The following is a 72,089-nucleotide window of genomic DNA, read 5'->3' as shown; positions in this document are numbered from 1 at the left end:
TAACTGAGAAACATAAAACAGTAGATAGTGGCTTTCTCACTACTGCCCTGAGCCCTACTACTAACCGTCTTGTGTTCACTGAGAGTGAATCCAATGTCTTTATCCAGAAGCTACTCCACTAGACTATGAGGAGTTTAGATTCATTTCAGATGTAGATGACATGACCTACCTGAAGTTATGTCCAATATGAAATTTTTGGATACAGACCTCTTTTCAGATCTATTCTTCATGGAAGATCAGGTGACCTGCTGAATAATAAAGTTGAAATAGGCTTTCACTTTGGCCCTTCCTATTATGATGTTCTGGGTCTCTATTGAGTTGAAAATTTATTTATATAGTTCATGTTCTTTTTTTGCTTCGCTCATATTTTTTTGGTGCTGGGGATTAAAGCCAGAGGCATTCTACTTCAGAGTTACACTCCCAGTCCAAGTTTTTATTCTTTATTTTGAGACAGGGTCTCACTAAGTTGTAAGGGCCTCACTAATAGCTGAGGCTGATTAAGAACCGAGATCCTCCTCTCTCAATCTCCCAAGTCGTAAAGTGTGTGCCTGGCATGTTTGCTCATTTTTAATTCTACAAATATTTGTTAATCACCAACCAAATGGCTGACATTTGTAAATTTATATTTATATATACATGTTTGTATATGTTATATACAATATTAAATATTTACATATATAAACGTATACATATGTATATATATAAACATACATATATAAATATACTATAGTGTGTTTGTATATGTGTTTGTGTATTTGTATATGAGTTTATGTATTTGTATAGTATATGGCATTAGACAAATAGAAATGATACTTTCCACAAGTTCACTGAACAAAGTTTCCTTCTGTTGAACAGATCAGGAATAGTTCAACTCTTTTTCAGTCAGTTTCAAAGACCACTATTACTCTCTTTAGACTAGAATCATCCAGAAGGAATGAAATTCTGATGAGAAGTTACTGACTGTATAAAGGCTATAAAGACACTTCAAAGACAAACTTTGTTCTTATTAAACTATTCTTGTGGAGAGCAGGTGGAATCAGGCTTTGTTGGGTAGTATCTTCCTTCCCTGACCTAGGTCATCATTCTTCCCAAGATAGATATGAGAAGCTAAGAACTACTGTGCTGAAGACAGAAATGTATATAATTTAAAGAGAAGTGAGCCATTTAAAATTCTCATCTTTCTTAAGCCTATAAAATATCCGATAAGTGAGAGGAAATCATTCCTTTTAGTTCTGTTTTGGGACTAATAATTTTCCTTTGCAAATAACCACAGATGTTCTCAAATGAACACTGTTATATGAATTTCAAATGGATGCAGGAATTTAAAGAGTTTTGCTTAGATATTTATTCTGTTGTGTTTGAAGGGTCGAAAAGAAGTCAATCCTCCTCAAGAAGGGAACCAGCATTTTATGTAATGCATACTGTGTAAACTTTACATTTATGGCTTTATTCACTACCTACACGACCCTGGGAGGCTCAGGAAGTTTAAATAATATAATGATTTACTTCAGCTGTCTGAATTATTAAGTGGGGGAGCCAAATAATCCAAACTGTAGCCTTCTTTCCTCACAATTAGATGTCTAGAGCTTTATTTCACAAGGTCCCCTTAGCCTTAGAAGACAGATTCATTTGTTTTCTGTACAAATTTTATTTGAATGTCTGTTCTGTTCCTAGAATAATACTAGTTTATGGGAGCACACTCCTAAATAAAAGAGAGAGTTCTTGCATATATAGAACTTAAGAGATTGGTGAGTCAAAGAATAAACAAGTAAATTAACAAAACTGTGCTATTAATTTCTCATACTAAGGAGAAAACAGCTTTAAGTAAATCCAACAGGATGTCATGGCAGAAATCAAAATGGATCCAGAGAAGGTTTTGCTTAAATACATTGGTCAATATCCCTCTGATGCAATTGTACTTAAGTAAGTGTCAGTTGGATAAAGGTTGGGGAGTACAGCATTATAAGGGTGTTTGATTCTAGAATCTATTTTTAATTATATTTTTATGAGACATGAGACTTAAGTTGACACACATTGCTTGGATTATAGATGTAAAGTTGCTCCAGCACCCTTTGTTGAAAAGATTATGTTCCTTCTGCTGAATTGTGTTGCACCTGTATGAAGCCTGTTTGGCTGATTTCTAGGTCCTGTGTTTCATTGATCCTTGTGTCTGTTCCTCCAGTGATAGCACAGTCTGCATAGCAAGATTAAAGCTCTATACGTAGTACATTGATTTCTTCCACTCTACTCTTTTACAAAATTAATTTTAGATATTCTAGTATCTTTGTCCTTCTGCAAATATTTTAGAATAACATTCACTCATATATACATCTTGCTGGAATTTTAGTAATTACATTAAATTTAGACTTCAATTGGATGAAAACTGGCATCTTTACAGTACTTTTTCTTCATACAGACAATTTCTCGTCATTTATGTGTATTTTTTTAAAAATTTCCTTTCTCAAAACTTTGTAGTTTTGCTGGGCGTGGTGGCGCACGCTTGTAATCCCTGCTCTTGGGAGGCCGAGCAGGAGGATCGCACAGGTTCAAAGCCAACCTCAGCTACTTAGTGAGGCTCTCAGCAACTTAGTGAGAACCTGTTTCCAAATAAAATACAAAATAGGTCTGGGAGTATAGCCTGGAGGTAGAAAGCCCCTGGGTTCCACTCCCAGTACCACCAAAAAAAAAAAAAAAAAACCTTTGTAGTTTGTAGAAAAGGAATACTATATATATTTGCTAATTCTGTACCTAAATATATCATTTTAGGTATTGCACATTTTAAGTTTTGGTCTTTATTGGTAGTATATAGAAACACAATTGATTTTTGTATTTTAATCTAGTATCCTATAAATTCTATGAGCCCATTTAATAGTTTTGGGTGGTTTTATTTGTAGATTTCTTTTATTGTATATTTAGATACACATGTCTTCTGTAAGTGGGGATAGTTTTGTTCTTACTGTATTCTGTATATCTTGTATTTTTGTAATCCTAGTACTTGAGAAGCTGAGACAGGTGGATTGCAAGTTCAAAGCCAGCCTCAACAACTTAGTGAAGCTATCATCAACTTAATGAAACTCCGTTTAAAATAAAAAATAGAATAGGGTTGGGGGTGTACCTCAGAGGTAGAATGCTCCTGGATTCAATATCTAGTACCATGAACAAAAAAGTAATTTTTTTGCCTTATTGTCCTGGCTAGAACTTCTATTACTGTACTGAGTAATGGTGGTGAGGACTTCCTTGATTTGTTCTTTATTTTAAAGAGAAAAGATTTAGTCATTTATTAATAATCTTAATGTTAACATGTTAGCTGAGAATGTTTGAAGGTGCTCTTAACCATACTAAAGTACTCGCTCATATTCTCATTCTCTCTCTCTCTCTCTCTCTCTCTCTTTCTCTTTGCCCCTCTCTTTCTCTCCCTCTCCCTCTCCCCCTCTCCCTCTCTCCTTTATGGCACTGGGAATTGAATCCATAAGCATTCTACCTATAAGCAGCTCTACTGCTCTACTCTTAAAACTTTTTGTTTTTATTTATTTGAAAACAGAGTCTAAGTTTTTGAGACTGGTCTCAAACCTGTGGTCCTCCTATTTCAGCCTCCCAAGTACTGTAATTAATTGAGAGTTTTGAAATGACTGGGCATTAAGTTGTGCCAAAGGGATTTTCTGCTTTAACATGGCTATGTGATTTTCTTCTTCAACCTGTTCATTAATTCATTTTTTAAGAACACCAGACTATGGGTTATAAATTAAACCTTAACAAATTTAAAGTAATTAAATCATATGAAATGTTGACCACAGTGGAATCAAATTAGAAACCAGCATTAAAAAAGGAGAAAAGAAAGAAAAATTTCTGAACACTGGAGATAAAATAACACAATTCTTGTCGAGGCCCACTCGGCTGGACCGAGATGGCACCCAGGCTTGTTGCCAGCGTGGATTCAACATGGCGCCTAGGCTTGCAGCCAAGTCATGAGACTCACAAGATGGACGTCTCCTTGAGCATGCGTAGTGTGCCATGCTACGTGCCTGCAGAATGATCAGTGATGCAAAGCCTCATGCTATCACCAGCCTGCCTATGAGAGAGTCAGAAGTGTGCATGCCCTAGCTGTGGAAAGCTTGGGGTTGGTAGGGAATAGAGGGAGGGATTATGATGCTGATATATATTGTGCTTGCTGTACGCATTGAGAAGGAAGAAGAGACATATTACTGAGACATATTAAAGATCCATTAAAGAAGAATTCATATTTCAGCTGAAGAGGTGTCTGTGTCGTTCTCTAAGCCCCTGCGGGTCGGAGTCTTAGGGGATGATAAATTCTAACTAATCCTAAGGTCAAAGGAAGCCTAAAACTATTAATTATATTGAATAGGATAGAAAATAAAATATAACATCAAAATCTGTGATATATAGCCCATGCTGAGAGGGAAGAGTATGTTTTTTTGTTTTTTTTTTTTTTTTGGTGGTACTGGGGTTCCTGGAAGCCCTTCTACCTCCGGGCTACACTCCCAGACCTATTTTATATTTTTGAAACAGGGTCTTTTACGCCAGCGTGGCTGGCTTCGAACCTGCGCGATCCTCCTGTCTCTGCCTCCCAAGCGCGGGGATTACAAGCGTGCGCCACCACGCCCGGCAAGAGTATGGTTTTAAATACATATATTAGAAAAGAGAAAAAGTCTCTCATCAATAATGTAAGTTTCTCCCTTCAAAATCCTTATAGGTAAGGTATTATTTATGTTTTGTTTCTTTTAAAAAATTTTTATACTTAGTCCTTGGATTTTGTCTATGATTTATCATGGTACTTTTTAAAAATTTGTCCTGTTTGGGATTTGTTCTGATTCTTTACTACTACTACTACTACTTCTTCTTCTTCTTCTTCTTCTTCTTCTTCTTCTTCTTCTTCTTCTTCTTCTTCTTTTTCTTCTTCTTCTTATTTTGGTGGTACTGGTGAAGCCCAGGGACTTTCAACCTTTGGCCTACACTCCCAGACCTATTTTATATCTTATTTGGAAACAGGGTCTCACTAAGTTGCTGAGAGCCTCACTAAGTAGCTGAGGCTGGCTTCGAACCTGTGTGATCCTCCTGTCTCAGCCTCCCAAGCGCGGGATTACAAGCATGAGCCACCACGCCCGGCTTGCTCTGATCATTTAATTTTTAGTTTTGTATCGTTTTGTTTCTTTTTCCAAATTTGGAGAGATTTAAGTATTTTTAAGCTTTAATTTAAATGTAATTTAAATTTTGTGGCATTGGGGATTGAAACCAGGGGTGTTCTACTTCTGAGATACATCCTCAGTCCTTTTTTATTTTTTGTTTTGAAACAGAAACTGAATAGGTTGCTGAGAATCTCAAAATGTTTTGGAGCACCCGAGTACTGGGATTATTTTTGTGCGCCACCATGGCTGGCTCAAGTATTTTTTTAAAAGTATTTTAAGTTCTGCTATTTTTCCTTTTTCTTTTTAGAACTCTAATGACAAAATTTTGGCTCTTTTGCTATTTTCTTTGAGTTTCTGTTCAATGTCCTCCTGGACCCACCCACCTCTGGTACCATTGTTCTAATAGGATAAGTCCTACCGTCCTGTCTTTAAGTTCAGTACTATTTCCTCACCCTCTCCATTCTGCTGTTTATTCCACACACTGAAAATTTTATATAGATTATTGTAGTTTTCAGTTCTAAAATTTTCACTGGTTCTTTTATATTCTTTTCCTTTGCTGAGACTACATTTTAATTTGTTCATGAATGTTCCTAGCTACTTATTGGACTTTAGTAACCTAACTGTGGATGTCCTAAAATACTTGTTATATAGGGCTAACATCTCTGTCATCATGGTGTTGACATCTATTGATTGTCCTTTTTCATTTGTTTAGAGGTCTTCTTAGTATGATGTACAATTTGGATTGGAACCTGAAATTTTGGATGTTATGAGATTTTGGATCTTCTCTGAGCATCTGTTTTAGTTGGATTTATTTGACACTGATATGGCAGGGACACAAGAGTGGCCTCATTAGTATCACATGATGGTAGGAATCCAAATTTTTTGCTTGGTCTCTGCTGATACTCTCAGAGGTGGGAGCTCCTCATTACTATTGGGTGGGGTGGAGTTGTTTCCCCAAGTGGACCTACATTGATGACCTGGCTGGCAGGGGTAGGAGTGACCTATAGCTCCTCCCTACATGACCTTATGGACATCTTCTTGTGAAACTTTTTGCAGTTGACTAAGATATCAACTCAGCAGGGAAAAGGAGGAATGCCTGTTGCTGTGGGCCCAAGTTCTAGTACAGGCTCTCTGCTCATGCTATTGTGGGGAGTTTATACACCTAGCAAGGGTCAAAATCCCAGCTCTCTACTCAGCTCAACCCCTGCACAGTGGTTGGGTTGTGTTGTCACGGTCAAGTGGTGGAAGTCTAGAAAACCCCTACTTCAATCTCCAGGAAAATACACACACACACACAAACACACAGACACACAGATGCAGACACACACACACACACACACACACACACACACACACACACACACACACTATTGAAGACCTCAGTAAGTACAGAGATGCTTTGTCCATCAGCAGAAATATTCAATATTATTAAGACATCAATTTCCCCCAAACCAACCTAGAGTCTCAATGTAATCTCAACAGACTTTCTTTCTTTCCTCTTTTTATTTTTCATTCCTTAATTCTTCTGTTCTTTTTTTTGTAGAACACAAGAGGCTGACTTAAAAATTCACAAAGAAATGCAAAGAATGTAGAATATTTTTCTTTTGAAAGGGAGAGCAAAGTTGGAAATATAAAACACTTGCTTTAAAGACTTATAAACTTCCAGTAATAAAGACAATGCAACGTTGGCATAAGAATAGACACACCAAGTAAGAAAATAGAAGAAAATATCCAAAAATTAACTGCCATACAAACACAGAAATCAAATTTATTTTATTATTTTTCAAAAGCAGCTCAATGCAGGAAGGATAGTCTTTCAACAATTGGTACTGGAACAATTGAATATCCACAGGTAAAACAAACAAACAACAAATAAATAAACAGTGATAAAAATAACCCCAATGACATATGCTAAAAATAACTAAAATGCATCAAAAGCCTAAATGCAAAATCTGGAACTATAAATTTTTAGAATAAAATTGATGCAGTTTCTTTATAGTGCTCATTACTATATATTGACATAATTCATTTATTTGCATAGTTATTTATTAGTTTTTTACTAATTACTGACTGTTTTCTTCCTAGTACAAAGCATACCACAGTATACAGGTACAAAAGAATATCACAGCGACCCCTTAATAAATATTTCTTAGATAAAGAATGAGCTACAAAGGTATCTGTTTTCTCAGAAGCAATGGAGCATGCAGAGTTAATAAAATGAAAAATGTGGGAGCACGGTTACAAATAGGAAAGGCATTTTCAGCCACATAAGTATTTAAAATTATTTGTTTAAAATTTAGTGGCTTAAAAATAAAACAAAATGACTGTACTCACAAGTGTGAAAAATGCACAAGGAGGAAATTCAGATGCCCCAAGGTCAGCAGCTTCCAAAGCAGCCAATATGTTCAGTTGTAAAAATACCTCACATATCGGGCACGGTAGCTCGTACCTGTAAGCCGAGTACTTGAGAGACTGAGATAGAAAGATCACAGGCTCAAAGCCAACCTCAGAAACGTAGTGGAGCCCTCAGCAACTTAGTGAAATCTGTTTCAAAATAAAATAGAACTGAGGGCATTTCTCAGAACACTCCTGGGTCAAAATCCTAGTACCAAAATAAGATAAAAAATGAAAATATTTCACACTGTCAAAGGGTTAATCAAATTCGTCAAAGTTTTTGTTTTCCATGCCTTAGTTATAAAAATGCCTTTATTCCTATTCAAAGATGTCTTATTTTAGAGGTATTTGTTTGACCAGCCAGCCACATGCACATATTGGTGGTTGTATATGTTACATATATATCTGTGTGTCCTCTTATAGAAAAAAAAATGTCTCCTAGATATGCCGAGGCAGGATTTCTAACTGTATAAGATAATGACTTTGATTGGAATGCCAATGGGATCGATGATTTTTGCATATTAATGCTAATCATACAGTAATATTGTTCTACTATAATGGGACCATGATTGTATTCTCCCTTTCAAAGTTGCTGCATTTAATTAACAGTAATTGCTTCTCTCTTCTGGCCCCTAGTGACCCCTTTCACCATCTCCATTTAGTTTAAGCCAGAGGATAGCACAATAAAATTCTTTTCCACATATCTCCCTTCTTGATGTCAGAACATGACAAAGTACAGAGGCTTAATGAGGAGAAGGCAGCCATTTTCTGTTGGTTTCGTTATATTCTTAGTGATTAATGGAGCATCCCTCTCATGAAAAACATGGACTTTTATGATATGTGAGGGCCAAGGGCAAGCATATGATATTACTACAACTATTTACTGAAAAACTGCTTGTGCTACACACTGAACATACGTTGTTGTACTTAATCCTTCCAACAACTTGGGCAGAAATTATTACTCCTATTTTACAGATAAAAATGTTGAGGCTTGGAAGGGTTAAGTTACCTGTCCAGGGTCTTACTGTTCATAAAGCATTTGATTCTTGTGTCCCTAGTTCCAGGTCTTACACTCTTAATCCTTATACTATACCACCTCTTCAATTCTTATATATTTATTTAACTAAAAGGGGAAAACAAGGCATGGGGATAGAAATGAGTTATCCAAGGTCCTAACAAGGTCACTCACATATTTATTTCATAAATGTTAAGCACATATTCGATTTGCAAAGAATAGGGCTAATCACTGAAACATACGTAGGCAACGAGGAATAAAATATAGTCTTATTCTCCTTGTATAAATGTTAATTTACAATTGTATTGGGGAGATGAATGCATAGGAAATTAGGGAGCAGAAATGAATGAGGTGGGAGTAGTGGAGAGATTCTGGGAATGGGTTTGAATATGGTAATAACCCAATTTTCAAAAGGAGAAAAGTAGACCATTGTACTTTTCATGCTTAATTCCAACCACAGTCGTGTCACTGTGACATCCTTAGAAGTCATTCCAAGTTTGGGGGCAGGTCGGCTTGCAGACAAAGGGTCTGCTCTTTTTGTCTGTTTTTAGTAGTCTATATGGGTATAAAAGTGAAATAGTGTAGAGGCAGTTAATTTCAAGATTATTCATCAGACCTAGCACTACATTTTTTTAGAACATCATGATATTAAAATATCTTGTTGCAATGAACAAGATATTAGTTAGGTGGCAATTTTTAACTTCAATAACAGCTTGAGAACACCTTGGAATTATATCCAAGTCATGCCAAAAAAATCAGTGGAATTATTGCTTATTTAAAGTCATATGTACATATAATAAAAATATCTAAATAAATTTCCCCTAGAGGGATACCAAAGACCAAAAACTCTGCAGATAGCTGCTGAGGTAGACTGTTTTATCCCTCAGATTACAATCTATTTCATCCTAGTTTTAATAATAAAAATACAGGCATTATAGCAGAAGAGAGTCAGGATTTACTTTTGGAGGGAGTTTTAATTCTATTCCTCAAATCCATTTTTTCAGCTTTTGGATATTTTACTATTTCTGTGTTCCTTTGTATATCTGTAAATAATTGTAGACAAGTACTTTAACAGTTTGCTTTTTAAATGTTTTTAAGAAATAATTCTTCACACTTGAAATCATATGCCCTGGACACTACGTGACCCACTGTCTTGGCTTGTAATCTCATGATGAGAAGGTGTTCTGCTTACTTGCAGCATTCCATCTTTGTGGGGTACTGAGGGCAAGCCGAATTTTGTCAGAGCATGGCTTCTACCCACACCAGCTTATTTCTGCTATTTTTGTGGTAGCCCAGAGGATGTTTTCTACAAAAACTGATAGAAGGTGTTCACAGTCAGCCTTAGGAGCCATTCTGTTTTTTGGCTGTGGCCAAGGGACCTCATGGCATTTCTGTACAGTGCTTGTTGGTGACCTTATATCTATTTCCTGATAATTTATCTTCTCTATATTATTTTGATCTTTGTGGCCTGAATAGAAAGAAATCTGCATTTTAAACACACTCTCCCACTAGAGATGGGCTTGATTTTACAATCTGTGAAGACTGTTTTAAAAATCTCTGTTCTGAAAGGAGCTTTGCAATTTCCTACTTGGCATTTATGGGCTATTTTACAACCCATGGTTAGCGTGGAGAATAAGTGACTTAGAGAAAATATTAAAGAAAATCTTTTTGAAGTTAATACTTCCTGAAAACAATACTTAGACTTGATCAAGAGATACCACTGAAAGGTTCAGGTAACTGACTATAAAATATCATGCCTATTGGTTTCCAAAGAGTGAGTGATTTGAAAGCTGGCCTGGATAATATCAGTGACATTTGGGTCCTGGTTCCCACAAGATTGTGACTTAAGGCATATTTCTTTACTTCTCTGAGCACTGGGGGGAAAAAGTAGAAATACTTGCCTGACCAAATGTAAGAGGTATCTGAGAGATTTAGATGAGATAACAAATGTGAGAAGGCTTGATTAAGTATACATTGCTTTGACAATAAAAAGCTAATGTTAATATAAAATTTAAATATAAATACATTTGACACGTCAATGTGGGATTTAAGTAGAATAATGTAGGCACTCTAATAATGATAATAATGCCATCAGTATAATAATATTAGGATTGAATATTATGAAGATGGTGATCATCTCGCCTTTTTCTTTTAACTGTTGTTTCTTGTCAAATGAATCTTTTACTTACTGACATTTTCTTTTATATGTGGATGGCTTTGTTCGTCTCTTTACTCAAACTTCGACTGTTCAGACAGACATGGTAGGATGAAGACAAGCCTAATTTGAGATCCTAGCAGAGGCAGAAAGAGGCAGGAGTTGATGACAGGGATGAGGTAAAATGAACCCAGGCTCCAGTGTTTTCATTATAGCCAAACAAACATAAATGATGTCTTTCAAATGATTTTAAATATTAACGGAAAAGACAGGTGTTTCAATTTGATAGGAAACACAGAACAGATAAGTTAATTATTAGCTTGGGAAAAGTTTTTTTTTAATATTTTGAATCATGGCAGCTTCCCATAGTTGAATTATAAGCAAGTTGATTATTCCTGAAAAAATTGCAAGAATAATTTAAAAATATGACTATTCTGGCCTTTAGAGAATTTTCAAATACTTACCTTATTTGTTTTTTATGATAGCTTTGTAAGGTACCACGGGGAAGTAAAGCTGGGCGGAGACCTACCTCATTTCATATAGAAGACAGTTATCTAGGTGGGCTTTCTGTAGAAAAACATGTATTGGATTTTTGTCCAAGAAACATATGGGGAGGGAATAGAGTGGGGGTAAGGGCTCACTGGATGATGTGTGCCTGTCTGTCTCCACAAATCCTTTATCCCATTAAGATGTATGACTACAATGCATCAATAAAAAGAAGAGAAAAAATTAAAAAAAGAATGGCATGTAGCTGAACATGTCTTCTTGTTCTTGTTCGGGCTTTGTTTTCAAAGAAATAGAAGTTCTAAGTTACAACAGTCACACACAAGAACAATAAGAAAATTCCACAAAACCATAAACAGAGAACTCAGGAAGAAAGGTTCATTACCAAATCCACTGAAAGAATGTCTCAATTATAAATAGATTTAGTAAAGTTTCAGTGGCAAATATTTGCTTCCTAAAAATAAGTCCCCTCATCTTTCTTACTTGTTCTGAATCTCACTTAACCCAAGAGTTTAAAATTATATTTAGAGCATCTACTGCATGTGAAGGACCATGGTGGTTTTATGAATTAACAATTGAATGGATCTTTGGTGGTACTGAGGTTCCCAGAAACCCTTCTACCTACGGGCTACACTCCCAGACCCATTTTTATATTTTTATTTGGAAACAGGGTCTCTTAAGCCAGCGAGGCTGGCTTAAACCCTGCACTAAACATAGGTATGATGGATCACTATAGTAGTCTGGTTTTAATTCTTTTGGGTAGATGACCAGAAGTGGTATATCTGGGTCATAAGGTAGGTTCATTTTACTTTTGCCCATGCCCATGGCTCAAAACCATCCACACTGTTTTCCAACATGGTTGTGATAATTTAATGCAATCACTCCAACAATGTATCAGAGTTCCTACCTCTCCATATTCTCACCAGCATTTTTAATTAGTTGTGTTTTTAATGATTGACATTCTATTGAGGTTAGGTGAAATCTCAGAGTAGTTTTACATTCCTCTGACTGTTAATGGTGTTGAACATTTTTACATATACTTATTGGCCATTATCATTTCTTCTTTTGTGAAGTGGCTTTGTATTTTATTTGCCCATATTTTGACTGGGTTACTTGTGTTTTTGTAGTTAATTTTCTTTAGGTTCTCTGTATATTCTAAGTATTAGTCCTCTATCAGAGGAGTAGTGGCCAAGTTCTTCTCTCATTCGGTTGGCTCTCTCTTAGGTTCTTGATAGAATTTTTTTCCTGCACAGGAGCTCATCATTTTAATACAATCTCATATATGAATCCTTGGTTTAATTTAGTGTGCCTTTGGGATTTTATTGAATAATATTTTGCCCATGCCCATATTTTGGAATGTTGGTCCTATGCTCTTTTTCAAGTAACTGCCAAGTCTCTGGGCTAATTTCAAGGTCTTTGATTCACCTTGAATAGACTTTTGTGCAGGGTAAGAAAGTGGGACTTACTTCAATTTTTCTGCCTATGTATCCATTTGTTAAAAGGCTATCCTTTTTCCAGTGTATGTTTCTGGCTCCTTTGTCAAAACTCAATTGGCTATAAGTGGCTGAATTTGTTTCTGAAACTTTTTTGCTACTTCATTGGTCTATATGTCTGTTTTTGTGCCAATATGGTACTATTTTTATTTCTATAGCTTTGTAGTATAGATTAAAGTCAGATATTGTGATGCCTTCTTCATGGTTCTTATTGCTGAGACTATTTTTCTTTATGGGTCTTTTGTTGTTCCTTATAAATTTAAGGACTGATTTTTCTAGATCTGTGAAGAATGACTATGGTATTTTAATAGAGATTGCATTAAATCTATAGATCACTTTTGGTAGGATGGCCATTTTTATGACACTTATTCTGCCTAGCCAAAGGCATGGAAGTTTCTTCCATCTTTTAAGATCTTCTTCGATGTTCTATCATTTTAATTATAGAGGTTTTTTTATCTCCTTGGTTATATTTAAATCTGTATGTAGCTAGCATACTAGATGCGACTCTAGATAGGACTCATTGGTCTACTCCAGTGGTATATTAAAAAGTACACTTTTATCTGGCCATAGTAGTACACACATGTAGTCCCAGTACTTGGGAGGATGAGACATGGGGATTTCATGTTTGTGATCAGCCTCAGCTACTTAGTGGCTCTCCACAACTTAGTGAGACCCTAGTTCAAAAATAAAGAATAAAAAATAGGACTTGGAGGTGTAGCTCAGAGGTAGAATCTTTCTGGGTTTAATCATCAGTAACACAAAATGTACTTTTACAGGTGCATGGCGATTGTATTTCATTAGGTTCAGAGTGATAGAAACATACATGTACACAGCACTTGGCGTGTTTCCCTCTGGGTCCCTGCCTTGTTCCCTCCCTCTTCTCTCCCTGTACATATTATTGAGAGTGGTATTGCTAGCTTCATATATGTACATAGCATTATTTGAACCACTTGTTTTTATCATGTTTCTCTTCGCCTTCCTTACCTCCCTTCCCAAATCCCCTTTTAGTATTCTAAAATGGTCTTTTTATTTATTTAAAGTCTCTTTTTGTATCCTGGTTTCTTTCTAGCTTTCACATACAAGAGCAAACACTTGACACTTCACTCTCTGAAGCTGGCTGATCTTGCTTAGCATAATATTTTTAGTTCTATCCATTTATTGTAAATAACATAACTTTGTTCCTTTTGGTTAATAAAATTCTATTGTGTGTAAATACCATAGTTTCATAATATACTCATCTCTAGATAGACACCTAGCTATTGTGAATTATGCTGCTATAAGTATGGGTGTGCATGAATTACTATACTATTTTGACTTAAAATTTTTTTGAAAAGATACCCAGGATTACCCAGGATTATGTGGTGGTCCCATTGTCAATATTCTGAGGAACCTCCACACTAATCTCCGTAGTAGCTATACTATTTTCAATTCCTGAAACATTAGAGTTCCTATTTCTCTAATCCTCTCTAGCATTTATTATGTTTTGTATTCTTGAAGATTTCCATTCTAACTAGAGTCAGATGGAATCTAGTTTTAGATAAAATCTAACTAGATGAAATATAACTAGAGTTAGATGAAATCTAATTTGCTTTAACCTGATTCCTAGTGATGTTGAAAATTTTTCCTTTATTTATTGGCCATTTGTATTTCTTCTTTTTTTTCTTTTCTTTTCTTTTCTTTCTTTTTTTTTTTTTGTACTGGACATGGAACCCAAGGGCTTTCTATCTCTGGGATACACTCCCAGACCTATATTTTATTTTATTTGGAAACAGGGTCTCACTAATTTTCTGAGAGCCTCACTAAGTAGCTCGGACCTATGCAATCCTCCTGTCTCAGCCTCCCAAGTACTGGGATTACGAGCATGTGCCACCATGGCCAGCTGTATTTCTTCTTTTAAAAAGCATCTATTCAGTTCAATTGCCCATATTTTGTTGAGTTAATTTTTAGTGTTAAGTTTCATTTTTACATTTATTTTATCTACAAATAAGTGAATTAAAATATTTTCCCCCATCTCCTTCTCCAACACACCTATCTTTATTTTTACTGTGTAACTGAAATGTCCCCACCCCCACCCTTTTTCTTTCTTTAACAAGCTTGCCATGTCTGCTGATGTGGTTTGGACCTGAAACCATTTCGTGCTGATTAATGTCATGTTCTCTTTTATTATTTATCTGGTTCAGAGCTTCCTGCAGGCGGATTCCTTTCACTTCTCAGGACCTCAACGAAGAAATGGTCTATGTAAGCATCTACTGAAACTTAAACTTCAGCAATCATTTAATTCTGTTTTGATATCTCCTCCTCCTGTTTCTGGCATGTGTTAACAACTCAATTTTATCAATTTTTTTTTCTGATTGCTCCATGAACATGTTATCCCTTTTTAATATGAAGACACATGGTTGTTATAATAATGAAATACATAACATTATCATGGTTCCCACAGTCTGGCATAGTCTGGTTCAAGTCTAGGAGACAGGGGTGTTTATTTTTCTAACATAATTTTAGACCCTCTCTCTTTTTTCCATATGCATCAGCCTTATAGTTTCATCACAGATCCTCTAACACGTGATTGTGCTGTCAGTCTTTTGCACTTGCCTTGCCTTATTCTCAAGTTTAATTATCATCTCATTAGGGAGGCTGCTTTGCTCAATTTATCTAAAAGAGTCCTTTTGTCCTATTTATTTTCATGACAAGCCACATTTATTTTGTGTTTATTATTTCTTAAATGCTGTGTAGATGATACCCAATGAGAGGATGGATGTTGCCTTTCTCTGTTTCAAAGCATATCCCCATTGTCTTACATATAGGAAAAATGGTAATTGCTCAAGACATTCTTGTTGAGTCAATGAATGAATTCCAATTGAGCTAAGGATTTATAAAACTGAATTTATAACTTCTAAATGTGGTCCTAAGTCCTATAAACCATTCTTAGTCTTGTGGATTTATTCTTATCTGCTCCATATATCCTTTGTTGAATAGACCTTTAACTCAAAACTCAAATATTTTTTGGCATATTGTATGCAATTGTATTTGTAAACATGAATAATGCAATATTGCTCTTACCCATATGAAATTCATGATTTATTGGGGGTGAAAGACAAGTAAATAATTAATTACAATATTGTATGATAAATTAAATGACAAAAGAATATGCTCTCTGCATCTCCCTGGGGAGTAGATCTAAATAAAGGTTATGAAGGGCAAGCGCATCAGCTGTGATGTCAAGTATGTTGTATTTTTGGAATTTCAACAAAATGTAACACAGGGTAGTAGAAACAGCAGGGATTCTGAAGTTGGAGGGTTCTGGAACTCTTGTTTTGTTTTGGTACTTTTTAAAATCTAGGTGACTTTGGGCCAATTCTGTAACCTTGGTGGGCCTCAGTTTCTTCCCTATAAAATGGAAAAGGCAAATGAGAACTATATCATAGGTTTATTGTGGGAATTAGGGGCAAACAAATCTTGTAGGACCCTCAGGGAGTATTTTCTCCTGTCTTTTCTTCTGCTTAACATGATCTTTCAACTAGAAAAGAGATAAATTTTTAGGTAATTTAGTAGTGCTCCAAGTACTAGCAACTCTACTGAAATGTATTTTTTTTTATTTTGCCAGGAAAATTTGAGGATTTCTGTTTAAAATAGAGATATTTGTCTCTAAAATATAGGTCATATTTTGGTGGGTCCATGATAACTGTTAGAAAATGCGAGTAATTACTTACAAGGGATGTGAGGCTTCTCAGAGCTTAGTGATGCTTCAATTGTAGATGTCAGTGTTTAAGTCATGTTGAAGTATCAAAATATGAATATCTGTCTTATCCCTGCACTTCCAGGGAATTGAACTAAGCATCCTAGCTGTCTCTCTTATTCTTGGACAGATGTATCAGGCTCCAACAAAACCTTATTTATTTGAATATACTCATTTTCCCCCTTAGAGACATGGGTTTAGGCTTCTCAGAATGAGCTTTATATGATAAATGTAGAAAGAATATAATAATTGGATTTGGTGGGAAGAAATAAATCAGATTGTAATGTGTATAAATCATCAATATACTCTAGGCTCTTGGTTTATGCCCCAAGTGATGTACTTAGGCTTAACGGATTCTGTGGGAACTTTGTTTCTTTGCATATTTGTATAGCAAATATAGCAATATTCCATATACATTTCCACTGCCTCTATGGCGATTGCCCCAGATATCCACATAGGTAACCTCTTTTTCTCCTTCAAAACGTGTGTGTGTGTGTGTGTGTGTGTGTGTGGTTGGTTGGTACTGTCGATTGAATCCAGAGATCTTTTACCCCTGAGCTACACCCCCAACCCTTTTGATTTTTTTTAAATTTGTTTTGAAATGATCATGCTAGGTTGCCGAGTGTCTTGCTAAGTAGCTGAGGCTGTCCTCAAACCTAAGATCCTCTAGTCTCAACCTCACAAATACTCATATTAACATTGTTTTCAAGTTGGGATGCAATTTTTGGCATACACCTAAAATGTAACCAGATAAACACCAAAGGTTTAATCATATTACTTGAGTGAGCTAATGAGTGAATATGTTCTCTTACAATTGTTTGAACATTTGCTTGAATTTTGGAGATGAAATAGTAGAAAAATTGAAAAGTAGCTTGGGTTTAATTCCTTATTTCACTTTCAATGTTAAGCCCTTTCTCAACTAACTTCTTTCCTTCCTTCTTCCCTTCCTTCCTTCCTTCCTTTCTTCCTTCCTCCCTTCCTTCCGGATTGAACCCAGGTACATTCTACCTCTGAGCTATATTTATAGTATTATTTTATTTTTTATTTTGGAACAGGATCTCGCTAAGTTGCTGAACCTGGCCTGGAATGTGTGATACTCTTGTCTCTGTCTATTAAGTACTGGAATTGCAGGCATGAGCCACCACACCTCGCTCCTTGTTCAACTTTCTAAGAATGAGAAAGTTCTAGAAGGTGTCACTGAAGAGTGAATACTGGAGAGTCAGACTTCAAACACTCTAACATGTCTCTGAAAGACATTTAAGGACTATATTTGTCCATGTGCCTCTTAATTTGTTAATTCCTCTTAGTATTATTGAAAATGTTGTACTAGTTTTCTTTTTTTAAATTTTTATAGGTACATTGTAGTCATACATTTTAATAGAGTATCAGATAATATAGGCATACACGCACATATCACCCAATTCCTGCCCCACTCCATCCCCCTCCCTCTTTCTCATGTCTGGCTTAGTGATTGACTTTGATATATTTGCAAATAAACATCATATACACTAGGGAATTTCTCTTTCCCCCTCAGGTCACCTTATTTGCTCATCTATAGTATCTTCTTCTCTGTCTGGAGTTCCTCCTATGACCCATTTTCTCCATAGCTTCTTCATATTAGGAAGAATATCTGATTTCTTACTTTTTAAGTAACTAATCTCACTTATAATGTTCTCCAGTTCCACCCATTTCCCTGTAAATGACATAATTGTGTTTTTCTTTATGGCTGAGTAAAATTCCATTATGTACATATTTTATAGTTTTGTAATCCATTCATCTGTTGATGGACATCTTGGCAGTGGCGAATTGTGCAGCTATGAACATGGGTACACATGCATTAGTTTGGTAGTTTGGTTTCCATTCTTTTGGGTAGATAACCAGAAGTGGTATTGCTGGATCAAATGGTAACTTCATTCTTATTTGTCTGAGGTTCCTCCATACTGTTTTTCAAAGTGGTTGCACTAATTTGCAATTCCACCAACAATATATTAGAGTTCTCAATTCTCCACATTCTCGCCAGCATCTGTTGTTGTTTGTGTTTTGAATGATTGCCATTCTAGTTGGAGTTAGGTGAAATCTCAGAGTAGTTTTGATTTGCATCTCGCTGATTGCTAGTGATGTTAAGCATTTTTCATGCATTTATTGGCCATTTGCATTCTTCTTTCATGAAGTATCTAGTTCTCTTGCCCATTTTTTATTGTTTTCTTAGTGCTGAGTTTCTTGAGTTCTCTGTATATGCTAGCTACTGCTCCTTTATCAGAGGAGTAGCTGGCAAGATTTTTCTTCCATTCTGTTGGCTCTCAGTTAAAGTACTAGTTTTCTAATTCATTTGTATATTTTAATTACTTCTGAATGCAATCAAAATATTGTTTAATTCTTTTAAAAAGAATACTTATTATGTGTGAGTGTATCTGAAAAGTGCAACTGAGAATAAGAATAAAAGAAAACTAGCAAAATTATATTGCCAAGTGATCACCACAATTAACATTTTAAATGCTCATTTTCTCTTGGTCTCTATTTATAAATACATTCATCAGCCATTCAGTCAACAAATTTTTTCTTGATTATTAGGTGCTAGATGTTATTTTAGCTAATATATTGACCATACATGAGTTCATACATGCTCAATAATACAGGAATGTGTCAACTCTAGCATTTTTTAAACTGCTTTAAAAATTGAGTCATATATAGAGTGATCATCTCTTGTAATTAGCTCTTTTCCTCTTCTAACTTAAATGTTGTATAACTTAACTTAATCCAGATATCCCAGAAATTATTCAGTTGATTTCCCCATTTTTGTTGCTTCCAAATTTTGCAGTTTCTTTAATTCTTCAAAATAATTGCTATGTCTATGAAGTATTTGAGGGAAGTAAGCCTCTCCTGTTTGTTCGTTTTATCTAGTGCAGTAGCTATTACAATATTTACTTGCCAAATGAGAAATATAGAGAAGTTAAGTGATTATCCAGCCTTCGTACAGTTTGAAAATGGCTGAACTGATCACTAAACCCAAATACGACTGCAAACCACACATTGTATCAGCTATACCGCATCATGTGGCTGAACAAAAAATCGTTTTTTATCTGACTCTCTATATTATAAACTCCTTTTTAATACTACTTACAATACTATTTCAATACCTGGGCTGGGTCTGTTTTTAAGGTCAGGATTATTTCCCAGCCAGCCTTGGTTCCCAATGTGTCTGCTTTTCTCATGACACCTGAGCTTTTATCCTAATATATTCTACCTTCAGGAAAATAAAAATATCTCCTTCACATGAATTTATAATAAAGTGTTTAAAATCAGCAAGGATGTAAAAGTTGCTGCTTTCAGAGTAGTCACTTCTTTGGAATGATCAGGAAGTCTTGGGCTGCAAATAGGCAGTGATGATGACGTTTTAGACAGTGGTAACATTTGTGGTGGACCTTTATGTAGGGTGAGTGGAGATGTCATGCAGAGAAGTTTGTTGGAGGGAGAGAAGTATCTTATGGGTATCTGAACACCCTCAGCAAAGAAAGGGGTGTGATAGAGTGTGTGAGGTTCAAGTGAGGTGATTGTCCATGGGGTTTACTAAAGTGCTATGGGAGAAAATTTTATAGTCATTGATTTTGAAAGATGCCTCTGAAATATTATTTTTATGGTGCTTGTTAGTTGATATCCCAGATAAAAATCACACACAGTCCATTAATTTATATGTGGTGTGCTAATGGGAAACTCAATTATGTAAGGTGCTTAATTGCTATGCTCTGAAATACTCAAACCATCAGAGTATTGTGTTACTTTACTTATTCATGCAGGTAAGCAAATTCTGAGGCCCAGCATATGAATGCCTTTGTTGTATACTGCTTAAACATACTTCCTTATATGTTAAAACCACCTTTATATATGTTGAGGTTTGAGGATCTTTTCATTAATTTTTATTGACCATAGATTAGAAAGATTAATTGGATTATTTATAAGTACTCTCTGAAAGGAAGACTAAGCAGTTTAGCTTAGTAGAACTGGTCAAGTTAGTAGATAGCTCCTATGACTCCCAGGCTGCTGCTGTTGAAATAGAGATAATATACTAACACTTGTTGAAATGGATTAATGAGAAAATGAGTATACTTAAGTGACTGACTAAAGGAATCAATGATGGGGTCACTGTTGGCATTATTTCAGAAGCACTGTATCTTATGTTATAATGTCAGACTATAAGGGGTAGATTATTGAGTAATCAGTGTATTTATTTATCCACTCAACATCTATTTATTGAATATTTTCAATGTGCCAAGTACAGTTGGGTCTCTGTATCTATGGATTAAACCTCTGCAGATTCAATCAATCATACACTGAAAATAGTTAAGGAAAACAAAATTGTGTCTACACTGGACACATGTAGACTACTGTCCTGTCATTATTTCCTGGAAAACACAGTATAACGGGTATTTATATAGGATTTACATTGTATTAGGTATTAAACAAATATAGAGATGACTGGAATTATACAGGAGGATTTGCATTGGTAAATATCAATAGTACATTATTTTATATAGGAACTTGAACATCTAGAGATTTTGGTATCCTGAGGCTTCTGGAACCAATACACTTCATATACTGAAATGATTGTACTGTGCTAAGTTTTAGATATAAAACAAAATATGAGAATTTTCTTGCCTTCTTTGAGTATTTTCTCTGTTGAAAAAAAAAAACATGTATTAATTTCCAGTGGCAATGGGTACAAATTAATACAACATAGTGGCTTCAAATAACAGTAATCTGTCACTATATAGTTACATAAGTTAGAAGTCCAATACAGACTTCACTCGTCTAAAAACAAGGTGTCAGCAGGGCTAAGTTCCTTTTGAGTGGCCCTATAAGAAAAGCTTTTTTTCTTTTCTTGTCCACTTTCTAGAGCTGCTCCTGTATTTTGGGTCATGACCCTTTCCTACATTCCCAGAGCTAGCCTTGTTACATCTTTCTGATCATTGTTCTATTTCCACATCTCCTTTTGAATGGTGTCAACTGAAAATATTGTTTAAAGGACTCATGCGAATAAGTTGGACCCTACTGAATAATTTGAGATAATTTCCTCACCATAATATCTTCATCTTAATCACAAATGCAAACCTTTTTCTTTCTTTTTATTTTTTGTGGTACTGGGGATGGAAACCAAGGGCTTTATATCTCTGAGCTACACTCCCAGCTCTATTTTTTATTCTTTATTTTGAAACAGGGTCTCACTGAGTTGCAAAGGGCCTCACTAAGTCTCTGAGGCTGCCTGCGAACCCTGATCCTCCTGTCTCAGCCTCCCAAATGCTGGGATTACAAGTGTGTGCCACCACACCGGGCTCAAACACCCTTTTTGTAAATGGGACAACATATTCACATGTTCCAGATATCAGGACATGGGCCCTCTGGAGGAGCACTATTCTGCCTGCCACAGGAAATATACACATTCTAGGCAAAACATCATGTGTAAATAAATGTGCTAAAATGTATGTATATTTGTAAATTAATAATAAATTTTAGGGACTAAAGTTAAACAGGCTGAAGGGAATAAGGGGTTCCAGGGAGAAGGAATTACCATGTGTGTAGGGTAGCCAAGAAAGACATCGCATATAAAGTGACATTTGGACAGCCAACTGCATTTGTTAAAGCAAAAATTACTTAACAAATAAACCCTCTACTGTTAAAGACTGAATGTTTGTGTCCCCCAGCCCCAAGTATACATGCTAAAATACCAACCCCCAAAGTGACAATATTTGGAGGTACCTTTGGAAGGTGATTAGGTCATGGGAGCAGAGACTTCATGGGATCTGTAACCTTGTAAAAAAGACCCCAGAGGGAGCTTTTGTCCAATCTGTCACTGAAGCTACAGTAAAAAGACAGTTAGTCTATAAAACGAGGTCTCTCACCAGTCACCAGAACTTCTGTCTCTTTGACCTTGGTCTCCCCAGGCTTCAGAACTGTGAAAAATAAGTCTTTGTTGTTTATAAGTCACCCAGTCTATATTTTACTATTATTGCAGTGTGAATAGAATAAAAAAAAACACCTTAAATATTTTTCTCAAATTTAAAATGCATTGTAAAATATATTCACAAAATATTTGGTCAAGGTCCAGACTTTTTCTAACAAATGTGGCTTTAGATTTGACAGCAACTGCAATCATGCATTGTCTAGAATTTCCTATTTCATTTCTTTTAAGTGCACCAAGGACCTAAAGATATTGATGAAAGCAATTTGAATTTCTCATTTTCTGGATTTTGGCAATTTCTCACCAATCTTTTGTTTTGATGGACAACTTTTTATTAACTTGCCTCTTTTTACACACATTTTATTAGTTTATGTAAGTACTTGAGTAGATTATGTAATTTATTTTTTATTGGTGCTTCATAATCATACATCATAATGAAGTACAGAGTGATGGGGACATTATGCATACAACACTTGGTGAATTTCCCCTCAGTTCCCACTTCACTCCCTCCCTTTCTCTGTACATGGTATTGAGATTGGCATTGGTAATTTTGTATATGTACAGTATGTTAACTGGAATGTTTCCTTTATCAAATCTCCCTTATCCCATAAGCCTCCCTTCCCTAGACCTCCTCTATAACTCCCCTGGAAGGATTCTTTCTTTGTTTGGAGTCCTTATAGAAGACTAGTATCTAAAATATACTATAAACTTAAAAAAATTAACTCTATAAAAATTCAAATAACCCAATAAAAATGAGCAAGTGAACTAAACAGACACATAACAAAAGAAGTATAAATGGCTAATATATGAAAAAATGTTTAACATCATTAGTCATTAGAGAGAAGCCAGTCAAGAAAAATAAAAGTGGGCCATATGATAGGTTTGTTCGTATTCTTCTAAAGACCTTCCACACTGTTTTCCAAAGTGGTTGCACTAATTTGCACTTCCACCAAAAATGTATCAAAGTTACTACTTCACATCCTTGCCAACACTTATTATTGTTTGTGTTTTTAATGATTGGCATTCTAATTGGGGTTACGTGAAATCTCAGGGTATTTTTTTTTTTTTTTTGGTGGTGGTTCCTGGAAGCCCTTCTGCCTTTGGGCAACACTCCCAGACCTATTTTTTAATATACTTTTTTTTAAAATTTGGAAACAGGGTCTCTTAAGCCAGCGTGGCTGGCTTTGAACCTGTGAGATCCTCCTGTCTCTGCCTCCCAAGCACCACCATGCCCGGCCTCAGGGTAGTTTTGATTTTCATCTCTCTGATTGCTGATGATGTTCAACATTTTTTCATATATTTATTGGCCATTTGTATTTCTTCTTTTGCGAAGTGTTACTTAGTTCACTTGCTCAGTTTAGATTGGATTATTTGTGAATTTTTTAGTTCTTTGTATAGTCTAGATATTAGTACTCTAGATATTAGTTCTCTGTTGTAGAAATAGCTGGCAAAGTTCTCCCATTCTGTCATCTCTCTCTTAAGGTCTTGATAGTTTTCTTTGTTGCACAGAAGCTCTTCAGTTTAATACAATCTCATGTATTGTTTTAATTTCCTGTGTTTTGGGGGTCTTATTGAGGCAGTTTTACCCATGTCTACATGTTGGAGTAGTCCTATGTCCTCTCCAAGTAACTGCAAAGTCTGATATAATTTCCAGGTCTTTGATCCATCTTGAACTGACTCTTGTGCAGGGTGAGAAGGTGAGATTTATTTCTGTCTTTCTGCATATGGATAACCAGTTTTGCCAACACCATTTGTTGAAAACTCTATCTTTTTTCCAGGCTATGTTTTGGCACATTTGTCAAAAATCAATTGGCTGAAATGTGTAAACTTGTTTCTCAATCTTCTATTCTGCTATATAGTTTATGCATCTGCATTTGTGTCAGTACTATACTGGTTTTATTCCTGTGGCTCTGTATTATAGTTTGAAATCAGACATTTTGATGGCTTTTTTGTTTTTTATTGCTGAGAACTATTTTGGATATTCTTGGTCTTTTGTTGTTCCATATGAATAAGGACTGATTTTTAATATCTGTAAAGAATGATCATAGTATTTTAATATGGATTGCATTAAACCTGTAGATCACTTTTGGTAGGATGGTCATTTTCATAATATTTATTCTTCCTATAGAAGAGTATGGGAGATCTATCCATCTTCTCTTCTTCAATGTATGCATTTCTATGTTTGTAGCTGCATGATTCATAATTGCCAAACTATGGAACCAGCCGAGATGTCCATAAATAGATGAATAGATTACAGATTTGTGGTATATACACACAATAGAATTCTACTCTGCCATCAAGAAGAACAAATTTGTGTCATTTGCAGAAAAATGGATGGAAATGAAATTATTCTAAGTGAGATTTATCAGTCACAAAAAGTGAAAGGTTGGATGTTCTTCCTCATATGTGGAGTAAAGAAGGGGGACCTAACTGAAAAACATGGGAGTGGGAGAAAGACTTGAGGAGGAAAACACTTCAATGTACATGATGTACATACATGTGCTTATCAAAGCCAATCACTGTATGGAGCATGGCAAGGTGGGGAGGGAGAGAGAGTGGAGTGGAAACTGGGGGCTCAATGTATGTGTGCCTCTACCACACTGAACCTCATCAAGATGCATGATTACAATGCACCAATAAAAATATATGGGAAAAATTAAACAAAGGAAAAAATGTATAAGAATAAAAGTGAAATCAGTAAAGTAGAGGAGGATAAGGGAGAGAAACAAGAGTAGGATAAGTGGATAAGCTAGGGAGTAAAATTGTACAAATTAGGCATCAGGTATTAATATATCACAATAAATCTCTTATTATGTATAATTATAATTTGCCAATAACTGTTTTAAAATATTGTTAGATATACAATAACACAATGAGCATAATGTACATATTTTTATACCGCTTGCTTAAAAATGCACATGTACTAGTTGCAATAAATTTACAATAAATTGTTTGTAATGTTAAAAAGTAAATAAAATGTATATATCTCTCTTTTCACACATACACACACACACACACACACACACACACCCCAAAAGGAAACAAACAACATTTGTGACTTTAGACAACACAGGAAAAATAGAAAAAATAAAGCACATTTAAGAGGGAGATTATGAGATGACATATTTTTTCCTTTGAGTATTTTTCAATTCTGGATGTGTAAGGAGGACTAGGCTTGGATAGGCAGATCAGAGAGAGAGAGAGAGGGAGAGAGGGAGGGAGGGAAAGAAAGAGAGAGAGAGAGAGAGAGAGAGAGAGAGAGAGAGGGAGGGAGGGAGGGAGGGAGGGAGGGAGGGAGGGAGAGAGAGAGAGAGAGAGAGAGAGAGAGAGAGAGAGAGAGAGAGAGAGAGAATGAGAGAATGGAGAGATAAGGAAATGAGAAACTGTTCAGGCATTTGGTTCAGGTAGGCTAGAAGTGGTAAATTTTGACCTTGGGTGTCCACTTAGTTGTTGGGCTACATGGGCAGCTGGAGAAATAGGGAAATATTGTAAAGGCAGAATAAAAATCTCCACAACACTGTACTACTTATGCAGTATCTTACCCAAATACCCTCTTAGGAGCTGTCTGGTGAGGAAGGGCAATATCTCTAAAGAGTAGAATTATTTCTTTCATAGCATCTTACAACTAGAGAGTCAGGTAGACACAAATACACAGTTGTTCCTTGGAATACAGGAGGGATTCGTTCCAGGACCCTCTTCAGATACCAAAATCTGTAGGTGTTTATGTCCTTTAGACACAAGGGTGTAGTGTTTGCATAAAACCAACACTCATTCCCCCATTTACTTCAGATTTTCTCTAGATTACTTATAATACTGAATATAGTGCAGATTCTGTGTAAATAGTTGTGCTGTGTTGTTTATGGAATAGTAAGAAAAAATTTTACATGTGTACAGAAATACTTTATAATTGTTTTTCAAATTTGTTTATTATTATTATTATTATTATTATTATTATTATTATTATAAGTACTGAAGATTAAAAGCAGGGGCATTCTACTTTTGAGCTACAGTGTCAGCCCCTTTTGTTTGTTTCTTGTTTGTTTGTTTTGAAACAGTTCTCTCTAGGTTGCTGAGATTCTTGTTATGTTGCTGAGGCTGGCCTCACATTTGCCATATTTTTTCCTCTGCTTCCCTAGTACTTCAAATATTTTTTATCCATGAATGGATTGACTGATGTAGAGCTCATAGATATGAGGGGTGGTCTGATGGGGGAGAGAGAGAGAGAAAGAGAGAGAGAGAGATTTTTATCAGAAAAGTTAAAATATACTTTACAAACACATAAATATTGAAAATAAAATTACAGAAAATTATATAACATGCAAGCACTAACTAAAACAAAGCTATAATGTTATAAAAAATATTAAAGTAAACCATAGGCAGGAATCACTATTAGAGATAAGAGTATTTTAAAATAAAACTGGACTATAGTATATTCAATAATATATCAGCATTACAAATCAGTATACACCAGTAATATAGCTTTAAAATATAGGAAGCAAAAAATTTTAGAACTGAGAGAATAGAGAAATACAAAGTTGCGAGTATAATACATTTTTCTAAGTTGTTGATTTTTAAAAACAATATAAATTAATACCCTACTTTGCTTCAATCTAGTTTTGAGTATAGAATAATCTGTTATGTGGTCATTCAGCTTCAGTCCTTTTTCTGACATGACACTTGCTCCTCTTTTGAGCAGCCCATTTTCAGAACACTTTAGTCTTACTAGTCACATCTTTCTAGGTGGTGGTTTCTGGCATCGAAAGCATAGCAATAATACATATTACTGATAAAGATCTTTAGCAAGGTAGTGTCTGATATGGGTCATGGATCCTATTCTCAAGACTCATAATTCACTTACATTTAAAGAAATAAATGATAAATTTGATCTGACTGGATTAAAGTTTCTTGAGGATAAGGACTTTTTCTTGTTCTTTCTGTAATAAACACCTTTAGGGAACTCACATGGTTCTGTAAACCTTGGCAGGAATGGGGAGTAATGCTGGTGGGAAAAATTATAACAATTAAAAAATGACTGCCAGCCAGGCGTGGTGGCGCACACTTGTAATCCCAGCGCTTGGGAGGCTCAGACAGGAGGACAGCACAGTTTCGAAGCCAGCCTCAGCTACTTAGTGGAGCTCTCAACAACTTAGTGAGATCCTGTTTCCAAATAAAATAAAAAATAGGTCTGGAAGTATAGCCTGGAGGTAGAAAGCCTCTGGGTTACAACCCTGTACCACCAAAAAAAAAAAAAAAAAAAAAAAAAAAAAAAAAAAAAAGACTGCCTTTACTCCTGGGTGGAGTTTACAACTTAGGCCCCAAAGTAACCCATTCCAACACTCTAAGCCTCACTCTTCTAAATTTTCAGCTAAGACAGAAAATTATATGCTATATTTAAAGAGCTTGTGCCATACAGGAACCTAATATATGTTAAATACATAGTAATTGATAGCATTTAGTGCTTAAGAGGCATCTAATTTAATTATCAAACAAACGGGCTTTGTAACCATTTGATGAAGAAGATTATACAAGACGTATATCAAACTAAACTAGATTAATGGTAAATTCGACATGATATTTGTTAGGAAACAGCACCTGGTTTCATTGCAAAAGACCTGTATATACAACAGACATTTTTTTTTTAATCAAATTGGTTTTTAGGAAAACCTGTTTTTGTGCAATGCTGTAAAAATTCTCCTATTACTTATTTAATTAAAGTTTAAAATGGCTCACTATGAGACCATTAATAAATATGTTCCTCTGTTAGAGTGATTTTTTTCAGCTTTTTCTGTCCAGAAAGCGGAGACCAATATGATAATAAGTAGGAACACAAACATATTTTCTTTAAGATATCTCTGGTCATAGGACAGGCTGATTAATGTTGTCATAGCAACCATCTCCTCACAGGTTACATGCTTTCGAGCTTCTACTAAGATGCAAATTCTAGCTTAAACAAAGCAGGCTTACTCTAAAAATGACATGTCAACCTTTAAGGGGGAGTGGAATGATCTTGAGGATTTCAATTTTTTTTCACCTGCAATGTACTATTTTAAAAGCCTGCCTCTTTGTTTTGTCTTAAATGTTGATTTTGACTTTGTCCAAAAGATGTTTTATTGAAAAAGAGAAGGAAGGCAAATTAAAATAGGATCTTAATAGAATCTCTCCTTCATTTGCTTCCTGATCATACCTCTCATCTCAATTCTTTGATGAACCAAAGCAGATGGAAATATCCACAAGCCAGTCTAAAAATATTCAACACAAACTTACTCATGAAGCTGTGTTTTCATCTTGGGCCTGCCCTTTGTTTTCTTGTCTGTACCCTATTTACACTCACTACAATACAGGTGCAAGGATGGTAGTCTGTAAGTTAAGGAAAAGGAAGTGAGAAAGCCCAGCTTGACTCAACACTGTGGTGGACTTGCTCTCCTCCAATCTGTGCCTTTGAGCCTCGGCCCATGACAATAATGCTGCTTCCTTCCCAGAGAGGAGAAGTGGACAGGATGCTTCTGACTTATTTTTTCCCCCTCAAAGAGGAACAGCTAACTTATTCAGTCATAACCATATCTCTGTTGGGATTGTATTCTAGCTAGTGCCATTGATGTATCTCTGAACCCAGAGCCAAGGGCATACTTCTCTTCAATTTTCACGACTGAGGTATGCTGTCCTTCTTGTCTGCTCCTTCAGTTCCTCCTTCCAAGTGTAGCAGATTTATTTCTGACTTATTCCTATCCTGTTCAGTCCAATGAATACTGCCAGTGCCTGTACCTGGCCTTCTAAATGACTTTATCTTTTCTAAACATGGTGCAGTATAAAAGGCATGCCTGTATTTTTTCTGTATGATGACAACTAAATACAGATCCTGCTCTGAAAGTTTGAGATTTAGGGTAGAAAGGAGGAAGTCTCACTTTTGGTCTAAGAGAAAGCCACACTTTTAAATACCACTTAGTAAACGAGAGAGTCAACAAATATTTGATTGCCTACGAGGTGACAAACTGCATACTAAATACACTAAGTAGACAGATCTCCTCAAGGAGCTTATATTCTATTAAAAGAAGAAAAAATACCATGAATATAAAGAAATAAATTATAAAATTTAAGCACTAATAAGTGTTATACCAGTCAGTAAAGGTAAGGTTATGCTTTGAGAGAAAATACCTTCTCAAATTACAGACTTAAAACAATGAAAAATCATCTCTGTAAGGGAAGAAAGGGACTACATCCTGTTGGACTTTGCATATTAAGATAAGGAATTTGGAACATTTTAAAAAGCCACCAGTAGATTTTTAAGCAAGTGAGTGACATAATCTGAGCTATATTATTGAAAGGTCTCCAGGTCCAGCTTCTATATGGAAACAGAGTTATAGGTGAGAAAAGGGATGATTAGGAGATAGTTCATAAAGATTAATTAATAAATTAGATGCAGAAAAAATACAGACAACAATTACTAATGATAACATAGAAAAAGGACAACAATGTGCTGTGATGAAATTGTTGCATTACTCTGCTTTATGGAAACATTTTTGTGTGTGTGTGAAATAGAGTTACTTGAGTCCAAGCACTGTGATACCATAACAGTGACTCTGGTAATCAAGATGGCAACCAAGTGACTAAAATGTTGGTAGAGGGTACAGCACGGAAATGCTGGGCAAAGGGATGATTCATACCCCAGGAGCAACAGAGTGAGATGGCACAAGATTTCATCTGCTGCTCAGAATAGCCTGCAATTTAATATCTAAGAATTGTTTATTTTAAAAAATTTCCATTTAATATTTTCAGATTGCAGTTGCCTGCACATAAATGAAATGATGGATGAGTGAGGGGATTTCTGCACACCCAATTAGGCACACTAGAGTCCTGATTTCTAGGGCTGCCATAACAATACAGGCTAAGGGACTTAATAGGAAACAGTTTGCTCACAGATGTAGAGGTTAGCAATTAGAAATCAAGATGTCAGCAAGTATGTTTTTTTCCTGAGCTGTCTCTCCTTGACTTGTAGGTGGCTAGTTTCATGTGGCGTCTTCACATAGTTCTTCTGAGTGTCTGTTTCCTAATATGTATTTTATAAGGACACAGGCCATATTGTATTGGGGCATGCCTATATAATTAACTGTATTTAATTACATGTTTTAAGGACCCCCATTTCTTTGGTTCTGTACATATAGTCGTATTATGAAGTACTGATGGTTAGGATTTCAACATTTGAATGTTGGGAGGATTCCACTTGGCTTATCACAAGCATACGATGAGTCTCCAGGACTCATTATCCAATTCTGGTGGACTTTATCACAGGCCAATTTTGACCATTGTGTGTATTCTTCATTGTTAAAATCCTGAAGGGAATGGACAGTGAGTGGTAAGGCTTGTTGTATTTATCCAAATTCTTCATAGTAGTGTGAATTTGCTAGTGGGTACCTTGCACGTAGAAGCAATCAATAAATATAATCCTCATTGGGTAAAAAAAATAACCCTTAGAGAACTGAATCTCTAGGACACCCACTCCCATATTGACTATCCTTCTTCCTTTTAGTAGAGAGTTTTAGCTAACAAAGAAGTAGACTGGAAATTATATAGACCTTAGAGATACATATATACTGCCAACCAGTCAAATGAAGGGTCTCAGGCAGAGTCTTTGTGTCTTAGTTTCTTCATCTATATTAGGGATAATAATTTATCCCAAGCTTCCCACATAAATATGTATAATCAAATATTGATGCTTATAAGTGTTTTGAAAATAAATGTTTTTCTAGAAGTATTAGAACAATGCTACTTCTATCGTAAAGGTGGGAAAAGCCTTTGAGTAAGGTCAATCTTGGCCTTTGTACTTCATAAACAAATAACATCAGCACCACATTTGGAATACTGTAATGTTACAATTGTGGGTTGTAAGCTATTGTTTTGGAGGCAGTAATATGGTGGTAGATGGTTCATGAAAAGCGACGTCATATAAAATCTAAAAATGATGACTGGATTCTAAGTCATAAGACTTGATTCAGTAAATTAACTCTGCTACTTTTTAGTCTGGATGAGTCATTTAATTTCTCTAGACTTCAGTTTGTCTATAAAGCAGAGATTTTAATAAATATTCTGAGTCTTTTGGGGAACTATTGCTAAAAATCAAATATAATGCATATGAAAGTCCTTTGTGAATCATGGATAGAAATCATTTTCATTGAAATTTGATGAGGTCCAGAGTAGACACCATGAATGATTTTATAACCTTGGTGACTAATAGGCAGGTGACTAATAGGATTCAGTAAATGCTTTTAGAAATAATTTGTGAATCTGACTTGGCATACTTACCCAAATTCTTCATAGTAGTGTGACTTTGCTAGTGGTTGCTTTGCACATAGAAGCCATCAACAAATATGATCCTCATTGGGTGAAAAAAACTAACTTGACATCTGAGTCTCTCTCTTTCTGTTACTGTACAGTTTTAGATCAAAGTCGAATCATAAAATATCTACTGTGTTTCTTGGCCTTTTTATCCCCAGAGTTACAATTCACATCTCTTCTCTTTCCTTCCCCACCTTCACCTTGCTATCCACACACTCAGGTCAGGGTGCAATAGAAGTGTGAACACATTACTCCACTTTCCTCTCAAAATACTTCAAATAGACTAGGGTGATGGCATATGCCTATTATCCCAGTACTTGGGATATGGAGGTAGAAAGATGTCAAGTTCAAAGCTGGACTCAGTACATTATAGAGATTCTCAGCAACCTAGTGAGACCCTGTTTCAAAACAAAAAAAATTTAAAAAGTGCTAGAGGTGTACTTTAGAAATAGAATACCCCTGCATATAATTCCCTGTAAAACACACACACACACACACACACACACACACACACACACACACACACCTACACACACTCACACACACACATACACACACACGTACACATGCACTCCGGATAATGATCACATCATTAAAAATGTCTACTGTGACCCTCCTAACTACCACATTAGTAATGTATGACACTGAAAGTGCTGGCAGGAGATGGACCCTAATCCAGAGGTAGATTCCATTTTGTCAAAAGTTACTTTCTGTTAAGTATTATTAGCAAAGTGGTTTATTTTGAATGAGATATCGATGTGGAGGTATATGTTTACAATTTTAATGTCTTTAATAATGATAGATTTCTAATAAATAGAGAAATGTTTTTATTATAAAAATCAATAGAAAATATGACAGCCATAAATAGATATTTCTCTTTTTAGAAGTGTCTGTAGGACAGTGCTTTTTTGAGTTACTTTGAGAAAAAAGAGAGAGGCCAATGCCAGCAGGTGAGCAGAGAGTAGAAAGTGAACGCTTTTCACATGACAAATGTCAAGTCAGTACAGGAGCAAACATCAGTTACTTGGTAAAGATGGAGGGAGGTCAAAGTTCATAGGGGCACATGTAAATAGTTACATTGGTGAAGAGGTGAAGGAAAGGTGAGAGGAGGAGCCAGAGACCTGGAGCTCGGGTTCATCTTTATCTCAGATATTAGTGTGGTTGAGTAGTGTTCTTAGGTGTTGGTACTCAGTTACAACAGCACCTCTCAAAACGTCTGGCTTTTGCTTCACTAGGTGCACTACATACAACCAGCGTGGCAACGGTGCTCATATTTGCCCTTACCGTACATAAGGCTATTACTAATTTCTAAGTGGAAGGCTACTCTTTCCAGCCTCTGAGCACTGATTAAAAGAAGATAGTCATGAAGTTCATACTGCTGCTATATTGACAGGCTGCATGTTAACATTTCCTCTCTTCCTGTCCTTTCCTCTTTGCCTTCACCACTTCTCCTTCCTTTTCTCTAAATTCTTGTCTACATTTCTTTTTTCTACATTTCTTTTCTTTATCCACCAATCCTCCTTTTACTCTATCTTTTCTTCTTCCTTCTCTCTCCTTCTCCTTTCTCCTTCTCCTTATCTCTTTCTCTCTCCTGTTCCCTTTCTGTCTTCTTCTTTGCTATCTTTTTCCTTTTCTTTTTCATCTTTCTTCTTCTGTGAATCTGCTACTTTGTTCTTCTCCTCTTCCTGTTTTGAGGGTAAAGAGGCAACAAAAGAAGCTCAAGGAGTTAGAGGCAATAGCAAAAGTTGGTATTGTAATTACTAGGTTAAGTACATGACATATGGGGAAACAAGGGAAATAAACAAGATAACAATAAAACAGCTATGAAAGGAAGACACTCTGACTAAGGTATGAAACAGAAAACAGGATAGGTACAGAAGTCTAATAAGAGTTACATAGAAGGTAGAACTTCAAAACTGCCAAGATTTACTGATAAAAGCAATGATTATATTTTCTATATCATTTAAAATATTTTTGTTGTAGCAGAATAATGTGATTCAACTGGCTACAATAAAGAGAAACTTTTTAATATACAAACAGAAGTCCCAACCTAAGCAAGTATCAAAGAAAAGGTGCATGGAACAAAGTAAAATAGGGAAGGAAGAATTTTTAAAAATGATTAAAGAGGAGGAAAGATTAAACTCAACTCTGCTGAAACAAAAAGTTGGAGAGATTTTTAGCTCTGGGTTGAGATCCTGGAAAAGTACTGGGGAGTGTTAGGGGGGAGATTACTCAGTGTTATTAGGTCATCTGAGGATACTAATTGTCACTTATCAAAGTGGTGTTCTTATCCTTCCAAAGTGGGGTTCCTATCCTTCCATAGTGACTTGGAAATAATATTTCATAATGATTACAGTTCAAAGGAATGGCTTTTAGGTCTTATTTTTTAATTAATTAATTAATTAATTTTTGTGGTATGGGGGTTTCTGGAAGCCCTTCTACCTCCAGGCTACACTCCCAGACCTATTTTTTATATTTTTATTTGGAAACAGGGTCTCTTAAGCCAGCGAGACTGGCTCCAAACCAGTGCGGTCCTCCTGTCTCCACCTCCCAAGTGCGGGACTTACAAGCATGCACCACCACACCTGTCTGCTTTTAGGTCTTAAAGAAAAACTATCATGCATTATCAAACTGACAATGGCATAGATTTATATCTCAAAAGGACAGAGAAAGAATTTACAATTATGATTTGTATAAAATAAGTGTACAAGCAAGAGTCAGGAAGAAACATGTCTAAGATTTTGTAAAGCTGAATGGAAATTGGAGGTGGTCTTGGTCAATAGACTTGAGATTGATTTAATTCAGCATGTAAATATCTTTGTTCAAGTTTTCTTGAGAAAATGAGAGAATTGTTTCATTGCTGATATAACTGAAATCCAAGGTTATTGTCATGAAGCATAACTGCAAGTAGATGCTTAAGTTTCATGTTAAATCTATTTAGCTCATTTTTATTCATTGTTTTGTCTAATCTATTCTCAAACAGGCTTTGCTCTTATGCTATCAAAATATTCATTGTCAATTCTAGACTTATCTCTTTTCAGTCTAACATAACAACAGAAGGAAGTGCCTGCCTCTCAATTTCATAAAAAAAACCCATGACATAACTTTTAACTATTCTTGGATTATTTGTCCAGCTTTGAATCTATCTCTTAAGTCAGGAGGAAAAGAATGTGTTAAACTTCTCTAGTTGGATGTTATATGTCCCATTTTTAAACCAGAGGGTGAGTGTGCTTGCTTTTAGTTGTGATAAATACTTAAGAAAAATAAAGAAAAATTATTCATTTTGGCCCAGAATTTCAAAGCTTTTCTTCTTGTCCTTTATTGTTCCAACTAGAGTCTCAAGTACTGTATTGGAAAGATGTGGTGATAGTAGACATCCTTATCTTGTTTTTGTTTTTAGAGAAAAACTACCTTACTTTTTCCTAATTTAATATGATTTTTGTGGGCCTATTGTAGATTTCCTTTATGATGTTGAGGTATGTTCTTTATATTCTGATTCTCTGCAGTGCTTTTAGCATAAATGAATGTTGGGTTTTGTCAAATGCTTTTTCAGCATCTATTGAAATTATATTGTGATTTTTTTTCTTTGGTTCTTTTTATGTGATAAACTATATGGATTGATTTTCATATGTTGAACCAGCCTTGTATCCTGGGATTAACTCTACTTGGTCATGGTGTATGATTTTCTTGATGTGGTTTTGAATGTGTGTTGCTAGTATTTTGTTTAACAGTTTTGTATCTAAGTTCATCAATAATATAGACCTGTAGTTATTTTTACTTGAGCTTTCTTTGTTTGGTTTTGGGTTAGTGTAATGTTGGCTTTATAGTATATATGTTCAAAAGTCTCAATTTATCTATTTTATGGAATAGATTGAAGAGTATTGGCATTAGCTTTTACATAAATGTTTTGTAAAATTCATTTGGGAAACCATCTGGTCCTGGGCTTTTGTTTGATGGTAGGCATTTTTATTGCTGCTTCAATCACTTTGATTGCTATTGCTTAGTATAAATTTTCTATATCTTCTTGAGTCAGTGTAGAAAGGTTGTATATATCTATAAATTTGTTAATTTCTTCCAGATTTTCCATTTTTTTGGAATGTAGTTTTTCAAAGTAGTTTCTTATAATTCTTTTGATGGCCCTAAGGCAGAAACATCATGGTATAAGAATATGGCAGAAAAAAATCTGTTCAGTTCCTGGCAGCTATGGGGTGAAGGTGTTGGTTATGGGGTCATTAGGCACAAGCTATAGTCCCGAGTTTATGCTCCCAAAGACTTCATTCCTTACAATAAGCACTCTTTACTACAGTTTCCATATTCACAATAGCTCATTAAGATTACAAAGTCATCAGTGGATTAATATATGTATAATCTAGTTACTTCCTCAAAGTCTCACTTCTGAGAACTATGGCATTGAGGATCAAGCCTTCAACACATGAGCATTTGGGGGACATTCCAGATCCAACCATAACAGTGAGTTTTTTTCCAAATAGAATGATCCTCAAAGAGAAAATCACTGTGCTTTATCAGAAAAAAAATGGTGAAATGCATGACAAGAAAGTTAAAGTGGGAGATTCAAAATGGCACTGCAGGTAGCAGCACATCTCAGTAGCTGAAACAATAAACTACTGGTTGGAAATTGTTTTCTTCAAAAGGTCTGGTTCACATCATACCAGTCTCTCCTGGCATTCATGACTTGGATTGTATAGTCTGAGGTAATTTTTATTGTTTTGCTCCTAAATGTCACCCATTCTTTTGTTTCAATTGCTTTTAAGATTCTTTCCTTGGCCTCTCTGTTAGTCATTTTGATTATTACATGGTGTCGAGAGATCCTTCTTTGATCTTGTTTTAATGGTGTTCTGTATGTCTCCTGAACCTGTAAGTCCAAGTTTCATTCCATGTTTGGAAAATTCTCTGAAATTATTTATCTGAAGCAATTATGAATGCCCTTGGTTTGTACCTCTATCCCTTCTTCAATGCCTTTTTTTTTTTTTGTAAGTTAGACATTTCAATTTGTCTCATAGTTGTTGGATGTTTAGGTTTTGTTGTTGTAATGACTTCTATATGCTCTTGACTGTGCTTTCAGTTTTGAATGAGCTGTGTTCTAACAATGATCTTCTATTCCATTTTACTTCAAGAATTTCTATTTGCTGTCTTTATTTCACTTATTGACTCTTTCATTTTATTCCAGAACTCTTTCTGATTATTTCTTAGTTTCTCCATTTCTTCTTTCATTTTCTGTATGCATGCTTTGAAGCCTTTCATCATATTGTAGATCAAGATTCAGAATTCTTCTTGCATTTCTTGTTGGTCAGTATTTGTTATTTCTGTTGTTTCTTCACTATTCCTAATTCTCATATTTTCAAGTTTTCATGCCTGTTTTTCTGATGTTTTGGCATGTTTTGTGGTTATTATGTCTAATCCAGTTTTAGTGGTAGGAATTTAGAAATGTCAGCAGGTAAGCAGTACTTTTTCCCATGAGGGTTGGGTGATGGTAGGGGAGTTGGGGTGATTGGTGCAGGAATTGGGTTAGGTAGAGGATATTATTAGGTTGAAGAAGAATTTAAGTATAATAAGTTTGTATCTGGATGAGAATGGGAGAAGTTTAGATACTAAGGCTCTTATAGTTAGTAGAATATTTAAGTATGGAGATATGAAATACTTTGAGTATTAAACAAGGAGATACAGTAAAGGAAAAAATGAGAGAAGAGAGTAGATAGGCTAGAGTGAAGAAGTTTGTAAAAGGAGTGGCAGAAAATAGCTAACAAACATGAATAAAGTAACAAAAAAGATACAAAAGCTAACAATTATATATCAAAGACAAAAAAAACAAAAGAAAAAAAGAGTAAGATGAGAAAGAAGGGATAAAAAATAAAATAAAAAGAACTATTGACCATGTGAGACAATAAAGTAAAACAAAAATCAAACAAAACAAAAACAAAAGGAAAAAAACCAGGGCCTGACACCTAAACACAAAGCTGTCAGAGGCAAGAGAGGGATCCAAACATTCAAAGAGTGGGTTCAGAAGCTGATAATAGGGTACAGAGCAGATAAGAGTTATTGGAAAATACCCCAGAAGCTACCACAGCGATCAGACATTCAGATATCAGTAGGACTAGTTTTATTTTGAAAAAAAGGTCTTACTGAAAAGGACCTCACTAAGTAGTTGAGGCTAGCTGATAACTATGGTCTTCTTGTTATCAGCCTCTTGAATACTGGGATTTCAAGCATGAGCCACCATGCCTGGCAAATTCCTCTTTCTTTTGATACATGGTAACAGCCCTTAGATAATTCTACTCAGTAGGAATCTGCTTGGGTGAGTGTCTTCTCTTTCAAGATTTGACAGACACTGTTCCATGGTATGGTTTAAATGGATGATAGATGTGCTGATCTGCTAAGCAGCTAAGCAGATCTTTGGGGTGGCCAAAGTTTTCTGGGTGGTTATTATTATTCAAAACCAGTCTTGTTAATTTAATCTATTGTGCCAAAATATTTTTGTTTACTATATGTTTCATGGTGTACAACAGCTTGTGACACAATACCTTATTTCTCTGTAAATAATAACAATCGTGCATGAGTTTCACATATAGTAAATGCCAGCAAATGAAAGCTAAAGTCCAGAAGGCTTAGAAAATTGGAAAAATATTTGAACTAATTCTTGAAGAACAAGGATGGTTTAACACACTAGGAAGCAGAAGTAGAAAATTTTAAATGGATTTTGGGGAAACAGATACATTGACTTATGTTTGTTAGGGTATTTCACACTGACATGGTGGCTTGAACATGTTTATTTTTATTCATACTTGGACTAATATAAGTTTGTTATCCTTCTTACATCTTATATCTATGTCATCTGGAAGACATTGTCTTCAGGTTTGTAAATGTAGTACAAAGAGGGTTAAAATATTTCAGGAATTTCCAAATTTGTAAACTGGGACTGACTTTAATCACCTCTGGGTCATCCTATTGGCCAGAACACATTTATATCACCTCAGTCTAACTGCTAAGGTTTTAAAAATGTAAACTCCTTATGTCATGAGAAGTAGAATATGTGTTGAACATATAATCTCTTCATATTATTTCCAAGGAACATCTGTTTGGGAATCATATTGTCAGAAGTAAAGTATTATGACATAGAGAATGAGCTGGGGAGTCTTAATGCCAAGGTTAAGTCATAACTTAGATCATAGTGTATCCTTCTCCACTGAAGAGTAAAAAAGATGAGAATCTGTCTCCACTTTTCAAAATAATGAGACACTTGATGTAGCAAGTGTACCGGTTCCACTATCTATTCCTCCCTCTGATCAGCTATTGTGTCTCTCTAAGCCCCATCATATTTATGCACTTAGGAAAGGTGGAAGCTAGTGCTATAAAAAATGTGGATGCCACAGAGCTGGATGCTTTCTCAAACATAGGCATGCTTGGAAAGCCTTTATGGTGAGCTCCTTTATAAGAGTCAAAGGAAAGAAGGTTGGAAGAGTAATTGGTATCTTAATCTTAAAGGGGCAAGTTTTATCTGTGGGGATAAAGAACATCATATTTATTCTAATATTGTGAGAATTCACTGAAAGGTATTCAGCAGGATTTTCATCAGGTTTATTTGTAAACAATGTAATCTGTGCCTTGGGCAGATTAATCTGGCTTTTTCTGATGTCACTAAGGGTTAGGTTAACATGTCCCCTTTTGCACATGTTTGTCTCAGTGCTTCTCTCTACAATTGAATTGTCAACATTTTGTGTTTTCCTCATCTAATCTAATGAATTTATCCCACATCAGGACTATCCCAACTTGTTTTCCTCTGCACATATTGTACACATTAAATGATACAGGAGAAACTAGCACATCTATGGAGCACAAGTTCTCAAAATTTGTTTAAAAGTCCACTTCTCCCACCTTCCTCATCAAATCAGTCTGGTTAACTGACACTCTGATTAATTGAAATGGAGTTTTCTGAATTTGAGCTCTATAAAAGGCAAAGCTACCTCTGAATCATTGCAGAGATTCAATGATACTCAACCTGTGTTTTAGTGTTTGATATGTTGGTCATGTAAAATTATTTAGACAGTTGTTTCTCTCTATATGAGACTATCTTATTAAATATGACACTCTATTTCTTAACCATCAGAATCTCTTTATACTGATTTAAGTAATTTCAGTAGTTAAGAAGGCCTTGGAGAAACCAAATACATTTTAATATTTTATGAATAGTAGAGCAGCAAGAGTAAAAATAGAGTATGGAGAATGATCACACATTTTTTTCCCTCTGGAATAAGCAAAGTCTTAGAGGATATTAGTGGTATATGGAAAAGAACTAAAATCTCCTAAGCATCAGCAATACTATGTGAATTATGCTAGGCATTTTACATATGTTTTTTCTTTTAAGTCTTATAATACTTGGAAGAGTTGGCATAAATATCTCCATTTTACAGATGAGAAAAATAAGTTCAAAGAAACTATACCTATTGTCCAAGGCAAATATCTAGCAAATGACCTGTAGATTTCTAAAATTTGCAAAATAACATTTTATACAATGAAAGCTGATACAAGTTCTTATTATGGTTAGGAAAATGCCTTTTGTATATATCTGAAAGTAACTTATCCATAATTCAGTAGCTGTTTTTCTACTCTCCCTGCCCTTTTTTTGTGATTCTTCTGCACTGTTCTAATTAATTGGCATTGCCTGAGTCTGTCTCTTGGGGATTTGCCTCACCTTAGATGGCCTGTATGTAAAGCACCTCTCAGCATAGAAAGATCAACTTATAAATGTTTCTATGGCAACCATTGACTCTGAAGGATGGCTTAGCCTCTCCTTTGACCATGTATCTGCAAGCTAGAAATAAATGGATGCTTTTTCAAGTTTTATTTAATAGTAAAGTCCACTTATCAATGATCAGCAGCTAATATTTTTTAAAGTCTAATAAATTATGCAACCTTTGCTGATTGTTGCCAATTTAAATTAAACAGTTTTAAGTTATCTTCTTTTCTCAACACTTAGCTTCCCTGCCAATAGATGTTTATTCCCACTCTGTTTTCTCCAGGAGGAGCCCTATTGGCATGGTTTATGTATATAATTAATATCAATAAAATATAATGACATCTTCAAAATTAAATAATATTCTCCCAAAGGCTGGCCCTGTCTTTGTCTAAAAAATCAGAATATTTTGTGAAGTATCAATGCTGTATTACATAATTGATATATTTTTGCTTTCAAAATTCTTTAGAAAAAGGAAATAAAAAAATTTAAATGCCTTTTTTTACTTTTCACTTGAAAAATAATCTAGTGCTTTTCTAGAAAGGAATTTATGGAGTATTTGCATTTAAAGCTATAAACTTAAAAAAAATCTAAAACCTGAAAGGTTCTTATTCTCATAATGACTTAAACTACAACATATTTTTTATGGACAATATATTGGGAGAAATTGTCATATTTTTGTGACAAAGAAAGACAGTGTTTGCAATAAGACTTGTCCAGGAAAATACTGAGTAGAGTTGTTCTTCTCTGACTGGAGAAGAAACAGTATACACCCATAAATTCTGAAGCAACTTTGTGAAAGAATTATAAAGACATAGAGCAGGGCTGCAGATCATATCCCAGCAACTGTGGAAGCTGAGGCAGGAGGGTCACAAATTTGAGGTCAGCCTGGGAAACTTAATGAGAACCTGTTTCAAAATAAAATTTTAAAAAAATGGAACTGGGGTTGTAGTTCAGTGATAGAGAATCCCTGGGATCAGTTAATAATACTAAAAAGTAAATAAATTAATTAATATAAAGGCAGGCAGGTCACTTACTGACAAGCCCACACATACCCACTGAAAATCTCTTATGGTCTCAGCCCTGTATTTATAGGTTGTGGGGAATTTAAAAAGAACATAAAGAGAAACTAAACATTGTTTCTGAGAAATGTTCAGTCCTTGAGAATAGAAAAAGAGCATACCTAAGGTACTCCCAGAACAGTGTGTACAGAGGAAAGTGGGTAACTGTGAGTGGTGCTACAAAGTACACCTAAGGAAGCTTCTATTGGAAGAAGAAATGGAGTTTCCATTTTTGCAAGTGAATCAAATTTCTTTTGTCTAGTGTCAGAAACCTTGATTTTTTTTTAAACTATTCAACATGTTCTCAGTCATGGGAAGCCTTTCTCTATATTTTAGACACTCTTTTCTCCTCTTCTTTTCTTTTATTGGTATATGAAACAGAGGCTGTTTTAAGATCATGGAACTGAATGAGTCTAGGCAGAAGGCTGGCTTTGATCTAGAGCTGGCATCTGGCAAGGTGTGCTATCTTGTTTGTTCTTGGCCTTCCCGTGTCTCAGTTACCTCTCCATCCTATAGTTAAATTCCTTGAAATGGCCAAAGTACATTTGGCTTTTTTTTTTTTTTTTTTTTTTTTGCGGGTCTAGGGATGCAAAGGAACCCAGAGGCATTTGACCTCCGAGCTATACCCCCTGCCTAATTTTTTATTCTTTATTTTGAAATAGGGTCTCACTGAGTTGTGAAGAGCAATCCTCTGGTCTCCAATGCTGGGATTACAAGTGTGCACCACCAAGCCCGGCTACATTTGGCTTCTTGTCACAGGATCTTTGCTGCTTTGATACTTCTCCCCGCTGACCAGCCATTTTCAGAGTAAAATCTCTTTCTCTCTTTGTATGAGAGTAAAATCTCTCTTTCTCTCTTTGTATGTCTGCCAGTCTTTCTCTCTCCATATCTCTATCTCTCCTTGTCTCTTTCTGCTCCTCTGTTCAGCTGTAAAAGAGTAACAGGGTCTATACTTGCACTAGGCAAACTGGACAAAAGGAGAGCTGTTTTCAGACACTGATTAACAGGCAACATAGCATCTACCTCCCTGAGAAAAAAGAAACATACAAGATGAACTCCACCATGCTCTGTCTTCCCAGAGGGAGTGTTCAGGACATAACATAGTCAGGGGAACTCAAACAAAGCACAGTGGTATTGCTGAGAACACAGAGGTCTGGAGTTTGGGAAAACCTGTGTGAATAGCATTTTCAGAGCAAAATCCTAGAGAGAAGTGGGCTTAGCAAAGAAAGAGTTCTAAAAATCTGCATAAGAGTCTTATTGAGTTTTTTATTTTATGTATTGGAAGAAATTTTACAAATGTGGACATAAAATGGTTACAGAAGAAAGAAAAATGGTGTAAAAGTTGTAAGATTTATAAGCTGAATAATTTCTAGAATCACACATGACTGGGAGTCATTTGACTTTTTATTCCCAGAATGGGAAGGACTTATCTAATACATGAGATGGTCATTAGAAACCCTAGAAGAGTATTGTCTTTGTGGTGGAACTAAATTTGACCTATAAGGTAAATGTGCCATAGACTAAACCTAAAATAGCTTAAAAACAAAGTGTAAAAGGAAAAATTGTTTAACAAACCAGTTGCTTGCTATAAAAAAGCCAAGAACTTTCTTAAAGAGCACACCAAAATTTAGTGCTTAATTTATAAAATTCACAATGTCTGGCATCCAAACAAAAGTGCTAGACATCTGGAGGAATACAAAAGTGTCATTAGAAATCAAGAAAGAAAATCCATAAATAAAAGAGATGTAAGGGGGATAAAATAAGTATCGTTTAAAAGAGTATTTATATATATTCTCAAGAGTTTAAAGAAACTTGAGCCTAAAGAGTGGAAATGGGAGAGATGTTTAAAAAACAAATATATCAGAAATAACCTCTAAAATAACTTTAGTGAACACACAACAGATTAGACATTTCAGAAGAAAAGATTAGTGAACTTGAAACGTAGTATTAATCTTATGTAAAATGAAAACAGAGAAAAATTTAGTAAACGCAAACAATATCAAGCTCTCTAATGTATATATTCTATAACTGAAACTCCAGAATCTAATTTTTTCTGTAAATTTAAAGCTGTTCCAAAAATAAATTCAAATTAAAATAATTATTAAAGGATATAATAAGATATTGCATGATAACATTAAGTTGAAGTGAATACGTTAATAGACTCTCAGCACTATTTCTGGAGATAAGGAAAAACCTTTTATGATGATAAAAAGATGGATTGATGCCAGGCATGATGGCACACTAAGTCAGGATGGTGCATGCTTGTAATCCCAGTACTTGGGAGGCTGAGACAGGAGGTTCACAGGTTCAAGGCTAGTCTCAGTAATTTAGCAAGGCCCTCACTAATTTAGACTATTTTAAATAAAAAGTAAAATATCCAAGCAAGGAAGGGAGGGACTGGGAAGGAATGGGGTGGGAATTGGGTAGGGGTTAAATCAGTGATGAGTACATGTTTGTACACACAAGTTTTTTACCCCAATATGATGTATGAATATAATGCACCAATAAAAAAATTGAAAAGAAAAAAAAAGTAAAATATGCCTGGGACTATAGTTCAGACAAAGAATGTCCATGGGTTCAATCCCCAGTAACACACACACACACACACACACACACACACACACACACACACACCAGACGAAAAAGAAAAATATATTTCAACACTCCTTTTTCACTGAGAGATAATAATAATAGAAAATCAAAGGATAGGGCTATAAAATAATCAACTGTAGTCAATAATATTTTATAGATCTCTCTACAAATGAACTTTGGGATGCACATTCGTTACATGTATAAACCATATTTTTTCTAAAACAAATCCCAATATATTTGAAATATCTGAACTCATGCAGACTATGTCATCTGGCACAGTGGAATTTACTCAGAAATCAGCAACAGAAAATAACTGAAGAATCCTCACTATTTTTAAATGAAACAAATGATTTTAAATGATGTGTGGGCCAAATAAGAAATCACAGGGGAAATTTAAAATATTTTAGTTAAAATAAAGTAAAAATATAAAAATTGTGAGAATGCAGTGTATTATATTTCTTGAATTGCCATGCCACAATATTATGGACTCTGCAGCTTGAGCAACACAGGATAACTTGTCAAATTTTTGTAGGCTGAAAAGCCCCAGACCAAGATCCAAGTGATAGTGTATCTGCTCTTGGTGAGGGTTTTCTTCCTGGTGTGCACTTGTGATGGTGATAGATGGGGGAGGAGTGAGGGTGAGAGGAGGAAGGAGACAGAGCTTCTTCTTTTTATAATGCTACATAAGACCCTACCCTCATGACCTAGTTTAACTCTGCCACCCAAAACTTCATTTCCACCTATCATCACTTTGTGGGTTAAGATTGTGATATATGAATCTGGTGAAAGTTGGAGGGAAAACTTCAGTCCTTAATTTAACATGCAGCTAAAACAATGCTGCTTAGTTATAAACACACACGTGTGTATGTATATATCTATATCTATATCTATATATATACATATATAAATGTATTATATATGTGTATATATGTTTTACATATGTGTATATATGTATATGATGTTACATGTATATATACATGTATCATATATGTGCATATAAGTATTATATATGTATATCTTTGTTATATATACACACATATGTAGTCCAGAACATTTTATTATCCTCAACTAACTCTGTGCACATTAAACAATAACTCTACATTACCCTTTCTCCTAGCCCTTGGTAGCAACTATTGTACTATCTGTCTCTAGGAATTTGTCTATTTTACTGAATTATATAAATGAAATATTATATTTATTCTGTTGTGTCGGACTTATTTCTCTTAGTATAATATCTTTAAAATTCATTTTTATTGTAGCAGAGATTCATTCCTTTTAAAGGATTAATAATATCCATTATATGTACATACCAGATTTTTTATCCATTCCTACATTTGGAATGTGTCTACTTTTTGGCTACAGTGAACAATGCTTCTATGAACACAAATGTATAAATATTTGTTATAGTCTCTGATTTAAATTTTTCTGACTATATACCCCAAAGTGGAAATGTTGTTACATACAACAGTTCTATTTGGATGAATCTCTATATTGTTTTATACAGCAGCTGTATCATTTTATTTTCATACCAGCAATGCACAAGGATTCTAATTTTTATATCTTTATCAACACTTATTATTTTTGTCCTTTTGATATTATCCATCTAAACATGTATGAAGTGATATCTTATTGTGTATTTGATTAGTAGTGCCCTAATGATTGTGATTTTGAGCTTATTTTTTTAATGATGCACTATCGTCGTCTCACATCATGATGTGGATCATGTTCACAAGGGTGTATATTCACACAGTACTTGGTGCTCTACCCCTCGCTGCTTCCCCCTTTCCCTCCCTTCCAATACTGGACATCCAGATTAGCAATGCTATATTCACATATATACATATAGTCGAATGTAGCTTTTCCATGAATAATCCTCAGCCTTCTACCTCCCCTACCCTTTTTTTCTACCTTCGCTGAGGTTTCCCTTCCACTTTCTAGAGTCCCTCTGGTATCCATAATACTTCCTAGCTCGAGGATATTAGAGAAAACATGTGTCCCTTCTCTTTCTGTGCTTGGTTAATCTCAATATAATGTTCTACAGGTCTTCCACCTTTTTACAAATGACATGATTTAGTTCCTCTTTATTGCTGAATAGAATTCCATTGTGTATATCATTCATAGTTTTGTGATCCATTTATCTGTTGATGGACCCAGGTTCGTTCCATATTTTGGCTATTGCAAATTGTGATGCTATGAACATGAGTATGCATATGTTAATTGTAGGTCTTTGACTTCAAATCCTTTGGAAAGATACCCAGGGGTGGTATAGCTGAATCATATGGTGAATCCATTCCCAGTTTTCTAAGGAATCTCCATACTGATCTTTATAGCAGCTGAACTAGTTTGTACTACCATCCAACAGTTGTAAAGATCTCCTATTTCCCCACATCTTCACCAGAATTTGATGTTATTTGACTTCTTTATGCTTGCCACTATGATTGGAGGTAGTTTTGATTTACATCTCTCTGATTGCTTATGTTCAACATTAGTTGAACATTTTTTCATATATCTATTGGCCATTTGTATCTCTTCTTTGGTGAAATATCTAGTCAGTTCAGTTGCCCATTTCTTGATTGGGTTATTCGTTTTGCTAGAGTAGAGTCTTTTGATCTCTTTGTATATTCTGAATATTAGCCCTCTGTCAGGAGGGTAGCGGGTAAAGATCTTCTCCCATTCTGTAGGCTTTCTCCTTGGGTTCTTGATGAGCAGAAACTTTAGTTTGATGCCATCCCACTTGTTAATTTTTGTTTTAATTTCCTGCACTTTGGAGGTCTTGTTGAAGAAGTTACTACATGCACCTATATATTGGAATGTTGAGCCTATGCCATCCTCTAATAGCTTCACAGTCTAATTTCTAGGTCTTTTCCATCTTGAGTTGATTTCTGTACAGGTGAGTGGTAAGGATTTAATTCCATCTTTCTACAAATGAATAGTCAATTCTCTCAGCACCATTTGTTGGAAAGGCTGCTGTTCTCCAGCATAGAAATTTGGACCCTTTGTAAAAGATCAATTAACAATAAGTGCATGGGTTTGTTTAGATATTATCTGTCCCATTAGTCTGTGTGCCTCTTATTGTGCCAATATCATACTGTTTTAACTATTCTTGCTCTGTAGTGTAATTTGAAGCCAGGAATTGTGATGCCTCCTGCATAGTTCTTATTGCTAAGAATTTCCTTGACTATTTTGGGTGTTTTGTTTCTCCATATGATATTCATGACTAAGTTTTCTATTTTTTTTTTTTTTTGGTGATACTGGGGTTCCTGGAAGCCCTTCTACCTTAGGGCTACACTCCCAGACCTAATATGTATATATATAAATTTTATTTTGATACAGGGTCTCTTAAGCCAGCGCGGCTGGCTTCAAACCTGCGTGATCCTCCTGTCTCTGCCTCCCAAGCGTGGGGATTACAAGTGTGCACCACCATGCCCAGCATTATGACTGAGTTTTCTAGGTCTATAAAGAATGGCATTGGTATTTGTAAAGAAATTACATTGAATCTGTAAATCATTTTTGGCAGAATGGTCATTTTGATGATATTTATTCTGCCTATCCATGTGCAAGGGAGCTCTTTCCATATTCTAAAGTCTTCTTCAATTTTTTTCTTTTAATGTTTTATAGTTTTCATTATAGAAGTCTTTTATATTTTTGGTTAGATTCATTCCTAGGTATTTATTGGTTTGGGGGTTATTGAAAATGGAATTGTTTTCTTTATTTCTTTCTTCATGGATTCATTGTTGGCATATAGAAAAGCAAATGATTTCTTTAGGTTGATTTTTTATTCTGACACTTTGTTAAATTGGTTAATTAGCTCCAATAGTCTTTTGGTTGAGTTCTTTGGTTTTTTTTTTTTTTAGATATAGGATCTTGTTGTCTGCACAAAAGATAATTTTAATTCCTCTTTTCCTATTTGAATTCCTTTGATATCCTTCTCTTGTTTTATTGATGTGGCAAGAGTCTGTGGGACTACATTGAAGAGGAGTGGTGATAGTGGTCATCCTTGTCTTGTTCCTGATTTTAGGGGGACTTCTTGTAGTTTTTCCCCATTCAATATGATGTTGGATTTGGGTTTATTGTATATTGCCTTAATGATGTTGAGATAAATTTCTTCTATTCCACGTTTATGTAGTGGTTTTAACATGAATGAGGGTTGGATTTTGTCAAATGCTTTATCAGCATCTGTTGATATGATCATTTTGTTCTCAATTTTATTTATATGGTGAATAAGATATATTGACTTGCATATGTTGAACCAGCCTTGCTTTTATGGAATGAAACCAACTTTGTCATGGTGTACTATTCTCTTGATGAAGTTTTGAATGTGCACAGCTAGTACTTTGTTTAGAATTTTTGCATCTAATTTCATCAAAGCAATTGGGCTATAGTTTTTTTTAGGTATTTTTATTTGGTGTTGGCATTAATATGATACTTACCTTATAGAAGAAGTTTGGAAAAATTCCATCTCTTTCACTTTTCCACAACAAGTTGTGAAATATTGGGATTGATTTTCTGAACGTTTTGTAGAATTCAGCTGAAAACTCATGTAGGCCTATGCTCTTCTTTGATGGCAGATTTTTTAATTCTTGTTTTATTACTTTACTTGCTATTGGTTGGTTTAGTCTTCCTATGTTCTCTTGATTCAATTTAGTTAGGTTATATGTGCTTAGAAGTCTATCAATTTCTTCCATGTTTTCTAGTCTATTGGATTATAAATTTTCAAAATAGTTTCTGATAATCCTTTTAATTTCCCCACTGTCTGTGGTGATGTCTCCTTTTTCATATCTGATTTTAATGATTTGATTCTCTCTTTTGGTTAGGTTGGCCAGGGGTTTGTAAATCTTTTCAAAGAACCAGTTTTTTGTTTTATTGATCCTTTGTATTTTTTCTCTATTTCATTTATTTCTGTTCTGCTTTTAATTGTTTCCTCCCTTCTGCTGGCTTTTGGATTTGACTATTGCTGTTTCTGTAGGTCCTTGAGATGTGCCATTAGGTTGTTTATTTGACAACTCCCTATTCTTCTTATGTTTGCACTTAGTGCTATAAACTTTCCTTTTTGCACAGCCTTCAAAGTGTTCATAGATTTTTGTATGTTGTGGCTCTACTTTTGTTTAATTTCAGAAATTTTATTTCTTTTTATTTAAGATCTTATCCACTCATATTTCAATGTGTATTATTCAATTTCCATGTATATATAGTTTCTTTTGATCTTCCTGTTTTTGATTTCTGCTTTCATTCCATTGTGATCTGAAAATAACCACTGTCTTTATATAGCAGGAATGCAGACATTTATACTTACAGTTATATTTCTTAATTTCAATAAATTTGCCACTCAGGATTAAGCCCTTCTTGTTCTAAGGCTCTGGACTCACTGATGCCTGGCATTCATAAATTATGGGATAGTTTGTATCTGATATATGTATGGTATAGAGTAAGACTTGATTTTAGAGTTATACTGGTGATGGTAGTGATTCTCAGGTGGGAGCCATCTGTTTGGTACTTTTACAAGTCTTTCAACCATTCTATAAAACAGCAGGAGAGAAAGGAGAAAAGCTCAAAGAAGTTGTATAAATTTTTCAGTTTCAAACAGGTATGTAGGGATACAGTTATAGTTACTATTTTAATTAATCTTATTTGACTTCAGTCTATTCTCTTGTCTTTGTATCAGAGACCTTTATGTTTTTCTGCTTTTATCTATTTTTTAATTTTACTGATGAGAAATCTAGAGCAAAGAAGGGTTTTCTCACTTGCTATAGATTACACAGTCAGTTATCATGACAGTTGGAACCTAGTCTTCCAGCACCAAAAATGTAAACAATATTGTAAGGATTACCACTTGCAGGTAACTGGTTTTTGAGTAACCAAACTGCTAGCTATTAATGGAATTATTTATTCATGTACCTTTATAGTTGGTTTGGCATTACTAATTATAGCATCCAAATTCCTCAACATCTGTATTCTAAGGCTTCAAAGGTGCCTCTTAAACACCTAGATGCCCTATACTTCTGTTAGAGGAGGCAGGGCCTGCCTGATAGGTGTATTTCCCTTGTGAGTCCATGCCAGGCAGATGGCATCAAGTAAGATGGCCACATAGGGTACTGGGAGGAGAGGCTTCAGCAAGCAGCTATTAAACCCTGTCAACAGAGTTCTGGTGATCACTATTAAAGAAGCCAGATCTATTGGTATGACCTTTGGGCAAATACAGAGTTAAGGATAAATGAAATCCAAAGGTGAGGACCTAAGTATCAGAGGAATGTTCCAGATGCCAAGGAACCAAGGCAGAGTGGTGAGAGCCTTTAAGAACTGTCATATGAGGTGGTCCTGGGCTGCTGATGCTACTGGTCTGTACCACATGATGCTGTGGTAGATACAGACTGAATTACAAGAAAATGTGGCATGGGAAATTTTTAGGAGGATTTAGGAATTCTGCTTTGAAACATATATGGTGTGGAAGCTGCCTAGCTGTGGGAGAAGAACAGCAAATGTTTTTGCTGGTTGGATCCATTGCAAAACTGCTCTTTTCCCCAATTTACATAAGCTCCACATTGAAGTACTTACAGTTTAAAAGCATTTCCTGAAAGCTCTTGGAACACTTCACAGTTTTCGTTCTTTAATTCTCATATACGGGTACACTTAAAAATATTATGGAAAGCTACTTCCTCACACAGAACTGAAGAAAGCCAGAGAAAGGCACAGAAGACTTCTATGTAGATATTAAGACCAGTTGGACACAACTACATGGAAAATTCAAACTGGAAGGTTTCTCAATTGAGATAGGGCAAATGGCCATTTGACACTATAAAGTGGAAAGAAAAAAACCCAGCTAGAAACCTTGTTACATTTGGAAGAGAAGTTGGCTTCCTTTCTGAAAGCTATAATATTTCTACTCATTCTCTAGTTGCAAGTAATGAATTTGGCAACTCCTCATGGAGAAGAAGCATCTCCTTACTTTAGTAATTTTCTGCTTTTGGTTCTCAGAAAATTTGGACTTATGATTTAGGATTTTCCTTGATTTATTTTAAATTTTAAAAATGCATTTATTTTTTTAACCTGATTAAGGTATATCTTTAACTCTCAAATTATATAATTTTAGTTGCTCTTATATTGTATGAATTAATGAAGAGTTGATTTTAGAAAATGTGAAATATAAAGTACATTTACAAAGCCAAATGTAATTCCATCATTCTGTGAGAATTAAAGTTCCTATCTTGACATCTATTTTACTAGGTTTTTTGATGTAATGGCATTTTATGATAAAGATTAGTGCTTCACATAGTAAATTATATTCTGCTTTTTATCTTTCTATGTGATAAAATGAACTTTTTCGAATAGACATACCACCATCATTTGTTTAAACCATTCTTTAGATGTTTAAGTTGTTACTATTTTTCCTCTATCATAAACTACTCTGGAATAGATATCTTTGTAAATAAATCTATAAAGTAGAAAGAAGAAATTATGAGTACATACAAACACATAATTCTGGCCTTACAATCAATACAAATTTCTTTATTTCTTCTTTCTTTCTTTCTTTCTTTCTTTCTTTCTTTCTTTCTTTCTTTCTTCATCTTTCTTTCTTTTTTGAGGGTGATACTGGGGATTAAACCTAGGGTCAATCTACTTTTTTTTTTTTTTTCAGATCTGGGGATGGAACCCATGGGCATTAGACCTCTGAGCCATACCCCTGCCCTAATTTTTTTTATTCTTTATTTTGAAATAGGGTATCACTAAGTTGCAGAGGGCCTTACTAAGTAGCTGAGGCTGTCTGAGAACCGTGGTCCTCTGGTCTCAGCCTCCTGAGTTCTGGGATTACAAGCGTGCGACACCATGCCCAGCTCATTCTACTTCTGAGATACCCTCAGCCATATTTAATTTTGTTTTGAATTAGGTTCTCCCTAAGTTGTTGAGGCAGGCCTTGAACCTGTTATCTTCCTGTCTTAGCCTCCCAGGTACTAGAATTACAAATGCTTGCCACTGTGCCTTCCTCAATCAATACACTTATCAGTAAAATTGTTTCAGGGAGCCAATCAATTACATGAAGGGACCAAGAAATTCCCCAAAGGGCAACTCACCTCAGAACTAGGAAGTTTCTTGGCTTATGTGATGCAAAAAATTCCAGTACATGTCAGCCAGAGACATAGACAGAGTTTTATTTAGGAAATTAGTAAATATACATTCAAGGGAGAATAAGGGCCATCTCAAGGGAAAGACACCTTTTGGAGGTCCATGGCTCTTCTTTACAGAAAACATGGAGAAGGATGGGCACGTAAAGGTATGTGAGGAATTCCTCAGTCTGGTAGTCTTGAGGCAGGCAAGGTTTTGGTCTGGTAATTATTAGAAAGGTCTCTATTATCTGATAAATAAATAAGCTGAAGAGTCCCCTAAATTATATGTTTCTCAAGAAACATGTTAAAAGTGCACAGGACAATTAAGGTACTTTTTTGTTGTTGTTAGCTCTAGGATCTACAGATTACCCAAGCGTTTGAGAAAAACATTCCTGAGAAAGAGAACTGGTTTGGGGAATAAAGGTTGAGGAAATTTAGTGTCAGATTCTTATATTAAAGTTATATTTTCATTTACCTTTATATCTGTATCCTTTATGCCTATATTCTTCTATCCTACATCAAAATGTACTCCTGGACCCTAGAGTAATATGTTCACATTTTACCTTTTTGTTATTAGTTTGCAACATAAACTTTAATATAGAAAGGGTAAACCTGTTGATCGACAAATTGTTCAATGTTGGCTGGGTTTTGAGGTTTGTAGCATGATTGCATGGAGACAGTGATTTTCAGGGTAACTGAAACAGAGAGAAACCCAGAGACACATTGCTTAAATGTAGATAAAATTTGGATTTAGTAGGGCACATGTAAATGCACACTAGCCTTCTTACTATACATACATACATACAATGCTTCTAGTCTTCACCAACATCTGAGCCAAATATCACCATTGATTTAGAAACACAGCAACTGAGGCTCATAATTTAGCCATGCATCTTTCCTGAGATCATCCTTTTAGGTCAAGGTGCCCTAAGGTCAGCATAATAGACTTTTGGGGAAAATTAATTGTGAGAAACTGTCCCGTGCATTGTAGATCCTTAGAATCATCGCTGCATAGATATCACTAAATCCAACTCCATTTGTGACATGAACAATGGTTCCATAATCTGTCTAATGTCTTGGGGTGGGGAGGTGGATTAAAGCATCTCTGGTTGAGAAATGCCACCATAGTTAGCTCTATAATAAATATTGTACTGAGTAACCTTACACAAAATCTGCATTCACATTCAGGACATATTTCTGGGAGACTACTGATTTCACAGATGCAAACTTTCTAGACTCTCAGTTCCCATGGCAAAATCACATTTCAATCAAGTCCTGACAGTTTAACATTATGTATTTAATATGCAAGTTCCTGTATTTAATGTGTTCTTGCCTACCTTAGGATTATCTTTGAAAATATTTGCCACTTTAATACTTGAAAAATATTAGCTCATTAAATTTGCATTTGCCTAGGGAGATTGATCGTATTTTGTATACATCCAAATTTGTTATTTTACTTATGTGAATTATTTACTAATGTCCTTTCCCTATTTTTGTTTTAGGATGTGAGTGATTTTTAATTGATTTATAAGCATTATGTATATATTAAGAAATTTTGCTCTTGCCAGCATATTTCTTAAAATTTTTCTGGTAAGTAATTTTATTTAAAGCTTAATACTATTATGTTTGAGATGGAGACGTTACTTTAATTTATAACATTTAAACTTAGGAAGCTTTACTCTATCACGTAAGCCTTAAGATTCTTGAAATACTATCTCCTAGTTTATTTACTTTTTGCATTTAAGCATATAAACTAATCTTGGCTTTGTTCTATTTTATAGTGTGTAGTCAAAAGCCTCCTTTTTGTATAAAACACATTTTAATAATATTTATTGACAATTCCCCGCTTACCTTTTGACTGTGTTTAACTCTTTTATAATATATTAAATAATACATTGACTAGCAATTATATCGGGCTCATTATTTATTACTCTTAATGATTACAGCTTTCTAATTTTGTTCGATGTGTAACAAGGCATATTTCTTTCTTATTAATTTTTTATTGCCATCATTATCAATTTACAGTTTTCAATAAATGTCAGAATTCCTTTATCAGTTTTCCCTGGAGATTTTATTAGAATATTTATTGAAATTGCATGTAAACAGTTATGGTCACACACAAATGAGTATAATCTATGAAGGAAGGGAAACAGTAAAGATAGAGGCAAATAAAAACATAGTTTTAGACAAGGATACCAGCATTGTGTTGGCGGCCTGTTTAGGAGCCAGGTTGGGGTGCAGGGAAAGTTTTGGTAGTGAGATCCTCAGAAACAAAAAAGCACACAGAGTCAGAGTCAAAAAAAGAACAAGCAGCAGTCTTATACTACCAACCAGGTGCTTATATAGAACTCTGTAAGATACAGCACACTTCCACACCAGCATGGTGTGCATAGGTATGTCTTACGCTGTCAGGTCATGCTTCCTTAACTATCTACATATCTGAGGCTGTGCAGGATGAGTCAGGGCTGGGTACCCATCTCTGGCTACACAAGCTAAGTGCACATCTAGGGCTGCTCAAGCTGAGGGGGTTGGGCCATGTGTTCATTACCAGCTTGTATTTCCTCTGGGTGCTACACACTCCACCCCTTACAGGCTGGTGGTGCTCAATTTGATTCAGAGAGTATTCCATTGAGCTCAAAGATCACAACAGCAATAGTAAGTGCAACACAGTTCTTTATGTAACCATGGTGCTACCAACCAAGTCTTTGGGAGTAGTTGGAGGGCCAAACTTGTGCTAAAGTGTTGGCAGCATCGTTACTGGGGGCCTATTAAGGCATATGCCCTGAAACATGATATATAATAACTTTTATCTGGAGGCCTCATTTCCACAGGTCAACCAACCATTCTTGTGCTACCCATTGAAGGGGTTGCAAGTTAGGTCCCAGTAGACTTCCCAGCTGTCTATACAGACATGCAGTGGCCCAGGTTCCTTTTTGAGACCTAGCCAGACTATGTGAAGCTTGGCCCATTGGCTGGAGTGTCTGACACCAGTTTCATCCAAGAAGATTTCTTTGGTGGATTATAAGACTATAGCTGCCCATGTGAGTTATTGCCCATGACAGGAGCCATCTGCATAGGGGGTTTTTCTCCCTCATAGGGACTTGGGTTATCTCCCACTTTTGTGGGGCTTTCCCTTCCCCATAAGGACTTAGGTTGCTTCCCACTTTTGTGGGTTCTTGGAACTGTAGTAGCCTCAATAGAGTATGTAACTTCTCAGATAAAGGGCTACTAGAAAACTGTGTCTGTTGCTTTAAATATGTGCCCCAGATGATCAGAGTGGGTATTTTTTTGTGGTCCTGGGGATGAACCCAGGGACCTTTATCTCCAGGCTATGATCCCGACCTATTTTACATTTTATTTTGAAACAGGATCTCACTAAGTTGCTGAGATCCTAAGTAGCTGAGGCTGGCTTTGAACCTGTGGTATCCCTGTGTCTCAGCCTCCCAAGCACTGGGATTACAAGAGTGTGCCACCATGCCTGGCCAGAGTGGGCATTTTTGCGACCCCTTTCTAAGGAGGTATGGCTCCAAGATCATAATGAACCTTCAATAGGTAGGTGGTCTGCACCATCACTGACTCGGTATCTGCGATGGGCTCCCAAGAGGGTAGCATATACCGCCACTATCAGTTTTTCATTAAGGTTGTAGCACGCCTTTGCCCCTTTCTATAATTGTGACCAAAATCCAATTGGGCAAATTCAGAGTGCCTTGTTTCTGCCATAACTCCCACCCAAAATTTGTATTGTCCATTTGACTTTTAGCAGGAAAAGAAGGACAGAGTCTACTACTCTTAGAGTTTATGTCTGTGACACCACATTCTTGGTGGCTATAAAAAAATATTTTTATTTCAAATGTCCAACCTCAAGTTATGGACAAGGCAGTATAAGGGTTGCATAGATAGCTAAGTTGGGGTATAAATGTTTTCCAAAACCCCAAAAGACTCATTTGTAACAGTCTGACTATTTCCAGTTGAGGATACACTTCTACTATATATGTTACTTTTTTATATATAAACTTTGTCTTACCTGACCAAACAACTCTCAATAATTTGACAGTACATCCAGGTCCCTGGACCTTTTCTTCATTGACAGCCCATTCCTGGAGAGCTGCTCGGAAATTGTATGCAGCTGCTTCAAACTGCAAGAGAATCAGAGGTTAGCAAAATGTCATCACTTTAATGAAACAACTGTAGTCTCAGGTTTCTGCCAAGAGGCCAAATCCTGTACCACCAGGCCATGACACATGGTAGAACTATGTAAATATCCCTGGGACAATACCAAAAACACCCACTGGCACCCTTCCCAGGTAAAAGCAAATCATTCTTGGCTTTTCAGTGTAATGTCAATGGAAAAAAAAAGGCATCGGCCAAGTCTACAACATAATGGAACTGTCCCAGATCATGTGAAAGATGACCCCTAAGTTTTGAAATGTTGGTACTGCAGTATTCAAAAGCAGTCTCACTTTATTTAACTCCTAGTAGTCTACTGTCATACACCAGGAACCATCAGGTTTTCCCACTGGCCACCTAGGCACTTTAAGGAAGGTGAATTACACTTACCTCTTCTAGTTTTGGTATAATTTGTCCAATTTCCTCATGCCCTCCTGATAACTTGTACTGCCATGTATTTACATGCACCCATAGATGGAATTTTCTAATAGTTGTCTGCTTGGTTATTCCCTGTAACGTGTGCATACACAGGATATACTCAGCTATGGGGGATATAGATATATGCCATAGTGCTTAGAAGGCAAATGCCCAATTTCCAAATTCACTGGGGCACACATCAAACCATTAATTAGTTCCAGGACATATCACACATTATGAAGGAACCAATACATAATCCATTTTATATGTGGAAAATTCTTGATTCCCCTACTAACCAGGTACCCTGGTTGAGTCTCTATTCCAGCTGCCTGCCTGCTGCTGCCACTACAGCAGTTTGCAAAGTGTACCATACACTGGTAGCATCTCCATTTGCTCCACGCCACTGCCAGGGCCCATGTGGCCAACTGAGCCCACTGTGATCAGATTTGCATGGCCTGGGGTTGCCGTGCAGGTCCCTTTACACTGTCCAGCAGAAAAGGGGCTGGGTCTCCCAGAATGGAAGCTGGTTGGAAGTGTCTCTTTCTCCCAGAAATGGACCTGGGGCTGCTGTTCTAGTTCTCCCCCTCCTATCTTCTGGACCAAGCTGGCTTTTGTGCCTCCAGTTTTCAACTCTCCTGCTACAGCCAGGATGAAATCCTGTGATGCATGCTTGCTGCTCTGGTCTGTGCTGGTCCCCTTTGGGGAGGTGGTGGGAGGAGGGGCATGCCACACTAGGACAGGGGTGGAGGTCACATTGCCTATAACTAGGGTGTGAGCCCTGTCGTGTTCTATGTTCTTTCCGGCCCACAGAGCTGCTTATGTGCCATGGGATGTGCAATTACAGCACTTCTAAAGCTTCTGGACATTTTCTGGAACGTGGGTGGGGACGACACATGCACACCATCCCAATCTTTTGGTGAGGTGCTCACTGTCAGATAGGCTGTTACTGGAAACACAGGGAGGCCTGGGACCATAGCTCATCCACCACGGATTGCTCTTCCTGGGGCTGCTGCTCAAGAGGTGTGCTGGGGGTATTTACTTAATCTTGCTGACTGTACCAAGTGTAGGGGTCAGCTGAGGGTGCAGGGAAGTTTTCAGTGGTTAGATCCCCAGAGAGAAGAAAGCAAAGAGTTGCCATCAAGAGAACAAATAGCAGCTTTATTCTCTGTTGGGTGACAAGACAGTCTTACTAAGTTGCTGAGGCTGTCCTTGAATCTGCAACCCTCCTATTTCTGCCTCCCCAGTAGTGGGATTACACGTGTATGCCACAACACTTGGCCTGAACTGAGTTTGTTATGTTGGGTGGATGCCACTAAAAGGCTGATAGCAGGTACTCTTAGGAGAGGTGCTGCATTTTATTTTATTTTATTTATTTATTTTTTGTGGGACACATGGAGTCTATAGTGAGCACCCAGGAGCCATAGCCCTACCCAGGCCTTTTCCCACTGTGGCGAAACTTGGCATCTCTCCTTGCTTCCTCAGGCTTAAAGTCTCAGCAACTTGGCATGACATTCTAGGCTTCCAGGAACTTAGCAAAAGCCTCACTTGCTGCCATTTCTCTGGTAGTTTCCTAATCCCAGCTGCATCGGGGACAGCCGTGGCGCTTAAATTTCATACTTCTGCACCTGGTCTTTGGCATGTCATGTTGCTGTCCTTACTTTACTTCTGGACAGATCCTATGCATCCTTATAACTTGTGTCTTAAACTTTTCCAGTGTTCTGGGAAGCCTTCCCCTGCTCATTCATTTCTTCTCTGTCTCATTCCCTCTTCCTCTGACAAATAAAAATTGTATATATTTATGGTCTACAAATGGTGTTGTAAAATATGCATAACTGCTTCAGTGCTTAAATCAGACTAATTAATATACCAATTGCCTCACATGTGTGTCATTTTAAATTAAACTCAGAGGCATTCTACCCCAAGCTACACCACCATCCAGATTTTATTTATGATTTGGAACCTGGGTCTCACTAGGCTACTTAGAAACTAAGTTGCCAAGATGGCTTTGAATCTGTTGTCCTCCTATTTCAGCCTCCCAAGTGCTGGGATTATAAGCATGTGCCACCACACAGCTATGTAAGCTGTTTTCATGTGGCAAGGACTCTTAAAATTTATTCTTTTAATCATCAGTTTTCAATAATACATTACATCATTATTAACCTTGGTCCCCATTGTACACAATATATCTATTGAATTTATTCTTGTCATCTAACTTTGTGGGTTTTTTTTTTTTTTTTGACCAACATTCTCCCCTCCTGCTCTTTCCTAAATTCTGGGAGCCACCCTTCTACTCTCTGCTTTCATGAGTTCAGCTTTTGCAAATTCCACATGTAAGTGAGGGCATGCAATATCTCTCCTACTGTGTTTGGCTTATTTTACTAATCATAATATCCTCTAGGTTCTTTCACATTGCTGAAAATGATAGGTTTCCTTTTTTTAAGGCTGAATAGCATTCCAGTTTTTATACATTGACCATTCTTCATTCATTTTTGGTGGACAATTGGACTGACTCATATTTGATTATTGTAAATAAAGCAGCAATAAATATGGGAACAGCTGGACGTGGTGGTGCACACTTGTAATCCCCACGATTGGGAGGTGGAGACAGGAGGATCGCGCAGGTTCAAAGCCAGCTTCGCTGGTTTAAGAGACCCTGTTTCCCAATAAAAATATATAAAATAGGTCTGGGAGTGTAGCCTGGAGGTAGAAGGGTTTCCAGGAACCCCAGTACCACATATATATATATATATATATATATATATATATATATATATATATGTACAAAGATAACTCTTTTATGTACTGATTTCAATTTTTAAATATATGCACTGGCATTTCTGAATTACATGATACTTTTATTAATAATTTTTTGAGGAACTCTCTGTACCATGTCCCAGATTCTTATCATATTTCAACCCTTAGCATCTTTCTGCACATTTACTTTTGCATGGGATTGAGTGGATTCCCTATTTTGGGTTCTATATGAATCAGAGATCTCTATGTTATTAGTTACATTTAACTATGTGTTAACATGAACCTTCCAAAAATACTCTAAAACTAATTAGGAACTTAATCTTTCTATTGAAATGTGTTTTCTGGAGGTTAACATTTCTGGGCTGGGATGGAGGATCTACTAGAGACCAGGTTCTTTCTACTCTTCTGATAAGACCTCCTTAACATTGCATTCTTGTCCAGGAAGTGTTTAGTTTTTGGAGTGCTTTAGGGGACTCTTTCATTAATAAATTCAGTACTTTCATAACTGTTCATACCCCTCAGGGCATAGAGAACAGTGCACTGAACACAGTGGCCGATATAAGTGCCCCCTCCTTAAATGAATTATAAATAGGTGAATGACGAATGAGTTGGTTTCTCCCTCAAAGATAAAAAAAAAAAGACAAAATGCATATTTCATCAGACTGAACACAATTTCAGAACCATGACCTATGTAATTTAAGAAAAGTCAATATTTCTTATTTTTATAAGATATGACACTTAGGTTTACATGAGGAAACACTTGTTCAGTTCTAGTACCTCAATCTGAAAAATGAATTTAAAATATATTCAAATTGGAGTGTAATGAGTCCCTAAAAACACATGTTATGAAGTGGAGTGTGTTTCTTATGGAAACAATATTGTAGCTGACACTTAGGTTTTCAACCTAGGATTTGTCAACAAATAAATCACAGAAATGATGATTAGCATGTCATACAAACATAAAGCCACAAAAATGATTTAAAGTTAAAAATTATGCCTTCTGTCCTAGAAAATGAGCACATACTTTAGAGTGAATATTTATGAAACAAGGGGTCCAAATATGCTATAAATTGTGTATATTACATATAAAACACAGCCATATTTTGCCATAAATATGACTTACAACTAATATGCTAGAATAATAATCCTTCTAAGTTTTGGACTAGACCTCATTGATCTTGTAACATAAGGGCTTACCAGAGTCTTTATCACATGAAGAGACCCAACCAGTGCTTGTGAATTGAATTAAACTGAATCTATGCAGAGTTCATAAACTACTTTCACATTTGTCAAGTCACTTTACTGTTTTCACAATCCTTCCATGTGCTTTGTAGTGTAGAGACTCTACAATTTATGGAAAAACTGAGGATTATAATAATTTAATGACTTGTTTTCCTAAGGCCAGAAAATTCTGAAGTTGTGTTACTAAATATTTTACCCAGTTTTTCTGACTCTGGGGTCAAAATATTTCCATGTTGCCTTAAACATTGATAATAGATGATCCAGCTCTAAACTAAAAAAATTTCATAGCCATGACTTTTTTTATATTTTTGTTCTCTTCTTTTAAGTTTTGTTTTATCTTTGTGTGTATGTGTTCTAACTTTGAGTTATACACCCAGACCTATTTTTTTAAAAATTTGAAACAGTGTCTCACTATGTTCCTCAGAGTCTCACTAATTTCCTGAGTATGGCTTCAAACTTGCATTTCTCCTGTGTCAGCTCCCAAGTTATTGGATTTCAGGCATGTGCCACCATGCCAGCTTGTACCATTTCTTTGGATACATTTTCTTGAAACAAAGGCATTAAAAACCACGTTGTGTATCTTATTTTTGCCTTAACATACAATAATACCTGAGTGGAGAAAGTTTGCTTCTCATGAGTAGGATAGAAATAGTGTTTTCTTAAGCCAATGGAGTTTGAACAAGAAAGGCTGGCCTAAAGTTTATTTCCTGTTCTCCACCAGTCATTTGTATAAGGAACTGCAGTTCACATCAGGATTAAAAGACTCATGTGTACCATTAAGCAATGATCTCCATTTGGCCTTTGAGCACTTCTCAATTTATGGAATACTAGACATAACAATTACAGTAGTCAATAATTATATGAAGCACTCCAATACATCTATCAGGGTTATTAAAAGAGGAATACACTGGCATGCTGAGAAAGCATCCTTTGTTAGAAAGTGGGTGTATCATGGTGTTCAGTCCTTTGTCTTTTTCTTACTAGAAGAGTGGATTTGGCAAATTACTGAACCTTTTCTGGGTCACAGTTTCCTCTTCTGAGAAATGGAGATAAGAATGGTACCTACTTCATGTGATTGATGGGGGGATTAAAAGTATGAAAATATAAGCACTAATACTAATGGTTGGCTGAAAGCAAACATTTAATGAATGTCAGGAAGTGCTGCTTTTGTCTATGTATTTTTGAGCAGTGCTGGGGAACTGAGTTAATGATGTCTACATGTGGATTGAGTGATTTTTATACACAATAAAAGGGACTAGTTCTTCTGTTTTGAGTAATTCTAAAATTCAATTCATGTGTAGAGCCAAAGATATGCCAACTACTAGATTGAAAGAGATCTTGAGTTTTGGTGACATCTGTTTGTCAAGCACATGGAACACCACTGGTACTAAACAAGTGTTTCTGTAGTAAATGAGTAAATAGGTATATAAAATTATGATCTTTCCAGAAACCCAGTTTGTGGCTAAGTTACCATTTAACTCCTCAGCTTCTTAAGGAGCCCCTATCACAGTCTAGTATCTTGAGTTCACTACTGAACATGTTCTCTTGACAGATAGCTGTACATTTGTGAACTATGATTTTGGAGGAGTTAAAAAAAGATATATATATGGATGAACCATACATTCTATCATTGTTAATTGTTATTCTCAAAATTACTGGAATCACAATATTTCTTTATCACTTCTAGTCTTTTAATTGTGTAAAAGGTAATAGAGACTGAAATTTAATTTATTTAAATTTGCCATGATAGAAAGAATATACATGACTATAAAGAAGGAGACAAATGTTAAAAACCTTGCCAAAAATAACTTGACCATATGTGGAAAAAATAAATAAAAATAAAAATGTACTTAAGTGTGATCTTTGCAGAGTGTAATTATTTTTTTGAGTAGAAAAATTTTCATATTCTGTCTACATCTGCAAGATTGTGCTACTGCTCAGCCATTAATAATTCACAGGTAGCTTAGGTTATTTTATACTATGTTTCTCTGGCTTACTGAATTTATGAAGGAGAATTACCTGAAAAGCCAGACAGGTTGATGCATACCTGTAATCTCAGTACTTGGGAGGCTGAGATAGAAGGATTACAGGTTTGTAGCCAACCTCAGAAACTTAGGCTTTCCATGACTTAGTGAGACCCTATTTCAAAATTTAAAAACAATAAAAGAAAATAGAGCTGGGGGTATAATACAGAGGCAGAGAGCCCTTGGGTTAAATCCTAAGTCACACACACACACACACACACACACACACACACACACACACACTCACACACACACACACACTGATCTGAATGGACTCAGAAAGGCTTAGAAACTGCTCTCGTAATTAAGATATTTTGAAATTTCTATTATAAGATGAATAAAAAGAATTAAACTACTATACTAGTTTGCAATTCACATTAAATGTATATTTTATTAGTGTTGACATATTCTGGGAACATAGGCTACCCCATGGCATTCAAGTTTCATTTGCTCATTGGTTCTTTGGAACTCAATACTTTCCCATAAATGACTGAGCAAAAATATTGAGAAATTACCATCTTCCTAACCCACCTTTCACCTCTGCATTACAGCCACTATTTGTTTTTAACTTTTTTATTGGCACAATGTAGTCATATATCTTAGTGGCGTACAAGATGGTAGAGGCATACATGTACACATCACTCAATAGACCTTACCCAATTCCTGCCCCATTCCTTCACCCTCCCTCCTTCTCAAGCTTAGTGATTGATTTGATATGTTTGTGAATGTACATCATATGCATTAGGGAATTTCCCTCTTCTCCTATCCCATCTTCCTCAGTTAGGTCACCTTATTTCCTCATCTATAGTATCTCCTTCTAGCATTCCTCCCATGACCCATTTTCTCCATAGCTTCTGCATATTAGGAAGAGTATCTGATTTCTTATTCTTAGCATAATGTTCTCCAGTTCCATCCATTTCCCTGTAAATGACATAATTGTGTTTTTCTTTATGGCTGAGTAAAATTCCATTGTGTACAAATCCGATAGTTTTAGAATCTACTAATCTGTTGATGGATATCTTGGCTGATTCCATAGTTTGGTAATTTTGAATTGTACAACTATGGACATAGATATACATCCATACGTTTGGTAATTTGGTTTTTATTATGGAAAATATCTCCCAAATCCCAGCTCTTCTTTGTGCCTGGTACTGTGCTTAGTAGGAATAAAGTACCCTTTAAATGTTGTATGACTAAATGATGTCAAGAGAATTCCTTTGAAGCAGTCATAGATTGGGATATTTGATATATTCTATAGGGCCTTGACAGCAAGAAACTCTTGAGTCCTAATAATTTGTGGGTTAAAAGTGGAAAAAAGTTACTATTCTTGATAAAAGAAGATACACTTTGTGAAATACTCATGATGTCTCTAGTATTATGCAAATGATATTATATGAATTATTTCATTTAATTCTCAGAGCATTTTCATTTATAAATGAAAAAAATAAGACTGAGAGTAAATAAATGATTTAATATCACAGTTTCAAATTTCCCAACCAGAGTTTTCTAGTGCTTCTCTCTCTCTCTGTCTCTCCCTCTCTCTCTTCTCTCTCCTCTCTCTCTCTCTTCTTTCTATTTTTCTCTTTCTTCCTCTCTTCTCTCTTGTCTTTCTCTTCTTCTCTATCTTTTCTACAAAATTATTAAATTAAGCCCGGTGTAGTGGCACACACTTGTAATCCCAGCATTCGGGAGGCTGAGACCGGAGGATTGCGTTTCGCAGACAGCCTCAGCTACTTAGTGAGGCCCTCCACAACTTAGTGAGTACCAGTTTCAAATTAAAGAATAAAAAAACTAGGGCAGGGATTATAGCTCGGAGGTCAAGTCAGACCCACAAAAAAAAAAATATATATATATATATATATATATATAATCTACCTTGGTAGCTGGTTTATTCCTGCATAAGAGTCAAGATGCAATCCTACTACCCAATTCTCTTTAGTGTCTGTGAATTTAAGCCACACTGATCTCACCATTTTTCTTGGCCAAAGCAGTGCATTATCCTCTGCCATTGAATCCCAAATAAAAGAAGAAAAACATATTGTTGATTATTATCACTGAAATTCCAGATGGGTAGTGTGGGGTTTCTATGCTGTTTATATTTATTGGTTTATTTTTGTCTATGTTAGAGAATCTTTTTTTATTGCAGATCCCTTTGCAGACCACACTATATGAGTAAGATCAATTAAAAAAAAGAAGTAAAATATGTCTTCTAAACCTTGTCAGATGAAGAGAACCTTGTCAGATGAAGAGAACCTTAGATATCTACATACAAGCTCTTTTTAATCACTCTTCCAGCAGGCTATGCAAAGAAAGTGACATTTATACAGAAATAAATACATTACAGGGGAAAAAACAAAACAGAACAAAACACAAGAGTTGAAACCGAGCCACTCCAAACACTATGGCTCATAAACTTGAAAACAGGAAGAGTGACCTTTCCATCAGCTAGAGAAGTACTTTTCAGCCTCTAAAGTTCAAACCATTTCTAGTGTCAAATTGTCCTCAAGCTCTAAGGTGCTGTTTTCATAAACATGGCTGAGTTGAAAACTGTTGTAACTTAAACTTCAAACCTTCAAGTGAAACCAGCGAAAGGTCTACACTGGAGAAATATTTTACCATGGGCAGAGTGGCCTGGATGTTTCTCTTTTGCCACTACCTTTCATTTCTGCAGCCAACAGATGGAAAATTGCAGAAATTAATGACTAACACTTTGAAATTTTGCTTTCTGAAAGGTTCACTTCACTTTCCACAACCAGGTAAACTTTCCTCAAGTAGTACTTTCTTCAATAGATGAGATACCAGCAGTGACTTGGTATTTCTTGGGGGTTACAAGGTTTAGATGCACATGTAGTGTATCAAGAGAACTATGGAAATTTGGTGGAAAGAAACAAAGTCTTGGAGAAGCAAGGCTTGTCTTCTAAGGGCTCTTACAAAGAAGTATCGTATCTATGAGGCGAACACTTGGTCTTCACTCTGACATGCTCATATTTTTTATTATATCTGTAAAATATTACTACTTGCTTCTATTGAAAAACATTATTCTTCTGATTCTGAGAAAACAAAAAAAAATAGGATTTGTAGATAACAGAGAGAAGCCACCTCTGCATCAGTCCAAGTAGAGACATTTCACAAATTAAATTTCTCAAATATGATTTTTTTCTCTCTTTTGTGTGGTACCAGGGATTGAACACAGGGGTCATTCTAACTCTGAGATACACCCACAGTCTTATTTTATTTTTATTTTTTTTATTTTGAAACAGGGTCTCACTAAGTTGCAGAGGCCTCACTAAGTAGCTGAGGCTGGCTGTGAACCTGGGATCCTCTTGTTTCAGTCTCCCAAGTACTAAGATTACAAGCAAGTGCCACCATGCTCAGCTCTTTTTCTATTTTTTAACCTTTACTTTTTATTGGTGCATTGTAGTAATACATCTTAACAGTGTACAAGATGGTGGAGGCACACATGCACACATCACTCATTTATCCCTTTCTCACTTTCCACCACATTCCCTCCCCATCCCTCCTTCTCATGTTGGACTTAGTGATTGACTGTGATATTTTTGTGAATGTTCATTAAGAAATTTCCTCTTCCTTTTTTCCAGTCTTCTTTTAGGTCACCTTATTTGCTCATCTGCAGTTTCTTCTTCATCATATAGAGTTCCTCCTATGACCCTTTTTCATCCCCAGCTTCGGCATATTAAGAAGTACATCCAATTTTTACTTTTGTTACTAACTAATTTCACTTACCACAATGTTCTCCAGTTCCATCCATTTCCCTGAAAATAACATAGTTTTGTTCTTTATGGCTGAGTAAATTTTTTTGTGTGTACATATCCCATAGTTTTCCAATCTGTTCATCTGTTGATGAACATTTTGGCTGGTTCTATAATTTGGCAATTGTGAATTGTGCTGCTATGACCATAGGTACACATGTATTAGATTCATATTTTGATTTCCATTCTTTTGAGTAGATACCCAGAAGTGGTATTGCTGGATCAAATGGTAGGTTCATTCTCATTCTTCTGAGGATTCTCTATACTGTTTTCTAAAGTAGTTGCATTATTTGGCAATTTCAGCAAGAATCTACTAGAGTTCTCAGTTCTCCACACCCTCCCCAGCATTTACTGTTATTTGTGCTTTAAATGATTGCCACTCTAATTGGAGTTAGGTAAAATTTCAGGATAATTTTGATTTGCATCTCTCTGATTAAAATGATGTTGAACATTTTCTCATACATATATTGGCCATTTAAATTTCTTCTTTGGAGAAGTATCTATTTAGTTCACTTTCCTATATTTTGATTTGGTTATCTGTTTTCTTAGTGGTGAGTTTCTTGAGTTTTCTGTATATTCTAGATATTAGTACTCTATTGGATGAGGAATTGGCAAAAATTTTCTCCCATTCTGTCATCACTCTGAGTTTCTTGATAATTTTTTTTTCTGTACAGAAAATCTTCTGTTTAATTTCATCCTATGTATTGGTCTTCCTTTTAACTTCTTGTGACTTTGGGTTCTTGTTCAGAAAGTTTTTGCCTATGTGTTTAAGTGTTGGTTCCATACCCTCTTTAAGATGCTGCAAGGTCTCTGATCTGATTTTCAAGTCTTTGCTCCATCTTGAATTGACTCTTGTGCAGGGTGAGAAAGTGGGGTTTATTTCCATTTTTCTGCATATAGTTAACCAGTTTTGCCAACACCATTTGTTGAACAGGCTATCTTTTTTTCCAGTGTATTTTTTTGGCCTCGTTGTCAAAAATCAATTGGTTGTATGTGTGAAAATCTATTTATGAGTCATCTGTTCTGTTCCATTGGTCTATGTGTCTGTTTTATGCCAATAACTTGATGTTTTTATTGCTATGGCTTTGTAGTATAGTTTAAAGACAGGTATTGTGATGCTTTCTACACAGTTCTTGTTGCTGACAACTACTTTGGCTATTCTGGACTTTTTGTTGTTCCAAGTGAATTTAAGGATTGATATTTTTTTATTTCAGAAATAACCTTGATAATTTAATGGGTATTGCATTGAATCTGTAGCTCACTTTTGGAAGAATAGCCATTTTGATGTTATTTATTCTCCCTATCAAAGAACATAGAAGATCTTTTCATATTCTAAGGTCATCTTTAATTTTTTTCAGTGTTTTATGATTTTTCTTGTAGAGGCCCTTTATCTTCTTTGTTAGGTTTATTTCTAGTAGTGTGTGTGTGTGTGTGTGTGTGTGTGTGTGTGTGTGTGTGTGTGATATCATGAAAGGAAAGGAAGTGTTTTCTGTATTTCTTTTTCAGTGGTTTTATGGTTGGCGTACAAGAAAGCTAATTTTTTAAGATTAATTTTGTCTCCAGACACTTTGTTGAATTTGTTGATCAGTTCTACTAGCTGGTTGGGTCTCCTAAGTATAGTATCATATTCTCTTTAAGTAAATAATCATCATTTCTGTGATTTTCTTCTCTTGCCTTAAAACTCTGGCTAGAGTCTCAAGTACTGTTTTGAAAAGAAGTGGTGATAATGGACATCCTTGTCTTTCTCTTGTGTTTAGGGACAATTCTTGCAGTTTTTCCTCATTTAATATGATGTTGGTTGTGAGCGTATTGTATATTGCTTTTATTATGTTGAGGTATGTTCCTTCTATTCCAATTCTCTGCAGTGCCATTAGCATGAATGGGTATTGGATTTTATAGAAGACTCTTTAGCATAAATTAAAATAATCATATAATTTCTGTTTATGTGGTGAATTACAAGGATTGTTTTTCATATGAACCAGCCTTGCTACTGTGGGATGAACCTGATATGGTCATGGTGTATAACGTTCTTGATGTGGTTTTGAATGCATATTGCTAGTATTTTGTTTAGCAGTTTTGAATCTAAGTTAATCAGTGATATAGGCCTAGAGTTTTCTTTTCTTGAACTCTTTTTGTTTCATTTTGGTATTAATGTGATGTTGGCCTCATAGAATATATTCGGGAGAGTTCTGTTCCTATTTTATGAAATAGATCGAGGAGTAGATTGAGGAGTATTGGAATTAGCTTTTATATAAAGTTCTTATAAAATTCACTTAGGAAACCATCTGGTCCTAGGTTTTATAAAATTCATTTAGGAAACCATCTGGTTCTTGTTTGTTGATTGACTTTTTATTGTTGTTTCAATTGCTTTGATTGCTATTGGTCAGTTTAAGTTTTCTATATCTTCTTGACTCAACTTAGGAAGGTTTTATATATCTAGAAATTTGGCCAATTTTTTCTAGATTTTCCATTTTTTGGAGTATAGGTTTTCAAAGTAGTTTCTGATAATCCTCTGGATTTCCATGCTGTTGGTGGTAATATTTTATTTTTCATCTTTTATTTAAGTAATCTCGATTGATTCTCTCTTTTTTGGTTTGATTGGCTAGTGGTTTATCTATCCTGTTTATTTTTTTTAATCTTCTGGTTTTGTTAATTTTACATATTTTTATTCTCTACTTCACAGATTTTTGCTCTGATTTTAATAATTTTCTGTTTTCCAGTGGCTTTGGGGTTAGACTGTTCTTGATTTTCAAGGGATGTAAGGTATGTCATTAGGTTATTTGGTGATTTTCTGTTTTTATGGAAGCACTCAGTGCTATGAATTTTTCTCTTAACACTGCCTTCATGTCTCAGAGGTTTTGATATGTTGTGTCTTTATTTTTGGTTGTTTGTAGAAATTTCTAATATCACTCTTCTTCAATGATCATTTCTTGTTCAGCAGTGTGGTGATCAATTTCCATTTTTTTATGTGGTTACTCTAAATCATCTTATATTTTATTTCTAGTTTCATTCCATTGTGATCTAAAATGATCCACGGAGTTATGTTGTATTTTTTGAATTTCCTAATGTTCACTTTGTGGCCTAGGATGTGGTATATTTTGGAGAAAGCTTTATTAACAGCTGAGAAAAATGTGAACTCTGCTGTAGTTGGGTGGGATAGTCTGTATGTGTCTAATGGGTTCATTTGATTTATGGTATACTTTACATCTGACTTTTTGTCTAGATAAGTTTCCTGGTGTGAAAGAAGTGTTGAAATATCCCAATATTATTATATTGGGATCTAGGTGTGACTTAATGTAATAAAGAGTTTGTTTTATGAAATTGGCTGCAGCTATGTATGGGGCATAAATGTTGACTATCTTTACTTCCTGTGGTTGAACTGTTTCTTTTACCAGTAAAAAAAAAAAAAAAATCTTCTCTGTCTCTTCTGATATGCTTAAACTTAAAGTCTAATCTGTTTGATATTATAACTGCTACTCCTGCTTGTTTTTGAGTTCCATTGGCATGGATTACTTTGTTCCAGCTCTTCACCTTTAGTTTGTGAGTGTCTTTACTTGTAAGGTTTATTTTTTGCAGACAGCATATATATTTGAATTTTTAATACATTTTGCCACCTTATGTCATTTTACTCGGGAGTTGAGGCCATTTGTATTCAGTGTTATTATTAAGAGATGATTTTTAATTCCTAATATTTTGAGTTTTAACTTCTTTTGAGGTAGCATTTCTTTGCTTGTTTGTTTGATAAAATTATTGTTTTTTGATTTTGGTATTTCTTAATGAATTCTTCTTTGTAATTAATCTCTGAGTATTTTATCTAGTGTTGATTGGAAAGAAGCATAGTTTTCAGCTTGTTTTTGTTGTGGAAGATTTTTATTTCCCTGTCATATTAGACATTTTTGCTGGGTAGAAAATTTTGGGCTGAAAGTTGTTTTCTTTCAGAATATGTTGCTCCAGACCCTCTTGGCTTTCATAATTTTGTTTGGAAAATTGGAGTGATTTTAATTGGTTTGCCTCTGAATGTTACTTGGTCTTTTACTATTACTTCCTTTAAAATACTCTCCTTGGCTTCTACATTAGACTATTATGTGGCATGGTGAAAATTTTCTCTGATCTTGTCTAAAGAGGATTCTATATGATTTTTGCATAAATGTGTCAACTTCTTTTTCTATGTTTGGACAATTTTCTGATATTATTTCTTTTAAAAAGATTTTTTATTATTACAAATTGTACTGCTATAAACATAGGTATGCATATGTTAGTGTAGTTCTCTGATTTCAACTCCTTTGGAAAGATACCCAGGCGTGGTATCTTTCCCAGTTTTCTAAAAAATCTCCACACTGATCTGCATAGCAGTTGAACTAGTTTACATTCCCATCAACAGTGTAAAAGAGTTCCTCTTTCCCACATCCTTGTCAGCATTTGTTGTTATTTGAATTCTTTATGCTTGTCACTCTGATTTGGGTTAGATGGAATCTCAGCATAGTTTTGATTTGCATCTCCCTAATGGCTAATGATGTTGAACATCTTTTCATGAATCTATTGTCCATTTGTATCTCTTCTTTTGTGAAGTGTCCAGTCAATTCAGTTGCCCATTTCTTGGAATCAACCTAGGTCTCCATCAACAGATGAATGAATTACAAAATTTGGGAAATATACACAATAGAATTCTACTCAGCTATAAAGAAGAACAAAATCACATCATTTGCAAGAAAATGGAAAGACCTGAAGAACATTATGTTAAGTGAGATCAGCCAAGCACAGAAATAGAAGGGACTTATGTTTTCTCTAATATACCAAACTAGGGACTATTAGGAATACCAGAGGGACTCCAGATAATGGAGGAGAAACCTCAGCAAATCTTAAAGGGAAGGGTAGGAGACTAAGAAGGCTAAGGTTAATTAATGGAGGAGCTACATTCAAATATGTGTAAAATTATGAATGTAGCATGGTTAACCTGGACACTCATTGTTGGGAGGGAAGAAGGGGAAGAAGGGTGGGGGAGAGGGCACCAGGCACTTCTGAATGTATTCCATTTTGAATATGATCCACATAAAAATAAAAAAAATCTTCTTAAGCCATTAACCATAGCCTAATAAAGAGATATTTTGACAAAAATATTTTTATTTCTTTTATTTCAGCTTTATTCTTTCTTTTATGCCTATTATTCTTAGGTTAGCTCTTTTAAAAATCAGCCTAGATCTCTTTAATGTCCAATTCATGCTGTCAAATTGTCTCTTCTAAATTATATATTATGCATTCATATTTGGAGTGGTCATCTTTCAAGAGTGAAATTTTGTTTTTCATGTGATCTTGCCTACTGTTTATGGTTTGTATTGATACCTTCACTTCAATGATTAAATCTTTTAATTTCTTCAAGGCTTCTTTTTGATTCCTGTTCAGGGTGTCAGATTCATTGTTTATTTGTTCCTTCATTTCTTTCAGGCTCAGTCTCTGAATTCTTTTCAGAAGTCTTGTATCATTTCTACTATT

The sequence above is a fragment of the Muscardinus avellanarius genome (genome assembly GCF_963383645.1).
Source record: "Muscardinus avellanarius genome assembly, chromosome: 6".
Classification (NCBI taxonomy): domain Eukaryota; kingdom Metazoa; phylum Chordata; class Mammalia; order Rodentia; family Gliridae; genus Muscardinus; species Muscardinus avellanarius.
Note: the sequence above shows the minus strand (reverse complement) of the source record.